Genomic DNA, 72,089 nt, shown 5'->3' on the forward strand with positions numbered 1-72,089 from the left:
TTAACCACTTAGTTCAGTCTCTCAGACACAAGATTGCAGGGAAAAAGCAAGTAATGAAGTGCTTTTGAATTTGCATTCCTGAGAGCTTTCACAGACGCCTTGATTTCAGTCTGCCTTTGCTGTTTGTTCTTTGTCAAGAGATGTCTGCTATTTTAACGGTAACGCGTAACAAGTGTCCATCCAGCCTCCTCCATATTGCTCCCTCATCAACCTAACTGCCATGAATAAACACAATCAACATGCATCTGAAGGGGAATTTGAAGGCTTTTTCTCTTAAATCGTCCCTGATGGGTTGTTCATCATTGTTATCATGCAGATTACAGTGTGACCGTGAATGCAGTGTTGAAGCCCTTTCCATCTGGAACCAAATGCCACAATTTCATAAAGCTGACCGAAAACACTTGTGTGTTTTGTTCTTATATTTCAAGTAGTCCTGATCAGTTATGAACAAACTGTCTCAAGAATATGAAATTAACAGTATTCTGTCTACACTTGAAAGTCAAGCCTTTATTTTTAGTGTCGACCTTGACAACAATATCAAAGTGAGGCAGCATGCTGCATTATCAGCTGGAGTGTAATTTACCTGGTAAGTACTGTGGTTTTGTTGAGAATTTCCAGTAAAAAACCCCTCAAAGTCAGGTATAAAGTAAGTTCTGTTCACCACTTTACACTTTTCACATAAAACTTTAAGACGCTAAGATTAAAGTAACCATCATTATGTCACACAATGACTTGCAAGAATCTGTGATTTTTTTTTTCCTGTTAGAGTGGCAGAGGGGCAGTTGACGTAAAAGCTTCCCTTTGCACCCCGCTTGAAAAGAGGAAATAGAATTTGGTTTAAATCTGGGGCCCTTTCACTGGCTCGGGCTTCCATGTGTCACACGTCAACAAGCACTTTGACTTGGATAAACTGAAGCTGCACTTGGATATAGAAAAGCTACATAAAATATACCAACGAGACTTTCAACAAAGAGTCCAAACAAACAGGTAAATGAGAATGTTTTCTTTGACAGACACACTAGAATGCAATTAATATTGTGCAGGCTATAATTTTACTTCTATATGTATAATGCGTATCACCTGTTCTTGCTGTCATGTGTGATGAAGAGGAAGAATTGTCCTTCACTTCTCCACAAGTAACATCCTGTTTAACAGGAAGTTTGATACTTCCCGGTAGGCAGGTATGTTTTATTGGGTTCTTAAATAAATAGATTTTGTGCTCACGTGTGAGCATAGTGCTGAGAAATGTAAGCAATTTGGATAGACATTATTGAGATATAAACATGTTGCTCATATTTTAAGATTATTGAGTGGTGTCAGCATAATCATTTTACGATAACTCGAATGCTCAACTTTTTCTTACGCAAGGCTCACATTTCTCATATTTCTGAGACGGGACATCTCAGAGATGGTTATGTAACACAATGAGGATATTTTAGTTTGCTGCTATACACTAAAATAATTTGATTCTTCATTATATTCATTTTTATATTCATATTTTAAAAGTAAAGTTAATATTTGGACAAGATAACCATGCTGCATCAAGCCCCACTGCATCCTTTGTTTCCAGTTGCAACCTAACAACAAGTTATTATCGCGTGGGCATGTGGTCTGTTTGTGTATGTTTGTCTGGGTGCCGCTTTTAGAAATCAGAATGACACAGCGGGAAAAGTTCCTCATGGGGGACTTCCTCGTTTTCAGTCATCTGATATTATTTGCAATATTTTAAGAAAAACTTCTCTAATCTTGCATCACGGGAATGTTGTTTTTGGAGTGCGTGTGCAGCGTGGGGGCTTGGGGAAGAGAAAAAAAAAGCGTGGAGAGACTGAGCGGTGTGGCAAAGAGTGGGGATGTGTGTAAAAGACTAATGGGACAGTGAGTCACAATGAAGATCAGTGGTAGAGCAGTAGGATGAACAGAAATGATCATAAAAGGTATAATTACGAGATTGCATCCAGTTATGTTTGGGGGCTTTTAGCTGTTATTAAAAGGTCAATGACAGAATTCAGTATGGCTTTTAATCAAAAATATGAGAAGGTGAAAGAAATTGTGTCAGTGGTGTGTGCAGGGGTGCAGTGTGCAGCACCACAGATGTGTGCAGCGCTGCAATTCCAGTCTATCTTCAAAGGGTGGAGTGCAAATATGGAGTAGCGTGCAGCTTTGTGGAAGTGGTACTTTGACATGACTGACTGCACTCATTGCCCTCCATATGTTTTGCAATTTTGAGAAATCATTCTTCTCTGAGTCATGACTTGTCAGTAATGACATTTGAAAACTGACACTCATTCTGCCTTTCAAATATTCTAGGATTTGTTTCTTCTGTTTGTGGGGGCAAAACAGTTTCAAGAAGGAAATAAAAGTTGGGGTTTTTTGTTCTTTCTTTTTAAAGCTTCTGAAGTGAGTAAGTGAGAGCACCACAGCACCACCTTGTGGATAATATGAAAATGACAATTTGGTCTGTTTCACCTCCTCAGAAGCACATATTTGTTTACACATGGTTGTTAAGACTTTGTGAAAAAATATAATCTCGGCTTTGAGAAACAACAAAAATAAGAATAAGAAACCTGGAAGACCAAGCCCAGTATCATGTGGCTTCAAGTAGTAGGTTCTAGGTGCCATTTCTGCAGGCGGTAGACAGATGTATGTAAGAAATGATGGGCTAATGGGGTAATGTGCTGGAAGAATGTAAACATTGTCTGCTCTGAGGACTGACTTCAAAGTGAGCCTGTGGCAACCTCCTCTCAGCTGTGGCCCTTGACCGATGAAAAGGGAAGGTGAATGCTCATCCACTCTCAACAGCTTCTTCCTGAATCCGCTCTTTGATGTCACTAAATGGATCTGATTGACACATACAGAACCTCTCTGTTTCCCATCTCTGGAGAGGGGTTGTTTTCGGCAATGCACGAGCATGCTTTAGCATGTGTTTCATCCCCTTTTCTGTTGTTGTTCCTTCATCAGAATTATCATTTTCATCTTTTAGCATTCAGTTTAGCAAGCGTTAGAGAAGAGAAAGTGCTTTAGTTTTAAAAATGTATACTTTTAACTGGAGATCTCATAATTAACGCACATCCTGGCAGTTATTTTGCAGACACATAACAACCACAGGGATGAGTTTGCACAAGTATCAACTTCATGATTCTGTGGTTAAGGGTTAGCCCCAGGTGAGTGTTGTTTTGGTTTATTTATGTGACAAAAATTCCCAGCAGTTTCATATTTGTTAGACAATAAAAGCCGATTCCCCTTTTTCTTTTTCACAAAACCTAATCTGTTTCATAACTATTATTAAATGTACCCACAGAACAACCGTCAAGTCTCTCCGTTGACCTTGCATTGACCCCTCTGGTTTTAAGTTTATTTTAGTTAAATTGATTTCGCTATCATCATTTTTGAGCTTCTATATGTCACGTTGTCAGCTAGTGGGACTAATACAGACAAGCATATCTGGGGCTTCTTAACATGTGGCAAACAGTTTTCAGTCACAATTTTGTTTAGGCCTCAAAGATCATATTATATGAGATTAGCTAAATGTAATGTTATTATCATCATCTGAGAGACATGCTGTGAGGTTTAATGAATTCTCGGAGCTTAATGTTTTATAGGTGGACCTCATCACCCAGTGCAGCTTATTAATTTTTTTTCTTTAATGGAATGAAAACAGAATCATAATAAAGTGACATTGGAATAAATATTGTTGCATGGATCTCAAAACCCTATTTAAGTGACTGCAATCTAACCCAAAATTTGATGACCAGTTAAAACGCACAGGTTTGTAATACCTCGGCTCTTCAGACAAACTGAAAGCCCTCTGTAATAATGACCTCCTACGAGCGGTGTGTGTTTGCTGGCACGATCGGTGATAGAGGCTTGATCTGCAGTGTGTCTGAGCTCTTCATCATTATCTTGGTTCAGTGATTCATGTCTTGGGCACAGAGAACAAAACTCTTGTGGAGGCCTTGTTCCTGACGCAGTGGGATGCTGGGAGTGACAATAAGAGAGAATTAGGGGTGGAAAAAGCAAGTAAATAGGTTCCTAAATACATGGCAGCCCAGTGACAAAGCCCACTGTGGATAAGACGGCGAGCGAGAGAGAGGCAGAAGGTGGGGAGAGAAGCCTTGATGAAAATAAGTAGCGAAGCTCAAAGGGAGGCAAGGCTTGAGCGGATTGGAGGTGATGATGAGTGAAGAGCTGCACAAAGTAGTACATCTATGGGATAGGTTTTAATGAGGCAGACGTCCGTGTGTGTGTGTATGTTTTCTCATCTGTGACACAGACACTCAGAAAATCCTCAGCAATGATACTCCTAACTTCCTGCCTCAACATGGGTGGGTAAAGGTTTGTGTGTGCAACATGGACACAGAGACAGTTATGATTTAAAATAGATTATTTGATTATCGGGGTCATGATCAAAGTAGTCAATTAATAACGTAGACTGAATATAAAAGATGGACAAGGGTTTCAACTTTTAGAACAGTTCCTACCTGAGCATCTTCAAGTTGTATCATTTTTTATGGTACAAAGTTTGAACATATAATGAGTGCTGTCATATTTTAGCTTGGAAACAATCTGATATTAGCTTCAAATATCAGATTGTCTTCAGGAAAAACATCTTAAAACTATTAAAGATAAAAGCCAGAAGCTTTCACTGGTCTTTCTTACCATTAATCGGGATCTAACATTTGAGACCGAGCCATCAATGTAATGTCAGATTACTGGCTTGTTAAAATATGAAAAAAAAAAGTCCCCCATTCCTTCAAAGTCCCGTATTTGATCACACATTAATGAAAAACGTCAAATTGCAAAAGACAACTAGTGACGATATCTGAATGGGATGTAGTTGAATTACACAATGCTGAAAAATGTAGGATGTAGAATACTTTTTAACGGAAATTCTTAGTCACAAAAATGAAGAAAATGCTATTTGCATGTAATTCTCATGCTTAGATAGGATTGTGCAAATATCAGAAGCCGTACCAGAAAAACGAAAATATCAGAACATAGTCTATCCCAAATAGAAGAACATTATGGAATCTTTATTTTTTAAGACCTACTCTACCTACCTATAATCTTGAGACCAACTGCCCCGAGAAAGTCTGATAAATCAGAGTAAAATATACTGAGAGGACAAAAAAAATTATATATTTAACAAAATTATCTTCTCAGTTATAACTAGAATAGTTAACACAGTGTGTGGAAAAAGGCCTTAAAGTGGGCAGACTGACCCTTTCCCCCAAAATGTATGTGATATATGAAGGAAAAATTTCACAACAACCATTATGAAAGTTTTCTAACATAAAATTTTTTATGTAAATTGGAGATGGTTGAGCTTGGTTTGGTTGATAGATGGAATGACTGTAGAAAAAGGTCATGCATTAAATATGCATTCTTTATAATTTCCCCTGCGTAAAAAACAAGTCCACTTTCAGTATATCAAATTCTCTGTGGAAACTACCTCGCTCATAGACTAGAAGCTTTCTCCAATACAGTGTGATGTATGTTTTGTAAATTTAGGAAAAAAAAGATTGTAAAGGAGTGCTTAACTGGACACACTGCGAATGGTAAGACAGTGCCGTTAATGGGAAGGAGGATCTGTATGTAGGAAATGAAACACTGTTGAACCATGTGTGAAATAAATAAAGAAATGAAATGAAATGAAAGAATGTCGAGTGTACTTGGTTTCTCTCCTCACTCTGAGGGTGAGTCCACAAACTAATGATAGCATCACAATGGCTATGGCCATCTTTTATATACAGACTGTGTTTGATTACTAAAACTCTGATGCAGTTCAATTCAGTTCAAGTTAGTTTTTCAAACGGTGCAGTTCACATCAACAGTCAAGGTGCTTTATACTACAAATCCCTTCAATATTGGAGGGAAAACCCCAACAATTCAGCAATTCCCTATGAGCAAGGCCTTGGCTAAAGTGGTAAGGATAAAACTCCCTTTTGACAGGAAGCAACCACAGACACAGCCCAGGTTCAGGAAGTGGCAGCCATCTGTGGATGGACTGGAAGGGCATAGCAGGAGAGCACAAAAACATAACTAAATTTGTCAAGATCAAGATAAAAACTAGTCACTCATGACAGATAAAAAGGTCATCTATCATCTACAGAGAATGGCACCAGGCCTGTAACCTAATGAAAAGAGATGTAACCCCTGTAGTGCTGCTGCTTGTTGTTTTTCAGTGACCCCCGTGGCTTAGTTTAACTGTAGTCGGTATCTTCAGAGCAGCAGGAGACCTTTAATACTGGTGTTAGTTCTCAGTTGCAACAAAAGCAAATCAAAAGGCTCAATTAGGGGTAACACTTGTTAAACAAGCAAGGGGTCATAAGATGGTGGTCTCATGAGATCAGGACATCACAGTCACACTGTTTAGAGTGTTGCATGGTCATTCAACGTGTAACTTTTAATGAGCCATGTTAACTAGGGTAACGTAATTAAAGAGACTGAGCGAACACAGGATGCTATGTGGTTGCGTTTTGTCTTAGAAATCTCAGATTAAGGTAAATGAATAAAAAGGAAAATGAATGAATAAGGTAAATTCATTCAAATAATCCATGTTGGTCTATAATAGTGCAAGAATGAGACGCAACCTGGATTCAAAGGAAGGAAGACAAAAAACACATTCAGGCTGTGCTTTTAAAATATACATTTTTAAAAGAAATCAATTAAATAATTATCGTCCCTTTCTCCAACTGATTCATTCTATTGTAATGTAAGGGGAATATTAGAGTAAATGATAAAATGGTTATTACAGGCACAAACTGTACCCCTGTTGATATGACATGCATCTAGCCACATATGACTGTAGTAACTGTATGGCAATTTAAAGGCAGCTGCAGTTTCTCACACACAGTGCTTTCACACATTTGGGAAAAAGTTGGGCTGTTGTGTAAAATATAAATAAAAACAAGATTGCAAATCTCATATACCCAGATTTTATTCACAATATAACATAGAAAAACTGTTTAAACTGAGAAAATGTATCACTTAAAGAAAAACATGTTGAATTTGATTGCAGAATCACATTTTTAAAAATTTGACACAGCTTTTTGGAGATTGTTTTTTCAAGAAATAGTAATATTTCACAGTATAAACATTTGATACATGTTCTGTTGCAAATTATGGATTTATGAGATTTGCAGATGTTGCATTTTTTGAATCTACATTTTACACAGCATTCCAATATTTTGGGATTTGGTTTTATAATGTCTTGAAACTGTGAAAACTGGCATTAAACATTCACTTAAGAAGACAGGCAGTGATACTGTGTTTCACTTCCAGCCATCCATTTGATCTAAATGTGCACTTTATGAATTAGTAATGGAGTAGGGATAACTGGGTGACAAAAGGTTTGTTGAGTGGCATTGCCATCCCCACAAAACACTTAGTTAATTGTTAATTAAGAAAGATGCCTTGCTCATGGCCTAACAGAGAGGCCCACAAACCACAGACAAAGACTCACACTAAACCCACACAAACAAACCACTTGTTCCAGATGACCATTTTTGCAGGAATGCAGCTAGGTGGACAAAACCCTTTCTCTACATTTACAAAAACCTGTTTTCTCATGGCAGGCCTACGTCATCTACACGGTTTTACACGGTGCATAGAAGTGCCTAGCAGATTCTGCGATGTTGGCTTCAGAATAAAAGGCAATTAAGCACTGTTTGCACTGTGCTTAGACAGCCATATGCCTAGCTAATTAACCTCCCACATAATAAGGAGGGAAGGAAGAAGACACTGCAAGATTATAATCGCGCACATCCTTCGAGTCTCTCACCCTTCCCCCTCTTTGTGTTCAATCAGTTCTGCTTGCTGTTCTGCTGTGATAAATGCTCTCTTATTTTGCATGTATTCTGTGTTACTACTCCTCTATGACAGCTAATTTGCACTCAGATATTGTAATTTTGATATGAAGTGCTTACTTACCTCCACATTTGCACCCTTGCTTGGCTCCCCCTCAGGATCATCGGCTATTGTCGACTTCTCCCCATCTAACCTACTTCTGGGCTCGTCTCCCCAGTCTGTTTCCGCGAGGACCAATCACCTTTATTTTAGAGTGGAACATTTTAATTCCTTTCATGTCACCAGTGATTCTCCATGTTAGACATCTTCTTGAATCTTTTGAAGGCAAAAAATAAAAATAACTCCAAGAAAGTGAGATTTCTTTTCCCAACCAGTTAAAACATAGTTTCAGACTTTTTAAGCACAGCACTCTGTAAAAGTCTTGAATAACCCCTCTTTTATCTATATTTTACTTTCTAGGAGTCAGACTTTCTTATAATAATTTTAAAGTGGTTTTGAGAAATAGTTCATTTCCAGTCCGACCATTTTTAGGGGAATGGTCAAGCCACTTAGCACTGTCCCGTGAATCATTCAAGCATAAAAAGGCCGCTCACTCAAGTGATGAGCCAGTGTTGTGTCAACACAAAACAGACAACTTAGCAAAGAACTGTATCACACTGTATCTTTATTCATTTTGTTACCAGCAGCCTGTCTCAAAAACACATAATTTCTTCCAATTTCTTTAGTTGAAATGCCAAGGATTACACAGTTGACAGGCATAAAACAGCATTTTTGCACCAACAAGGTAATTCACAAACAGCTATTAGCTGAGAACTTGGCATATCTCAGCATGGTGGGAAATGTGTCTTTAAAAAATCTGAGGAAATTGAACAAGTGGAGGACAAAAGATGAAGTGTCAGTCCCATAAAACAACTGACAGCTGATGAACTAAATCTGAAAGTCATGTCTTTAAGAAATTGGGGGGAAAAAAATCCAATAAAGACCTGACACAGGTCCCAAGAGATGCATCTGGCTTTCTGTTTGTCCAACTATTGTTAACTGAAGCTTCATTAGAAGTGGTCCCTGTGGAAAGGTGGCTGTGAAGAAGACATTCTTAAGGAGAAAATTCTTAGGTTTTCCAAATTAAACAAGAACTGCACTGGACACTTGTGGCAAGAGGGCTATCTGTAAAACACACTGGAGACTCTCTCATGGTTTGGGACTGCATTTCAGCCTGCAGCATTGGAGATCTTGTCAAAACTGATGGAATCACGAACTCATCAGCATTAGATTTTGATCCACAGTGCAATACAGTCTGGAAAGGATTTGATTGGCAAAAACTTCATTTTTCAGCATTTTTTTTTTACTGCCAATCCAGTAAAAGCATACCTGGATAGAAATTGACTATCAGTCGTGGATTGGCCTCCCTAAAACCCAGACCTCAGCATTATTGAAGCTGTGTGTGGAACTTCTTAGCAGCGAAGAGACCAAAAGGTAAGAAGGTCTTTAAATGTCCTTCAAGAAGCCTGGAGAAGCATTCCTGAACACTCCGTAAAGAAATGAGAAGAAAGTTAAAGTGCCTAAGAGAGTTCAGGCTGTGTTGAAGAATAAATGTGGTCACAGCAAATATTGACGTGTAAAACTGTTTTTGTCTTGTATACTGTATTTGCATATACGTTTGCGTGTTTTGATAAACTGCTACATGTGTTTCCATCTTCCTAGCAAAATATAAAGAAATGAAGAGGTGCACAGTAATGTATTAAGTGATAAATAGAGTTAAGTTAGAAAAATCAAATGTGTTTGCCCCTGTCTGGCACTGCTAATAGATCTTTAATGTCTTGGTTTCCAGCAAGTAAAATAATAAATATAATAATAAAAGAAAATACAATAGGCCTGCTATTTGCCTAATAGGCCCCTTGCCATTTCAATGGCTGATAATATTAACAATTAAATATAAAAGGCTGGTTGACATAAATGTTTTATTCCAATCAAACTTGCTTTTGATTTTATACATCAACTGATTCTGCTTAGGCCACAGCCTCAGAGATGCTTTCATCTGGGGCATGCTGCTTGTTGTTATTTCAGTCGTACAAGTAATCACGTTTGCTCGTCTATTCACTCGTTAATGGAAATACTAAACGTTTTATGGAATTAAACCTTTAGTAAATCAAATGTGGAGCCATTTAGTCATTTCACAAATAAACTCAAGTAAGTTACTATTGTTCCTGAACTCAATACATTTGAGGGAATCCTGTAAGTGGATGCAATCAAGTTCTCAAATCTGATGGGAGACAGCAAGGCTCCCAGACAGAAACAAACAAAAAAAGACACTAAGGAAGTAGTAGTATTAGCAGTTGTAGTAGTAAAGTTAGTGACCTTTTTGCATAACCACTTATGTGAATGAGGCAAGTGAATTGTGAAGGACAGCTGTTCTGCTAAATGCCTAAAGTCTCCTACAAGTTGTTTCCACGTGATAGATACATCCCACTGTGACTGATGTGTGCTAATGTAGTTGGAAATTATTCCTCTAATGTCTTTAGGGAAAACGCCCTACTTTCAAGATTAACAGCATGTTAGACTTTGGTAACTAATCAGCTGGAGTCTATAGCTGTCTAAAAAAACCCTGCTGATTTAGTAACGAATATAAACTCATGCAAACACAGGCCCCAAATCCAACAGTGCAGCCACTTTCTGCCCTCTTGCTTCCCTTTCTTTAACAAGATATTTGCTGAGAAATTCAAGTGTAAATCATGATTTAATAAGGATAATGTAACAATTTCATTACAAGAATTGGTTAATTTGCTGACTAATTGTTATTTCCTTTTTTTCCTTAGATCCAGTTTTGGGTTGTTCGAAAATGTTCCAGTCGCGCTCCAGTCCAGACAACCAGTGCATGATTAGTGGACAGGGTTTATATGATTCTGAGCCACATCCACATTGGCCTCAGTTCTGCCCCCCTCATCCCAGTGGCGCCATCCGTAATGCTCGCTCCCAGTGTCCCTATGGTGAAGTCTACACCAGGCCACCAGCTCCATTTTGGAGGCAGTCCAAAAACATGTGGAAGGTAGGTTATGAGTTATGAGGTTATGAGATCATCAAATACCACTGAAACATTATTAAATATGATAAATACAACTGACTGAAAGAAGAGATTTGTGGCGCTTTGCTGAACAGATATCAAGGACTGTCAATAAAATACAGAGAATTATTTGAAAAAGGTGATGTGGCAGAGTTTAATTAATTTCAACTCAGTGCTGTGCCACTGAAACGACTTGCTAATGAGAGTGAATGTTATTGATTGTAATATGGCGGAGGTTTACCTTCATGACCAGAACCTACAATGTACACTAGCAACCAATGATAGGCATGATCGGTATCTGTTAGCAATCAGAATCCCGTTATATGGGGTTTAGGTACAGATATCAGAAGGAAATACAAAAATACAAATGAGTACAATCAATGAAAAAAAATCACAATTATATTCACAATAGAACATTAATCTCAAATGTTTAAACTTAGGAATGTCCCATAAAAATTTATTTTGAATTTGATGTCAAAAATCATCTCTAAAAAAAGTCGGGATGGAGTAAATAAACAGTTAGAAAAGCCAAAAGAACATTTTGGAACTCATTAGGTTGATGCGAGCGTCTTAGTAGGTTCACTAATTTGTAAAAAACTGTGTCTACAATTTGTCGAATAATTTAAGATGAATTTTCTTAACTTAGAATTTAAAGACTTTGATGATCTCATCATATAACATACCTAATATTGTCAAAAGATTCTGAGAATCTGGAGAAATCTCTGTGTGCAGACAATTGGTAAATAAAATCAAAATAAGATGCTTCATGATCTTTGGGCCCTCAAGCAGCACTTCATTAAAAACAGGCATGATTCTATTACGGAAATCACTGCGTGAACTCAGTTCCCCGTGACATCCAGAAATAAAGGTTAAAGCTTTACCATGCAGAGAAGACGTATGACAGAGTTTTAGTGGCATTTCTGTGCCCACTGAAATGCATTAGCGGCATTCCTTATCTTCTCTGGGCCAAAGCTCATTTCAAATGGATGGAGGTAAATGGCTTAAATGCTTTGTGTTCAGACAAATCAGTTTTTGGAATTTGTTTTTGGAAATCATGGCTACCATGTCCTCTGGACTCAAGAGGCCCTGTCCCAACTTTTAAAGATGTGATGCTGCCATCAAATTCAAAATTAATTAAATTAATTAAATTTATCTATCTATCTATGGTATCTGCCATATCCTTGTTTGTTTTGGGGTTTTTTGCTGCATTCCTCTCCCTTTGTTTTTCTCTGTCACTTTACATTACATTACACTAATGGTGAGGAAATAAAACTGTGACCTGAGCATAAACAATTAACACCTGTAGCTAAAAAGACTAACAATGTGTGTTTTTTCTTATTCACACACTGTGCTAATAGCCCATATATCACCACAGGTATTTAATTACTGAACTGTCAGGTTAAAAAAAATGTTGTCACATGTATAATTACGAAGCTCTATGTAATGCATCAACTGACATAAATATAGAATGCAATCAGGTCGTAAACACAGAGGGGACTCTCCTGGTGAACCTCCTCTTGCCTGCCACATGTAAATACCAATGAAACGTTACTCTCTTTTCATCAAAGCTATTTAGAGGCCTTTGAAAAGGTCAACAAAACTGTGTCTCACAGTAAAGGTGACTGTGGAAGAAATGCTCATTTGTTGGATATTTTTTTTTACTGTTAATAATCTTTTCTTAGTATTTGCTAATAAGATCTAATATATATATATATATATATATATATATATATATATATATAATATATAATATATGCTAGCCTATTTGTGGCTGTTGTTCACACATGGCAAGAACCATTTGAATGATCCAAGTTTTAGGGGTCACTTCCTTGATATTTTGTCTCTGGATATTGTTGCCAGATTGTCCAAGGAACTCCAAAAACCACACACACAATGTGCTGACAGCTCACTGAGCCATAACTGGCTTCTGCAATTACTGTATGCCACTGAAAGTATGCATAATTTGGGTATTCATATCATGTACTGTTGCATATGTGTGTATTTTCTTAGATTGCACAAAGATTGCATGCGTCGTCTAGGACCATTTATTTTCCTGCTTTGCTTTGATGCAAAAAGTAAGGCTGAATTTTGGATGTTTGGGATGTGTTAGGGGGGTATTGTGAAAAGAGTCAAATGACTCCCAGATCGGCTGGAGTCGTCTCTTGGCTTTGGGGAGGTAAGTTCTGCAAGGGATGCATGAATCAGACTTTTAGAGGAGGAGGAACGGAAAACATCAGATGGATGACTAGTAGACTTCAAAGCATTGTTGGAGCATGTTTTTCACTTCAGTGGGAGGCCTTTCATGTGCTAAAGTTTCTCTGATGTGTGATGTGTGTGTTTGTGTACATGCACAAATACTTGCGGGTGTTTGTGAGTTGATGTCTGCCTCAAGGTAAAAGCTAGCCCTTTCACTAGTGGCTAGGTAGAGTCAGGTAACTTCCTTCTCCTAATTAAAAGAACTACTTAGATAGATAGATAGATAGATAGATAGATAGATAGATAGACTCAACTATCTATCTATCTATCTATCTATCTATCTATCTATCTATCTATCTATCTATCTATCTATCTATCTATCTATCTATCTATCTATCTATCTATATAAATGTATATTGTTAATTAGGCAAATACCAAACTGAATTAATGTTTTTTACTTACACACTGAATTTCTCTCTACACTAATTATATTGGCATTAAAACTCTATATAATTTCAGTCAAATAGCTAGCCCATATTGTCTACTGCAAGTGAATCTCACTATACAACCAACAACACAAACATTGTTTGTCTAATATTCACAGCAGGGCATTTGAGTCAGTGAGGAAACACAAAAAAACCTTCAGTGTGTTGCTGGGTGTGTAATGATTTAATGCAGCAGTCCCCAACCCCGGGGCCTCGGACCAGTATCGGTCCGTGAGTCGTTTGGTACCGGGCTGCGAGAGTTGAGGCTCGGGTGTGAAATGTATGGTTTTCAGGGTTTTCAGCGTTATTTTGTTATCGTTTTTATCGTTAACTCGGTTTTCCTTGGTCTTTTCACGTGTGTTATGAATAAATCTTCTTTTTTTCGGTACCCGTACTGGTTTTATTTTGTTGTATTTATCCGCGACACCTTAAAGGCCGGTCCGTGAAAATATTGTTGGGCATAAACCGGTCTGTGGCGCAAAAAAGGTTGGGGACCACTGAATTAATGGATAAAATTAAATGAAGACTCCTCAATTTGCAAACGTTGCAGATTTCTAAATCAGATCGATTCCACACTGGAAAAGTATTTCTTGTTCCACCTAGAAGGTCAGCTACAACTCCACTACACCTAGCAGACCATCAGTGATTATGGGCTCTAAATCCCAGTCACACAGGCTGAGAGATTATTTGGTAACCAGAAAATATAATGAAAATATAGGTGAAGTGTAGGTATGGAAAAAGTGTTATTCTTTGACCAGTGGTAAGTGGTTACTGAAGGTTACTGCCAGCTGCCTCAGCCATGTCTAGAAACCGGTCAGTAAACCATTGCTAAAAAAGAGTTAATATGGAAAAATGTGTATCCTCCAACTGGTTGGTGAGTGGTTGCTGGAGGTTGACATACAGCGCTGCAACAAAACCTCCTTGTGATTGCTTTGGTCCCTAGCAGTTGCTCCTAGTTTGTATAAAGGACAAAGACTTATTTGCAAACATTGGCCTAAAACTGGCTTAGCAGTAGTGAAACTGAAATGTGTGACACAAACTGGAAGTAGAGACCCTTTGCCTTCAATGCATAAGTTGCACCTTTTGAAATGTGTTGGTTTTAAGGTAACGTTTCCTTTGAAGGTGAATGTTCTTCATTTCTGGTTTGTGCTGCACTTTTATAAGTTTCACTACCGCTCCATGATTCCTTCGTGAGTATATACAGACAATTCACTTTCTTCCATGCAAAACAAAGGCAGAATGTGGCAATCTGCTTGTGACCGAAGCAATCACAAGGAGGTTTTTAGTGCAACGCTGTCTTTGTGACTGAATGAAATGAAACGAACTAACAAAGCATTTAAGGTAGAAAAGAAATAAGGACTTAGTTAAGATTGAAGTGAGGGCTGAAAGGAGAGGAATCAGAAGAAGAAAGATAGAAAAAATGTATCAGGGCAACAAGGACATTAACAGGCCAAAGCATGAGAGAGCAGCAGTGATGGGTGTAGACCACCCATCTGGACTGGCTCAGCGCCTGGGCTGGCCCGGGTTAGCCCACAGGACTGGATGTATGCATGAGTGAAGAAACAGAGGTCCTATGCAATAATTCAAAGAGATGAATCAAGGCATCGGAAATATTAAACATATAAATGAAAACAGACATATTTCCTGCATTGACTCTGTGAACCTGGAATAACCGAGAGTCCCTTAAACTAGAATTAAACTTCACAACTATGAAATAAAATAATAGTAAGCATGTAGTTGAATCATCTTTCAGTTAGCAGGCATAAAAGAAAGAAAAAATTGTGTATTTTTTGCACTGGGGGAAAGAAAAGTAACAGTTTATTTTACCATTTCTGTCATTTTTGTACACCATAAAATGGTTAATTAAAGAGTCATGTACATAATTAGAACACATTTTCTGTTTATGATGTGAGTATAGACTTCGAATTCATCATTTAAAAGTTGTTACGTTGAGTCAAACACAGGCTGAGGGTAAAGACTAAAGTTTTATATGTGCATTTCCTGATTAGATCTGTGCATAAAAATTCTAATTATCAAATATCAACTAATTCAGGCTTTTTTATGGCCAGACCAATTGTGCAGCTTTTTGGCTTCTTCATTATGCTCAACAGAGTCAGATTTACACAGTATACTGTAAATAAAATTAGCTAATCAAATAAAGCCTCGGTTTTAAATCCTGTTTTCTCTAAGACAGTTATCCTCACAGAGACAACAGTTTCCTTGTCTCTCATATTTAAATCAGTCCATCCAAAGCAGGACTACACACAGGTAAAGTACTGTAATTTTATCTTTTTTTTGTACATTTCATGACCGCAAATACTAAACTGAAATTGGATTTTCTACTCACTAACAAAGCTATGAGTGAAAGGGAGAAGTTCTCCTTACACCCAAACTGAGACACACAGTTTAATGACAATGAAAAAAAACTGTCAAAATTTTAAATATGTAACAGTGATGCTATTACAACGCTAGCACAGAGTCAATATTAAAAGTTTCCTTGTAATTACAAACCTGGTTTAATGCATACTCACAGATACAGATGAGCTCAAATTGACATATAATTATTTTTATAAACCAAAATAGAATATAGTTGTTGTTTCTTTCAAATTGCTTATGAGTAAAAGTATTTTTTCTTCTTCTTTTTTCTGCATTATTTAGTGATGAAATTGCTATCTTTGTGATATTTTTCCCACAGAGGTATTTTCCCTGACCCTTTCTGATATAAAAGAGCTCTAAGACACTAATAGGATTAGACAAGAATGACCCTCTAAATGCTTCACATTCATTTCTTCAGTGTTTCACACTGAAAATAACTAACTAACTCCAGCTTGTGCAACACACACACACACACACACACACACACACACACACACACACACACACACACACACACACACACCACCACCACCACCACCACCGCCACCACCACCACCACCTGTCCAGCTTGCCCCTGATCTCCTCCTGCACCAACTGTTCTTACAACACCACAGATCAAGCCATTCATTAGACTGTCCCAATAATTGACACAAAGAAGAAAGCACAGACCACTTCTGGTTAAAACATATCATAATCCCTCTAGGTGGGGTGGGAGGGGAGTTTTAAGGCCACCAAGAAAGCTATTCATAGCATCCAGAAACATGTAGAGACCTCCGGGAAAGACATTATGAGGTGTTGGTTGAGACTTGGTATGACACCCCTGGGAAGAATGGTGATTAAAAATGAAGAGGATCAACTGCACTCTAAGACTTTTACAACCTGTTATTAGGTGTTAAAATACTGACTAATGTGTTAATGATGCTGCAAGAATACTAGCAAGTACGTGAAGATGTTGCACTTGAGGAGAAATGTCTTGTGCTCCCTGTAAATCTGTGCCAGCAAACCTGTAAGCATTCCAGTGTCGACAACCCAAAGTTCAAAGGGCAGAATGACAAGAGCTTCAAGAAAAATTCAACATTTTTGAAAATTATTTGTTTTGTTCACAACTTTTTTCAATTTTAAAGTTTTAAATTGTGAATTTACTTTAGCAATCTTGATCTTTATCTAGTGGTTTTAGTTTGATTGTAGGTTTTGAAGTGCTGTGAGTTACTCACTAATTTATTTCATTAATCAAACCCATTGAGTCTGCATGCATAATCATATTGATTTACATATCTGTTTCACACAAAGATTAAAAAATATAATTTAATTCAAAATTTTTTCTTTAAGCCTCACATATTTGAACGGTTTGTGTTGAAGTGATTAGGTATTGTGTGAATCAAGCAGTAAAGTGATCAGTGACATGGTAAAAAGCCACTGTTTTCAGTGTATTAAGAGACAGTAACTGCTAGTAATTATCTTAAGAGCATGAACCACATCAAGCCATTTTCTCCCCTGTGCCACTCTTATCTATCTCCATTTCTTTACTTTTATGGTGTTGTTTCCCGTGACAATGAGTGGGTTCATGTCCTCTGGCAGTCTCTGTGACTGCAGTCCTTCAGGCATTTCTGACCTAATGAAGTGAATTTGTGAATTGAAGCCTAAGCTAGATTTTTTTTTGATTAGTATATGTTCATATAACTTTCTAACAACTAATTGTAATTGTTGTTCAATTAGAATAATATGATACCAATATTGTCATAAAGTGAAAAAGTCCCTTTTGATAGGGCTGAGTACTTTGGCTAACACTCTGTAATTATTTGGGATATGAAGAGACTTATTTATGTAATTTTGAACACCCAAGATGTTTAGCATTATTTGTTGATATGAGTTTGAGCTCTTTAAAAGCATTTTAAAATGTTGTAAATGAGTGGCAGGTCTGGACATTCCTGGTGTGATACTGGAAAGTCCAGGGAAGGAAGGAAGGAAGGATAGATAGATGGATAGATGGATGGATGGATGGATGGATGGATGGATGTTCAACATAACTGAAAACATTAACATGTAATCTTTAATCAGATCTAAAAATAAAATAGGGAATGTCTGGGTTTATAATAGAATAAGACTTCTCAGCATATTTTTAAAATGATCAAAGTTCTAAATCAACGTAATTACATTCAGTAATGTAATGTTCAGTGTAAAAGATTTAAACAGAGTAATGCTTAATGCTTAATCTATTATTGGCTACTTCTGATGTAGAATTGGAACTCTCAAGAAACTATTTTTGTAATCATATCTATAACATTACTTCATATTTCAAGCTTTCAAAACATAAAGGTTATCATAGCAGCATCCAACAGGATTGAACTGCAACATACTAAAATAACCTCAAAAAATGTATCTGCGGTGAGAAAATTCAGTAGGAAACCATTGGACATGTGAAATTTAAAATTTACTTGTGACGTTTCTTCTGAGCTTTAGTCAGTTTTACATTATTGATCAATGTTTACATCTTACAATAAAGAATGTTCCTAAGCTTCAGTCATCATTTCCTTGGATCCATGTGCTTTCTTCTTGTTTCTAGGAATTCAGATGACTCTATAGGCTTTCATAAAAACTGGAAAACAATTTCAAATAACTTTTTTTAAGTATAAACAGAAAGACTTAATGGTATATTTGGTATATAAAAGTACAGTTTTTAATTCTTATGATCTCATTTAAATTAATGGAATCATAATTGTTACATGAATAATGTTCTCTATACCTGCAACCACTGGGTCCACGTATGCCCTCTTTTATCACTGGGCTGCACTTCCTCTAATACTGATGCCATCCTAGTTGAAACCTAAGTACCTAATACAGCCATTCATCCAACCATTCAACTCTGGGCATCAGTGGGGCCCCCACATAGTCTATAACCTTTATAAGATTAATGCAATGGATTGAGCAGGTGTCTGCCAAAATTCCATTCCCATTTAAACCTTCCAGCCCATACCCACAGCCTAATCCTATTAGGCCCAATTGAGTGAAGTCCACAGTCTTTTTCAGTTAAACTAAGTTCATGCACTAATAGGATTCAAAAGGGGGCAAAAAAGGTACAACGAAGAGAGCAGCAGTGTTAGTGTGTGGCTGGGGAAGTGGACAGTATTGGGACCAGTAGGGGCTTCCTGCTGAGTTTGGGGATATGTGGGAGCGAGGAAACAAGCCAGAGGTCTCCCTCAAGGTGGACAAGCAAGAACAGCTGGCGTCTCTCTCTTGCATGTTTGTGTATGTATGCGCTCCATGGATAATAAATGGTGTGATTTATAAGTGAACAGTTTAATTGATGAAAGATGATTGGAGGAAGATTATCACATTTATCTGCATGTATGTGATCTGTATATATACATACATGATTTAACTACTTGCTGCTCATTGCTGCAAGCTGTAATAGATCAATGTTCTGCCAAGTGAAAAGGGAAATGAAGACAAAATATGTGGTTTAGAGAATGTGATAAATTTATCTTAATCTTTCAAACATTCATCTGAATGTCAGCACATGAAGTGGATTTTGTAGTGAGACATATTACATTATGTTTCATAATGCATGTCACAAGGGCCATGTTATTTTCTTTTCAACAAATAAATCACTGTAATATAAGGGACACAGATGCAGACAACAAACAAGACAAAAGGGTACATAACATTCATATAAAATAAAATAAAATAAACCAAAAAATTGCGTTTAGCATCACAATTAGAATTTCACTTGTACCAAAAACTTCCTGGTAAGAATGAAATCCCAAGATGCAATCTAAATTGAGGGGTCCTCGAGTCAAAAGACAGTAGGAAACACCACTCTTGGCCTTAAACAATCAAAAACTTTGTCACCTCATTGATTCCTTTCTATTTTGGGTTTGTAGCTACAACATATTATCAAGACCCTTTGTTAACCGCCCCCTCTGTCCTTTTGTGCCTGCCAAAAGACAAGATGAGCACTTGTGATAGGCAAAGCAGCACATACTCACGCACACCAAATTAAGGAGGTCAGAAGAGGACACAGTGTTTAGCCAATGGTATCAGTGACACAGATATACCCTGAGGATTTATCCTTTCAGGACGGACCATAGCCAGAGGTGCTAAATGGGATTCCCTTTGAAGAAAACAAATCCAAAAGGACTTGAGAGACAAAAGGTTAGCACAGGATTTCATTCATCTTACATAGTCTCATGTCTTGAAAAACAAACAAGGAACAAAGACTCTGAAGAGATACTTGACATTAACTGCAAGTACTAAAGCTTATTTAACGTAGGCTTTTAAAGTAATAGCACTGAGTTAATAGAATAATAACTGTTTTATTATTACAACCCTGTTTCCCCCAAAACGTTGAATGCTGTTTAAAATGTCAGTCAAAAATGGAATACAATGATTTGTGAATCTGGGACATATATATAAATTTGTGATACAAAAACACTGCATCCTCAGTTCAGATGAATAGAAGTAGAACTTGCCAGACAGATAATTAAACCATTATATGCTGTCTATTCTTATAATGGTGTTAAAGAGGGGCCATGTTACCTAACCTGATTACATCTTTCCTTTGCTTCTTCATTTGCTTTACCTTTGTTACCGTTTTTTATCCTTAGTTGTCAAAAAGTCTTTATTTTCGGGATGCTTCCATCCATATAATGAAAATACAGAAACAAGGGTAACACAAGAGAATAGAGTGATATTTCTACAGGACTGTATGCAATCCTGTGAAGGGCACATTTCAGTAGTTTGTAGAACCACTTTTAGCAGCAACACTTTGAAGTGCTTCACATTATTTTGGTTCACTATTCTTTACAAGTTGTTTCAGTTCATTAGGTTTTGCAGATTTTCATTTATAACAGTTGTCTTCAGGTCCTGGCACAGCATTTTAATCAGAATGAAGTCTGGGATTGGGTGTAGCAATGACTGCAAATAAGTTTAAACACCTTGAGTCTTTGTTCATTTCAGCCATTCTGTTGCATGATGCAATTTCAGCCAAACTTTAGTTGTCAGATAAATGGCCCAATATAGGACTCTAGAATACTTTGAATACAGAGGAGTGCATTTTCAACTCATTGAATACTAGGTGCCCAGGTCCCGTGGCTGCTTTTGGTTGATATGCTGTGTCTGGATTTCTCTGAATGTGGCCCTGTGCATTATGACCAAACATCTCCACCTGTGTTCTAGACACTGTTTCTGATTGCACTGTTATGAGCTTTCATGCTAACTGGGGTCTGTAGAGTCTCTACATACTGTTATAAATTAAGTCTATGTAGGTTCTCAGTCTTCCAGGTGAAGGTAGTCTAAGATTTTATAAATTGTGTATAAACCAACAAGACCTATTCCTGTGATTTGCTCAATATTATAGTTCCATATTAGTTCAGTGGTCAGCTAGTAAGCTTAGCTTAGCCTAAAAAATAGAAACATGGGGGAAAATGAGCCTTGTTTTCTTTAGAATACAGCTATTTTTTTTTAAGCTTACTAATTCTATTGTTGTTATGGAAGATTGCGTGTTTATCTACTATTAATCTGGTGATTCAGTTATGAAAGTGGCATTATTAATCATGTCATCTCATTCTTGGCAAGAACACTAGATCTACACTTAACAAATGTGCACTTAAAAGAGCACAAAACTTTTCCTTTTATGTGTTATAATGGGTTAATACATCAGAATGGTGCTCTTCTTGTGAGTAGATTGTGTGACACATTTTGTAGTGTAGATATGCTGAGTGTATAATTCAATTATGAGTCAGATTTTATCCTTAGAAGACCCTAATTGTCCAGCTCAAATGCCATCATTGCCAAAATATTATGTACTGGTTTGAGTGTGTGTGTACGTGTATGTGTGTGTGAGAGAGAGATAAGAGTCCAGTGATGTAGACTAAACTACGAAAAGGCAGGAGGGAGGGAGAAAGAGTAATATAGCTGAGTACAATGATGGAACAGAGAGTAGGAGGGAAAAAAAAATCAAAGAATTGGAATAATTGGCATAATTCAAGGTGGCTGGGCACAGTCAGGGGGAGTGTCAGTGTTGGGCGAATCTTTTGCCATCCTCAAAGAGAGACAGTCTGCACAATTAGCCAGTCGAACTCTGACCCCGCTCAGAATAATTAATGAATAACAGAGAGGATAAAGACAAAAGGCGCAGAGCGGTCTGGTTGAGTGGTGAGCGAGGGTAATACATCAAAGAATGCCGTTAATTGGCCCTGTGGCTTTCATTCTTTGCCCTATTTCTTTCAATTCATTGACTCAAAATAATGGGTTCAGGTTCATTATCAACAGGTTGTAAGCCCTGGGAGTACCAAAATTCAACTGGAGAGTCAGGGGTGTGTGAGTGAGCGTGCATATGCTTGCCAGTCCATGTGTACAAAAACGTGTGTAATGGCTTAGATTTTTGCCTGCCCCCCCTCCAAGTCTTGACAACATCAATTCCACACAGGAAAACTAAGAGTTGTACAGGCAGGTTGAGAGCAAAGAGCAATAGACTGCACTTTTTAACTTAATTTTTTTATTTTTAAATAGTTGTGCAAGAACGTAGACATACAACTTTTACTGTTTATGTTTGTGAGTCCTACAAGTCCTGTAGCGATGCTGGAATATAACTGGTACGGACAGGTAAGTGAAGCTGACGCACCAATCCCTGCATTGATGCTTTCAAAAGTATACTGATGTAAACCTCTGCTGATGTATCTGCGTGAGTCTGCAAAGCTTTCAGAATTGCTAATGTTGAATTACTATACTGCTGTGCATTGACTGCTTACATTGTTTAACAATGTTAAACGCCATTTATTGTTTAACATTCAGACTGTAGACAATCAGACCAAGTCTACCCTCGTTCTATACTACATGCTCAATAAAATCAAAGCAATTATTTGGACTCTTACTCTATACATTTACATAACTTCATATCACTAACTTTAAAATAATATAATTGTATTGTGTGACTGCTTAAATGCTTAGCATAAAGAACAGCCTGGTTTCACATAGCACAAAAAAAGAACTTGATGACTCTATTAAATGTTAAATAAAATGAAGTTTGTACAGGGCATAGTTAGAGTAAATAATGTGCATTTAAATGGCATCAGACTCCGTCAAATTCTGTTTACATTAACAAGGCCGACAGTATTACCTCATCAGTGACATAGCAAAACACTGCAGACTCATTAAAAGATAATCTCCTTAAAGGAGCTTAACTTTACTTCTGTTTCATTCACTTGTTATGAACACTATTTGTTGTCACAGCAACTATGAGGGCTACGGTAGTGTTGCCCCTGGCTTTAGTGGTCGCTAATATTCACAAATCCCGACTAGCTTTCTTTGAAGTGATGTAAACACGTGCAAGGTAGAATTACGTTATAGTAAAAAACACAGTAAATAGGAAAAATAGATTTGTTTAAATTTTTGATTTTGGACAATAAAGCATGTTGACAATAAGTAATTCAATTTGTTTCTTTAGTAGTTACATGCTGTTCTATGTCATAATGTCACAGGAACTGTTTAGCACACTTCGTTATCTGTTAAGTCAGTGTAAGTATTTTCATCATAGTACTAAACAACGTAATTGTACTTCACAGATTTTCTGATGTGTTTAATGAATATCATTAATTGATATTGTTAATCATTAAATGAGAGAATTTCCTGGGTTTTTAAAAAATGTATCTTTGTCATTTTTTTTCTGACAAACTTCATTTTATTTACACATGTCAAAACCAGCTAGTGTGGCTTTGGGCTGAAAACCCTTCTTGAAATGCTTGTGCTTGCATACATAACCAAAGGAGATGTGAAGGAGCAAAGGATAACAGGAGAGTTACTTCAATTGCCAGAACTTTGTCTGTTCACAACACGTGATTTTGTTGGAAAACATAGCTGCGTGTTACACACCGTGAAATACTTCTGCCATCCTCTTAGCTATTGCAGAACGGTCTTTTCCCCTCTTTTAGTCTTTTAACTGTGAAACCAAAGATTTCCCATACCTGGGTAAGCCATGTCAAGCAATTAATACCCTGAAAAACGCCTTTTAAGTGAGTCTTTTGGTCTGTGGACCTCCCAATTGTGAAAAGACTGGTGTCGTGTCTTGTTATCCTCGCACAAGCGCATTCTCCGCCAGCACATCTGATAATTACCATAAGTTGAGATGGAAAGAGAAACATACTTTCAGGGTCCTATAAAATATAAAATAGCCAAAGATTTGTGGAAGAAAGTTATATTTTCTAAAACATTCTGGGATAATATGAGGCATATGGCTGTTTAAACAGACAAAGATGAAGCTAAAATGCTCCAGAAAATGTTTAGCTATAATTATACGTATACAAAGTTTTTATTTCACACGTTAAAACATGCATAACCACCAGCAAGATCCTTTAATCCATCATTTCTTTGTACTGTGCACCTTTCTACATGACCAGTTTGAATTATGTTGCTCATACTGTATATAAAGATATGAAAAGGATTATATATGATTATAAATTATGTAAAACAGCAACGGTTCATGGTCATTTCTGGTTCACTGACATCGCAAACGTTTCACACACAGAAGCAGAAAATTGTAAAGCACCAATCATTTTGGTTCACACACAGAGTAATACCATGGAGTAGAGTAAATGCAACAACACATGCTTGAACACAGACAATGGAAGCATGCAGAAATGAGCAAGTAGTATTCAGGGAGTGTCAGCAGGGTTTTGAGGAAGAAATAAATAAACCGCCCATCCCTTACAACATTATAATTACAAAAATGAGTGAAAATGTGTTTATGCTTAGTTACTGAATGTAAGTATAAGAACTGGTGTTGGACATCCAACAGTTAAAATAAAATACAGCAAGTTAATATTCATTTCAATGACAAGAAAGTTTGGTTTTAAGCATTTTTAACTTTGTATTTGGATTTTTTTAAATATAAAAATTCTGTAAAAATGTCTGAGAAGGATCTTTAAGAGTAAAACAACACGCTCTAACTGCATTCTACAATTAATAATAAATGAAGGCTTCCTGATATTGAGGTGGGAGCTTTGGGAAGATATTTGGGAATATAAAGCACAGGATTGGTCAATAGGGAATTGTTGCATTTCCCTTTGAAAGACATCTTTGGCAGCTATAACACTTGGTTAAGGCTTGGACCAAAATCTGGTCTTCTACATGTAACTCATATCCCTGACACTACTGCACTAACACCCCAAACTTCACCCCCAAACCTTAATGTGTGGTGCAGATTCCCTCTACTCCTGGCACTAAATGTTGAAAATGGATGTCAATTGCAAGCAGACAATCTTTGGTATTCTGGTAACCCTTTGGTATTCTAGTCTGTTATAGAAAAACAAATAAAAGCACCAGTTTACTTTTAAAATATGGCGAAGACGCAAGAAAGATTAACAAATGCCATTATGAACATCGATGTGATGTGCAGCAGCTCATTTTGTTGGTAACAGAAATCAAAACATTCATGTTAAATTTAGGGTTTAAAACTGGTGAACCTGTAGTTGATTTGAACTTTATTTTGAGCGGCAGGGGAGTGCATCGTAGCCTACAATGAAAAAGTTGGCACTGGCAGAAATTCTGTAACACACTTGGAACTGGCAGTACCCAAATGATGAAATAAATAATAATAAATTGAACTCAGGCAAAGCTAATTACACAATTTACCCCAGACTAGGAGTTGGAGTGGTGGGAGAGTGTGGCTCGCAGTGTAGCATGATCCAGTAGTATCTACGCAAGAAGGGTATTTAAAAAGAAAAGAAAAGAGAAAGCCTGCTTTTGAAGTCTTGAGAAAAAAATACTTTCATTTTGGTCAGTGCGCATATATGGAAACACATTATGTTATGTAGGAAGGTGATGTGATACGATCTAAATGCAGATCAGCGTCTGATCAGAGCTGCATCCTGCTTGTGATTGCTTTTCACTTCACAGCAGCTCGCTCGTTCAAACAGCAAAAGCACAAAGATAGCCAGACAGAGCAAACAAACAGCTCTTTGTCCACAGCTCCACTATATATTATTAGTTCGGGTAAGGTCAAAGCTGATTTAATTTTCTGCTTAGTTCTCATTAAATAGCTATTGCATTATTTAATTTCCCACAATCAAGTTAAGGAAGAAGAGTAGGGGTTGACTAATCAATATATGTCCACCAAAAGCTTTTGAACAGTAGATTACAAATTTAGCCCACAAAGCTTTATACTAGTTAGGAACAGTACAATCCTCTTTTTGATGCCATATTAAGCTTTAAAGGTCAGCACTATATTAAAATATTGAAATATTTCCGATTCTGATTTTCTGGCCAAAGACTTTAGTTCATCAAAAGTTTTTGAATGTTTATGAGGACTTAGAATAAACACTCATCAAACCCTGATGGCCTGTCCTGTTTACCCTGTGGGATACAGTGGAAGTTACTAAGTGATATATGTAAAGATTTTTGAGTATCCCAACTAATTAAAAAAATGTGGCAAATATAAACATGAACTATAAATTGCTCCTGAGAATGAATGAACAGAGAAGCACTGGAGAAATGGTTTAAATACTTAAATAAACAGTAAGTTAAAAGGGATCTTTCCAAGGTGGAAAGACTTGGAAAGACTCCATACTCCTGCGACAGCTAGTTAGATAACTGGTTAAAAAAACTGATTGATGATAAGTTAAAAACACAGATGAAATAACTTAAAATAACAGATAAATGGGATAAACAGCTTGCTAAATTAACGAACAATTCTGTAATGCATGCTGAAGTCTGCAACCAATGCACTACAGTCCACCTGAAGGGCACTACTATATAAAAACTAATAGATAGATGTCTGAAATAGTAAGCTGAAATGAAAAGTAGCTCACAGAATAAATTAAACGCTTGAAAGAGTGTTTAAACAAATTGCTAAATGTGGGGTGCAGGTAACTGGTCCAATTGAATCCATGATTTTGCCCCAAAAAAACCAATATATCAGAGGGGACAGTGGTCAGCGCTGTTACCTCACAGTAAGAAGGTCCTGGATTTGAATCCACCACCTGGTTAGGGCCTTTCTGTGTGGCATGTTCTCCCCAAGCCTGTATGGGTTCTATCCAGGTACTCCAGCTTACTCCCACAAAGATGCTTCTTCCAGCTGCTCCCTTATTTACAAGGAGTCACCACATTTGGTAGGCCCACATATTTGATTTTAAAGTGTCTTTTAAAACCGGGTGGACTTTGTGACGCAACACCAAAGGGATTTGTGTCTCCTCCCAGGATCAAACAGCGGATCTTGGCCACTAGACTGGTTTACATAGATCCAATAGTGTCCAAAGACATGCACGTCAGATTAATCGATCCTCTCCATTACCCCTACAACAGACTGGCAGCTTGTCCAAGGTATAACCTGCCTCTTGCCTCATGACCGACTAGATAGGCTCCAGCCCCCTCACGACCCCGAATTGAATAAGTGGAAGAACGTAGGTGGATTGATAAGTGGAAAATCATCATGTTCTGTTCACAGTAGCATCTCAGCTAATACGTTTTTTTTTATTACCAGATGAAATGACAAAGGGCCGACAAGGTGCAACTCCCCGAACAGCTAAATCCAGACAGGAAATACAAACCGCCAAACACTATGCATGTGACTTCAGAGATTTGGCTTGCATCATTCAAAGTAATGTTGTGCACCCTTGTTGGAAAAAAGTTACAATCTAGTTTTTGTATTTTCCATTATCTTCAGACACAAAAAGCACATCTAATGTTCCACTTATATGTTACATCATGTTGCCTAATGTTTTTATATTGATTCAGAATACTACAGACTAAGTTGATCATTCTGTAATAGGTTACCCAAGACTTAATTACAAGTCTTGATGCTGTTCGATTATTAAATCTTTTTTGGCCAGCTCTACCGATTCTTTCCTGACTATTAAATTCAATAGTCTGTGCTTCATCCATGACTATACCTTCATGTCATATGAATAGTTTCATTCAGGGTGTTTATCTAAGAGTGTAATTTTACAAGAATTGCCAGTAGACAGTTTCATTGAATTCTTAAAAATTGTTATGTTTTCTTAGTAACTGATAGATGCAGACTTATTGTGAGTGGACTGCGGATATATAGATATGAGCTGGGCTGTGTTTAAGTAATTAAATAATGGATTTAAACATATTCCAGTAGATGATCTTTGAGTGTTATTTTTGCTGTTCTAAATATTAATACTAATTGCAACTATCTAGCTAGAAATGTCAAAGAATCCAGATTAAAACTTAAACTCCCATCAGTGCAGATGTAAAAGGTTCTAGTTTTATGTCTGTAAGTGTTATTTCAGTATAAGTTTTGTTGGAGGTGGGTAAAAGACCAACCTCCATGCTATGAAATGACAAGTCTTCAAAGCAGGATTACCAATCACCGATTATTGACAACCATTGTAGTTTCTGATTTTATTTTCAGCTTGTCTGCTAAACAAATCAGATAGAAATGACTGAAATTGGTGAATTGATACATAAAAATCTATGCCTATAATAAAACCAGTAGCAAATTTAAGCTGTCAGTCAGCCTGGTGTAGACACGCAGACAGCTGGTACTGAGGACTGAGAGGTCAGAGTCTCTGTGAACTGAACAGATCAAACGCTTCAATAAAATCCTACTTACACTCATGTCTCTTACTGTGGTTTCCCACCAGGATGTATAACTTCAGAACAGATTGAATTAGTGAGAGAGAATAGATTCCTAATCGATTAGACTAAGTGTATTTAGACTCAGTTTGACATGCAGCATTTGTACAAAAGGCACAGTGAGTCAAATCTTTTGAGATAAATAGATAAATATATCTGTCCTTTACAAAAAAGTAGGGTAGCACAGTCGTACTTAACCGCATCTTTCTTTTAAGGAAATCTAATTCATTGTCTGTATTGTAACTATTTTGTCTATAATCCTTTATCCAGTCTTGAAAAGTCTTTAGTTTGGTAAGCTGGGATTGTCTTGCAATCAATCATGTGCATAATTTTAATAAGACTTCATCTTAATAGTTATAGCTGGGGCTCACTGGGGCTTCTTTTCACCGTCTGCCAAAGCGAGAGATTAAAGTTTGTCTATGGTGCAGCTTTCTGACATCATCCAAAGAAGCAATACTAAACATCGCTCTATCCTGTTCTAGCTCACTGGACAGTGAGGGTCAAGGCTGAGATTCCCCTTTCAGAACTACTACACAGTAGTTTACCCATAATCCTGTTCTGTTCTGTACTGCTCAACAGCTTCTGTTTAAACTTCTTTTGAGGAAAACTTGTCCTGTGTTTCTTGCTCAAATCCACCAGGTGGCCTGGTGCGGTAAATTAGTGCGGTCAGTGTTAATCTCGTTAAATTGACGTTAACACCATAACCGCATTGGATGGCGCTAACATGTTAACGAGCTAACCTCGCTAACACGTTGATGCCATGCAGCCCCACGCACGCATCGGGCGATCCGTGCTAACTCACTAACAGAGATTTGCCAGATTAATGCAGTTGTGGTGTTAATGTCATTTTAAGGAGATTAATGCTGACTGCACTAATTTAATTATATGCAAACATGCCTAAAAATGTAGTATATAATAACAAAATCAAAGTTTGGATCATTGTAACAAGCTTTAGAGTCAATATTTGGTATGACTACTGTTATCCTTTAATACAGTCCGAACTCTCTTAGAAAAACTTTCTCATGTTTTCTTAAGGAAAGATTCTCCAACCTTCTTGAAGAACATTCAAAGCTCCTCTTATGCTGCATTTTTTTCTGTTCTTTGTCGAGATGATCCCACACTGCTTCAATAATTTTGAGAGGTTCTGGGGAGGCCAATCCATGACTGACAGTGTGTCATAGAAATGTGTTTTTCTGCCCGGGTATGCTTTTACTGCATTGGAAGTTGAATTTTTCATCACTGTCATGATGAGAAATGAAGCAGTTGACAATTCGATACGTTTGAGATGGTATTAAAACCTGATCATACTTTTCCATACAATATTTCCATCAGGTTTGACAAGATTGCACAACGCTACTGGCTGAAATGCATGCAGTCGCAGACAGAGCCTATGTTGTACAAATGACTGATTGTCAGGTTCTTGTGTAATGTGGCATATTTCAGTCATTTCTTCCTGGTTCCTTTTATTAGACCATTTCTGATGAGGTTTCAGTGAACAGTATAGGGCTCACCTGTAGGGCCATATGCAACAGTCAGGTCCTGTGTCAGGTCTTTGCTGGATTTTTTCCCCTATTTCTTAAGGACTTTTAGAAACGGTTCATCTGCTGTTATATATTTTAGGCCTACAACTTCTTCTTTTATCCTCCATGGGTTCCATTCCCACAATTTTTTACGGACAGACTGCACATTATATCGCAATATGCCAATATTTCAGTTACTAGCTCTTTGGGAATCACCCTGTTGGTGCAATAGCACCAACTTATGTCAAATTTTATGTTATTCTGTTACCATTTTACTTATATTTGACTAAAGAAATTAGAACAAATGAAATGTATTTGCAGCAGGCTGCTAGTAACAAAGTGGCTAAAAATACAATTTAAAATGAGTTCTGTGTAAACGCATCATTGGTTAATCCCCTGAGTTAAATGGCCATTTTATGTGTGAAAAATATACAGGTCAGTGTTAGGTGGCTTAACAACAACAGGACAGTGCACTTTAACATTTTTTTAAATAATGTTTAGTTATTATATGTCTTATAGTCTTATCATTAAAAAACTAAAACCAACCAATGTAAACAATACAGTGTCATTAACAGCAAAAGGTTTTATTCACAAATATACAGTTTGTGTAGACCACTTGTGAAGTAAAAAAATATATATAAACCAAAAAACATAGTCTACAAACCTGGATTTATTCTGTGCTTTTTCTTCATGTTCTTAACTAGCGCGTGTCTGTGAAGTAGTGTGCATGCATGTGTGCATGAGGGTCTGCGACCTCTCAGGTGTTCCTGTGAACAGGCTCCTTTTTCAGTGCTCACAGAAAGAATAATGCGCTCTAACTGATTTAGCAGCAAAAATTGTATTATTGCATTTTGACTAATTACATCTACCCTGTACTGACAGAGAGGACAGGCTGCACTGCGTTGCTCTTTCTCCTACTCCTCTCTCAGCTTTCTGAAGACCTTCAGCTGACTGTAGCTATTTATGTAATACTCATTTGTAAAATTAAAGGTAAATGAGTCAGCCACAAATGTATACTTTGTTAGTCTATTAGTGTGTTATGTCAGGTATTTGCACTTTGCTACAGTAGCTCACATTTTTAGTTCACTACATTTTTAAACCAAAATTCAGTGGAACGTGAACTGTTAAGTAAAATGATTATGAAAATATTTTTCTATATATGACTTGGTGTTAAAACCAGAGAAAATAGTTTCACAACTAAGTCCTCTGCTTGCTATATCAGTCAAATATAGTTAAATAGGTTTTGTTTGTGTACTTACAGGAATCAGTTTTTCTTTTTTAACCACAGCTGTAGTTATGTACCGCTAATGGCGCTGTACGAATTTACATTTCATTTTCTCTCAGGCTTCAAAATATTACCCGTGTTTTTGTAATTAATGATGGCATTTAAAAAAAAAAAAAGAAGTTTGTTTACAATCAAACCTCCACAGGGCACCTTTAAATCATTTTACAGTGAGATGTCTTTACTTTAAGTATGAATTTTAATTATTTTCGCAGCACTGCTGAGGTGAACCATTTTCTTAAATTCAATATTTCATCAAGGTAACAAGCGCATGCTCTCGCACACAGTTTCATGTGTAATCCAGTTAAAATAGCTGTAATATTTAATTCATATGAGAATCATTAAAAGTGCAGTGGTGCTGTGTCCATTATGCATTCCTTTTCTAGCAGGATAAAACAGTCCTCAGATGTGGGCGCTGCACTTTGAAGTGTTGTCTCAGAAGCAGGCCAACTCTTACAGGAAGTCCCTGATGTTTAAAACATGCTATGACGGGGGACTAACAAAGGTGAGCACTTGTGGCTTGCCCCAAGATGAGCCAAAAATGGCCAGCCAGGAATTTTTGCCTAGATCTGATGGAGCGTACATACAGCAGACATCAAATAAACAAAATAGTGGACAAATATACACATGGGTAATGGTTAGAACAGTACAAAAACGAGTGCAGGAAAACACAGCAACAGATAAGCTGGAGAGATGGGCATGCCTCGTGTTGATGGTCAAACAGCAGCAACAGAATCCAGATAGTGCAGCATAAATATTACCTAATGATCTAGATCCGCTATATACACAGAAGATTACTGTGCATAGTAGCATCAAGAAGGGCATTCTTTGCGTAATGAAATCATTGACCATAGACACGTGTGGGGCAGGCTGCATTTAAACTGCTGAAAGAAGACTTTTAAAACCCAAAGTCTGCACAGGATTGATTTAATTGATTCAGTTTAAGCCATTATGTTCAATGTCCTCAAATTAATCCTGATGTGTTTATTACAGTGAATCAAAAATAATTACTATATGAAATTTGAGTTCTTAAATTGTCAGGACCAGTGTGGAGTTCACCCCAGAACATGTATCGGAGCAACTCTGATTCAGATTTATTCACCTGCTAATATAAAAACTTGTAAATCTTGGGATTAAAGGGAGGACTTTTCAGGGATTTTTGGCCTAATAATAACTAGAACATAATAAAAATGTGTGTTTTAGCATGTTTGCACACATTCTCAAGATTCCTGTTTCCCTGTGTTGGAAAAGTGACTACAGTTTTGTGGATAAAATGACTTCCACTGGGAAGTTGGTGTCATGAAGACAGGAAACTGCGCTGAGCTAGGCTGGATGTTATGTGGGAAAAGCAGGAAAGTGTAGTGATCCACAAGCAAGCAGGAATTCACATTCTGTCAACTTATTATGGCTTCGCACACACACATTCACACACTTACTTCAACCCCCTACTGTAAATGCCATCTGTATTTCTGCCTCTGTCAGGCCTTTTCCTTGACCAAACACACACACAGACACACAGCTACAGAGGGGAAACGGCTCGTGCTGCTCCCAAATAAGCTGATGTGTCATGGCTTCCTTTCTGATATTTCTGAAAAAAAAAAAAAAATTCAGGAAGGAGGCTGCAGCACCTCTCTTTTTCTTCCTCTTCTTCTCCTCCTGTCACGGTGTGAGACGAAGCTGTGGCTGTGACAGTTGTTCTTCTTCTGTAAGGATTTGCAGCTCCTGTGGTGGGAGACGCTGCCACTCTGGAGAGCCATGAGCCGCTGTTGTGTGGTCAAAGTAATCACCTTGACAGAGATCCAACTTTTACAGGTAGGGGAAATGACTTATTTACAGCCCAGGAATTTTGAGGCAATGACACACACTGAAGAAAACATTGTGTTAAATTCTATGTGTGCATTTGTTTGCACGCAAGACACATTTGCAGTTACAGCCAGACTAACCATGGAGGCACCGTGGAATGGGACTTTTGCTATCAGTTCGCTATCCCAGTCTTATCTTTCCTCACATTGCACAATCTAGTGGGTGGTTACAGCTATTTACTGGTTAGCAGGCTCAGCAAAATACAGTAAGCATGACCGAGGAAGAGTTTTGTTCCACTTTCAACTCATCTCCATCCATTTGAGATGGGAAAACAAGATGTTAGATGTTAATAATCTGCATCAATATGTCGCAAAGTGCGGCATTTTGCAGAAATGAATCCAAAACTCCTAGTAGGTTTTGCCCATAATTTGTACAGCTAGCTAATGTCACCATCACCCAGTGTTTCATAAGTTGTTGGATTTTTCTGAAGTGAAAGGAGAACTTGGGCAAGACTGAAACTGGATTAGGCAAGAGCTTTGTGCATTTCAATGTAAAACCTGCAAGGTTGTCTAGTACAATGGCTTTGTGAGTGCAGCATTTCGGGGGGAGAGGGCCACTAAAGAAATACGCCTCTTAACTGCGAGGTAAATGACACCACTGTTAAATGGATCTCACAAATAGAGGCTAAAGAACTGGGCTTACGTTTAGCTGTGAAGGTGTTACTGTAATTTCGGGCCTGCTGCTATCTGTAAGTAGAAGCTGAGGTTTGGGATGTTGCTTTATTTTAAGCCTGACAGAGCTTTGAATTGATATGTTGAAGAGCTGCAGTTGTATTCACTTGTGATGGGATTTCTTGGGCGTGTACTGTAGAGTGCTTTAGATTTGATTAGGACATATGTAGGGACAAAGGCATGTTCTGGGTTTTGGCATTTTTATTTTAGTGGTCTAATATCTCTAATGACGAAAAGTGAGGAAGATACAGATATATATTATTTTATTCAAACACTCTGAAATATGCTGACAAGAAGGTGTGTTCTAAAGTTAAACTATGTGCATTAAGTCAAAAGGCAAAAAGCTTTCATAGTTTAATGTAGGTTTGCATGTCAGGAATAACTGTACAAATGTGTGTAAATAGAAAACTGAACCCATGACCTCCTCTGTGCCAATAATCTCAAACACTGCCTTGATTGTTGTAGCAGGTGCTGGTAGCCGTGCCGAAAAAGAGGAAAACAACCAAAACAAAACAAAACTGAAGCATCTGAATAGCTACAACATGCCCAAACTCCTGATTGATTACATTCTTATATTCTCTCCTGACCCATGTGTATGGCGGGCACTGATAATTTTCCTGCATGCCCGCTTCACACATGCACAGGCCTGCCATTGTCGAGGCTGGCCTTGGTGACTGAAGCACCATTACTCCTCAAATCTAATCAGATTTCCTTAAGTGGATAACAAGCGTGTCTCCGGCATTTACAGTAGTGAGAAAGCTGAAGTGAAACCAGGACAATCCGCTGTCACACAAAGCAGATGTGGTGTGCAGCGGTCCTGGCATCCCTCCTGCTATCCAAAGTGGAAAAAAATGTTGATTGGCTAACAACTGGCATCTTGTTTAGCCTGGAGAACTCAGATAACAACTCTTAGTCACTACTGACAAGATGAGTATTGTGATGAGCCTGGTCTTAGTTAGGTGGCTGAGTTGTGAATAAGGTCAGCTAGTCTAGCTGACAAGGGGGAATTTAATGCTGACTTTTAGCATAAAGACCAATTCTAAAGCTGTCAAAGCTAAAAACTCCCTACAGTTCAGCAGCTTTGTGCCAGACAGCATTTGAAGAATAAGAAGTTTGGTCTGAAAGCATGACGATATAAAGGATAGCTGCATAACAAATCAGTTCTGACTTTTTTTTTTCTGAGGCAGCGTAAAATTAGAAGTAACACTTGCACTGTTCTAACCAACAGCTGATGATACTTTTTTTTTGGCATTTTAAATAAGCTAGCTGCTTTCCTCATCTCACATAAACGACACCTGTCGCCTGTTTTTAAGGCTGAGTACTGTGATCTAAATGTGTTACCATGAAATTAGGAACACATTAAATATCGGCATTTTCAAATCATGTTCGAGTAATACTGGTCTGGCCAATCGAAGCTTCTTGAGCTTGTTGTTGCTTAGTTTTTGGTGGGTCCTGATTCCGTCAGTCCCTGAAAGAGCATCTATTCCATGGTTTAAAATAACTGAGAGCTTGCTGTTTTGACCAGTAAATAAAACAGATTTGGGAGGAAGTACGCGAGACACAGGCAAACTGACCAACCTATTACAGTCAACAAGACTACCATTCTTAAATCATAGCACTTCATGTACTCCCCTAAATACTCTGCAGCCCCTAAACGAATAAAGCAAGTCACGACAGCAACCGTCTTTGTGAGCACCAACAAGCATGAAAATTTGATATTTTAGGAGGGATGTTCTTTCCTAAATTTGCCCTCAACTTACACCAAAGGAGACTTCAAAACAGATTTACTGCAGTTATTGTATGGGGAACGCATAATACTAAACTATTTACTTTAAAAGCCTTGAATGAATTGAAAGGCTTGGTTAAAAATGGCATTGGAGGAGTTATTTAAAAACTTCACTGGGGAACAAGGGTCAATTGTGCTGCCACAACCCCTACAGAGGGTTGCAGAGGACTTTGGGAGATCACCACTGATTGGTCAACCAGAAAGAAAAGGGCGGTCTGAGGGAGTTAGTGATAGATGCCAAAGGCAGATACCCTGCAGTGATCAAACCTTGGATGATCTAACAGTCCAGTGTTTGAAGTGATTATCATTGCTACGCAACATAAAGGCTTACACCCAGCTTTGGGCCTAATTAGTTCACTTAGGGCCCTTTATAAAGAGCTGGTAGGGAGACTGGAAGGGACAGACACTCACTGAGAAGTCACCAGATCAACAGGATAGCAGCAGCAGCAGCAGCAGCAGCCGTGGATCCCTAAAGTTGACCTGCTGCCACACCAGAACAAATCAATTTGAAGATTATCTGCTTTTCTGAGAATGCCACACTTAAGTGACTGCAGTTACTACACAATGCGGGATGCAACCAGAGCTTCAAATGTAAGAATACCAACTTTTAGAAACATTGTGAGCGGCTTGGTAAAGTTTATTTAACACTGCTTTCATAATGTTTTTTAAGGTTATCTTGACTATTGCTGTACTGACATGTAATTCAAGATCAACTGAAGATTAAATATTAAGATTGATTGTAAAAATAGTCAGCTTAGTTGGTTAAATTCAGCTGAAGTCTCAGGGGGGAAGAAAAGCTTTTTGCTTTTAGGTTTGTTTTTTTAACTTTTAGACTGTGAAAATGAGTTCAGAGAATGAGATCAAATTCCCATAAAGACACTTTCAACATTTTTATTTCTGTACATGATTCACTTTATTATGAGTTCTAACTTACAGTTTGCAAGTCTGTAAATTTACTGCGCATAAGTGACTAATCACGGCAAACTAGTTATGTGTGTTACTTTAGATATTCTTTTCATAAAGTCAACAGCTGTTTTGGACAACCCCTGTGCAAATACTCTGAGTCAGCGCTGTTTCAGCGGTATGGGAAACAGTGCCCAACCTTGCGCTTCCTGGACTAACTTAGTCAGCTTGCTGAACTGTTGAATGATCTGTTCTGCTACAGGTACAGAGCCACCTGGAGAACTCCAAGTTCCATCTCCACCAGAGCCAGAATCAGCCCGTGAAGCAGTACCTGACGCTGGGCTCCAAGCTGGCCTCCTCGGCCGCATCAGGCCACGCCGTGACACATCCGCACACCCCTGGCCAGGCACTCGCCACCGTGCCAATCATGAGGAACGGACACATGCCCCCTGTCAGTGACAGCAGTAACCCCAACAGCCCTGTTACCCTGCTTACGATGGCCAATCATGACAGTGAGGTGAGTGGACGCATGGAAAAGGAAAGAATCTCAGTCATGACTTTGTGGAACTGAAATTCAGAGAACTCCGACCGTGAAATTGAAACAGAAGTTTTGAACCACAGACTGGGTCACTTACGGATGAACTGTGGTTCATGGTTTTTGTAGATTACACAACATCCTTACAAGGTTTTCCTTTCAGCACAGCCTATTACTTTAAAGCAAAGCTTTTCTTCTCTGTTGATTTTTAATAAGCACTTGTGAAAGATTTGTTGCTGCCCCTCTAATTTCTTTCTAAGGGTGATAAATAATGGCTGACACTTTGTTGAGATGGATAGCTGACACGGTGCATACTTCAGAAGCATCAATTATGACTAAATGTACTATCTGGATTGGGTCTGAATCTTAATGCAGGGAGCAGGTCCAACTAATCATCTAAACAAAGTGATGCCATTATTGATCGCCCTCTCTCTCTGATGTGCTCATCAATAACTTCAGACATGCAGTCTCTGATGAGAGAACCCCTTTCAAAGGAGGAAACTAGGTTGGTAACAGATGCCTGTTTTTTCCCGCCAGCACCACTAACAAATCTGAGAACATGGCGGCGAAGAGCTCGTCTGTTATTGAATTAATCTCTCCACAGTTCCTCCCTCTTTTTCCCTTGTCTATTCTGGTTTGAATGTTGAGATTTCAAACGAATTGGACAGCATTGAAATTCTGGTACAAACATCATCAGTCTGTCCTTGAGTACACTGAAATCACTGTTTTCTTTTAGTTTCCAATGGATGAAGTTATTGATGACCTAATTAGTCTTGAATCCGGTTTCAATGATGGAGGCTTGGATTGCATGGAGCCTAACATCATAATGCAAAACAATGTAAGTATGAATCACATCAACTTTGCTCTAATAGCTACTCATTAACCCCCCCCCCCCCCCCCTTTTTTTTTTTTTTAAATAATGCTTTGTGCTGATTTCTGCATTTCTGCATGGCTGCCTCTGTGGGTTAGACTAGGTGAGCCTAGATTTGTGACAGTCCCCTTAACTAATCACTTCTCTGTTTTTAAAGTTGAATGGGGACTTGAAAGTGAGGTTTCTTTACCCAAACCCTTAGGTGCTGGTTTGACTCGCTTGGGAAAAAGGGGACCCGACTCAGTTTGAGGTCAGCTTAAGTCTAGAAATGAGTCAAAGTTCACTTGAGATTAGCAACATTACTAAAGAAGTTTAACAAAGCAGATTAAGAACTTTTTTTTTAAAGGAAAAGTGATGACATGCGTTTAACAACTAAAGCTAAATGTATAGTAAATTCATAAATTCATAGGAAAATCACATGTGAGAAAGGTCTTTTTATACTAGTCTGTAATGATGTGCGCATAACAAAAAAAAATCAAATAAATGCTCTCAAAGTAATCAAATCTAAACCTGACATTTAGATTAGTGCATTAAAACATTTAGTAACATAAAGGAAAACTTTAAATCAGTCTAAAAAAAACACATAAAATGCACACTTTTTAACTCTTTAGCAAAAATGAAGTGGATGCACTGATGCACCAGTAGGATTCACAGACAGGGAAGAATTCAAAAACTCTGGGACAAGAGGTCAGTTTGGCCAGAGAACATAGCTACACAATGGGAATCAGGCCTAACTCCATAAATAAAAAGAGGCACACACACAGATAAAGCAAAACAGAGTAAAACACAACAGACATTGTAATGGAGGAGGAAGAATGAGGGCGAGTCAGTGGGTTTCAAATGTAGACAGGAATGCAACAGCCAGGAGCGAAGAGTGAGAGATTTTGCCAGAGAGAGTTACTGAGCCAGTGGATTGGCCTAATGCACATCGTCCCCATGGGCTTGTTCAGAAATGATACCGTGCTTAAATGGATCAATTCATCCTAATTAGTCATACAGTACGATGCATCACATCGTTTCGCTGTGTCAACACACTCAGGAACGCAGACGGGAGAGGAATTGAAGTGATTACAATTTTAGTAGTAGGGGAATTGTTCCTATCTTTTATTTTGATATGCAATTTTGTCCCCTCCTCCTATATATATATATATATATATATATATATATATATATATATATATATATATATATATATATATATACGTACATATTTTTAAAACCAGCTAACACTCATTTTCTCTTGACTTCCTTTTTCCACATATAAGAGCGTGGTTGTTAAATCTAACACACGTTGGAGATAAAATTAGTTGGAATCCGTGGTGGCTTCTGGCATGCTTTTTTTTCGACATAAATACACAAATGCGAATTAGACACACACGTGTGCCATCATGCTAAAGATCCAGACATCTCTGTCCCTCCACTCCATGAAAAGGCCGTATTATTGCAGAGGGGGATACATGTGTTCTCAGACAAGAAGACACCCGTAGGAAAACAGTTTTGCCTCTGTTCATGCAGTTGACCTAGCTAGCCTTTTCATCTAATGGGATGCTATTTTCAACACAGAGCGAATCAGTGTTAGGAGCACTTTCATCTGGAGGGGTTCTGAAAATGGTACCATTAGCAAATCAAGGCGCTATGTTTGGTCAAATCGCCCCCTTGGCGAGCAGCAAGCCTGGGTTCGAGGTCAGGGGTAAAACGTCTTACAATTAGGTTGCGTTTCTGTTAAGTTGTTTTTACTCCATTGCCACATTCCCGGGTAGAGTGGAGGAGATGCTAACAATCTTTTCTTCAACGCTCTGATCACTCCACATGTCTCTTGTCAGTTTTGCCAAACAAAGCCACACAGCAGTTAAAAACAACTGTTTGTTTGGCGGCTTTTGTGTCAAAGTGTGAAAGCCCTGTTTGTTTATGTGCGTGTGAATGTGTGAAATGTAAATGCACTTCCCATTCACTTAACTCACTCCCCTTTCTTCCTCTGCATCTCCCCTCTCTCCTGCCTAGGTGTCTCTCAGCAGCAGCATGTTGGACGTCTATGGGGGTGAACAAGGTATGAACGCCCCTAATGGTGGACTGAGTCCTACATCTAACCCTACAAAGCTCACTGTAAAAAGGGAATACACAGGTATGAACTCATACCATAATCTGACCAAACAGCTAAACCATTAAAGAGTTGCTCACATTGTGAAACCTAAAAAAATAGAAGCTAAAACAAAGTTCCCTTTGTTAGACACTAGTGGAGACTTTTCATCTCAAGGCAACAACAACAACAACAACAACAACAACAACAACAAAAAAGAGATCCTTTTAGGTTTTTTTGTTCATATTAAACACCCAGACGAAAGCTGATTAGGAAACAGAAAGGATGCCTGACCAAAAATAAATAAATAAATGAAATCCTTCAGTCTCAATGGGCAAATAAGAACATTGCCATCTGTTTCATTTGAGAGTAGGCAGAGGGGACAATGGGCTGTTGCACAGAGTTCAAATTGTCCTGATTAAATCAACAAGAGACAAATTGGGAAATCCAATCTCAGGTCCCCAATTATGTAATTTAGGAGAACGTGACTACAAATATGGATACACTGGAATTTTTGTCCTTCTCGGACGGATGAGTCAATTCGCTAAATCTTCTTAATTATAGAATGTTTTGCGGTAAAAAAAAATGGGGTTACCATTTTTCTTTTTCTTTACAATGAGCTTCATACATGCTGAAGGGGGATGAACCGGGGTCAGCGTGTGTGTAAGGAGGTCAAATTTATGTCCGTAGTGTAGACTCGCTGCACAGACACTCCTCATTCTGACCCCGGCGCTGAACTCCCCTCAAAACGGCTGATTGTGCGTCTCCTGACTGGACCTTCTGTGGCTTTTTGTATTTGTTGTCTTTCAGTTTCTAAATCTGTGTGCATTGCTAATCCATTCATTCTCCTGCGTGATTTATTTATTCGTGTATTTTTATGGTTTTTTTGCTTTTTTTTGGACAGAACACGACACAAGGGTGATGGCCAAAGAGAGGCAGAAAAAAGACAACCATAATTTGAGTAAGTGTCACCCCCTCCAACCCATGCCGTTCAGCTCCATAATACCTTAACATCTGGGATAACCTTTGGTGCAGCATCTGACACTGCTCTCATCAACTTTTGCTCCCTTTTTTTTCTTTCTGCTTGCACAGTTGAAAGAAGGCGACGATACAACATTAACTACAGGATTAAGGAGCTTGGAACACTCATACCAAAGTCGAATGATCCGTAAGTTGCAAAATCCTAAATATATTTACTGAAAAATTCTCCCCCGCCACCCCACCTCCTGCTTCGCTTCACTTCACGCCACTGAAACAACTGCAAGAACCTGTGTGTTGGGTATTAAATTCACAGCACAAAGACACTCGAAAAGTCGTTCATTGAATTCAAATGAGTGCTCGAGCACATTTCAGTCATATTTCAAGGGTGCACTTGAACTCTCATTGTAGTCGACGCTCTCCGAGCTGTACGTCTCCTCGCCGGGTCCCGGCAGTTCAGCTCAAAGCATGAATGATGAGGAAAGGGTCAAATGCAAAGAAGCGGGCCACGGCATTTGAATCAAAGTTTGAAGCACAATTGGAACACCGAGACGGAGCGTGGAACTGAATTGAAATCCCGCGGCCATCTTTCGCAGTTGAACTTTGCTTCAAATTTAAATGGAAGGTTAGCGTTGTCGTCGTGCCATTAACGCGGGATAAAAGAGATTATTAGCGCTGATCAGGCCAACGTCTCACTCGTGTGGAAAAGGACAATTTTACTACAGCTTCCCTGTCCTCTTTTAAAAAAGTAATAATATCTCCAAAAGAATGACTTGCACTCTAGCACCTTAAGTCCATTTCTCCATTTTTCTCCTTGCCTTCCTGCTTAGCTCATTTTCCCTTCACCTATTTTTATTCGAGGATTAATTTTACCGTACAAGGAGGTACAAGAATGGACTTTCCACATACCTACTTAACTATTCTATTAAAATTCCCATTCAGTGTCCCCATGTAATGTCCAAGGATGAATAATTGCCCCGTGTAAATCACCATTTCTTATTCATATCATAAAAAAGGGGGAGAAAAAAAACCTCTGTTAAAACTTTTCCCTGCATTTTTTTTTTATTGCAAAGGATATTCTGCCGACATAAGGGGGTTCTGTGTAAAAGGTTATCTTTTACGTTTCTCCTTTCTGCAGCGACATGCGGTGGAACAAAGGCACCATCCTCAAGGCCTCGGTGGAGTACATAAGATGGCTGCAGAAGGAGCAGCAGCACGCCCGGGAGCTGGAAAGCCGTCAGAAGAAGCTGGAGCAAGCCAATAGGAGGCTGCTCCTGAGGATCCAGGTAATAAGATGTGAATGTCTCAGTGGGTTTACTTTATATCTGTGGTATAAATGCAGATAAAGTGCTTGACACATTTGATAAACACAGAGAGAAAAAGAAGGAACTTATATTTCATATACATTTTTACAAGCCAATCAGCACACAGCATAATATTTTAATTCTATTTTACAATACTGAGTTCTTCCTGCCAAAGATCAGCTGGTAACTGCCAGTCCCACATCCATCATCCCCAGGTACTTCACGCTAATTTCCACCTGAATGCTTTACGACACCACAACGCAAACTTAGGGACTCCCACAGTCCCCGCCACCTTCACCACCACTCTCTTTTACAAAAGATCCCTCACATCCCATAATCTTTTCTTATAGAGGTCAGTGCTAATTACCTGATAAATAAACACAATGACCTCAGCTCTGCGACCTCAGGGAATGCAGCAGGGGCATAAATAGATGAAGAGCACTAATAGAAGAGATGCTTACTGATAAATGTGTGCTGATAGGATTGCACTATGCACATGCAGACTTTCACACTCATTCACTGTGGTTAACCAGAGTAGATATCAATGATGGGAATGCTAAAAAAAAGAAAAGAAAAGTATGTGTAATCAGAAATGATGATAAAAGTATGTGTGAAACAATAACCAACCCCGACAAAAGGGCAGCAAACAAAGGGCTTAATGCAACAGCAGGGCTTTGTGGTGTCACTGATGGGTGATAAGCGCAGATAATGTACTCTGTAAAAGTGTGAGAAGATTACGCAGTGAACCTCCCAATCCAACCTCAGAATGTGGAGGAGCCAGGGTGTGACTGTGATTGTGTCAGAGCTACTCCCATATTAGTTAAAGACGTCAGCTCATAACTGATGAATTTCACACAGTTTTAGATAGTTATTCAGATACTACACATAGCTTTTTGTTTTTCAAAAAAAAGTTGACGTCTCAGCTTACATCCATCTGTGCATCCAGTTGGCAGCTTCACCTACAGCTGCAAACTGCTTTGCAACCCAGCCCCAGCACCTTTGAACCTATGCCTGCTCTCGCCATGCACACATTTTCTAAACCTATTATTTTTTAAAAGGTTTCTTTTCTTTGCTTTCCAGGAGCTTGAGATTCAAGCACGAGCTCACGGGCTACCAAACATGGCCACAGCCTTGGGGACGGTCGAACTTTCCTCCCACCTACTCAAACAACAACAACAACAACAGCAGCAGCAGCAGCAGCAATCATCTCCCCAGGCCCAGCAACCTCAGCAGCCAACTCTCTACCAAGAGGACATCAACAACGACTACCTCCAGAGGATAGCTGCGGCATCTGGCGTGCCATCCACTGCCACCGTCAGCGGGCCGCAGGATCACATTAGTGGCACTGACGCCTGCACCACCTTCTCCGACCCGCTGTCCCATTTCACAGACTTCTTCACCACCACGCTTAAGGAGGAACACCAGCTGGATGAGATCCTGATGGATGACCCACTGTCGCCGTTTGGCACCGATCCGCTCCTCTCGGCCGGCTCCCCCGGAGCTGCATCCAAGGACAGCAGCCGCAGGAGCAGCTTCAGCTCTGCCGAGGGTGATGACCTATAAGGGTGCCCTCAGTCTCGTTATCACCTATAATCCCTGTCGGTAAAGGGCATCCACGTGGCCTTTAAATGACTGAGTGATGGCTCCGAGCATACATTTAAGACTCCTACTAGGGTTGCAAGTAATTTAAACGACAGCTGACAGCACTCCTTTAAAGTGCCACCTGTGCATTAAGCGTGTAGTTCTTGTCGATCAGTTGAGTGTTGAAGCTACAGAACACTGACGTTCGCCAAAGCTGAGCGGGAACAGAAACATCCTGTGAGCACACCACGGACCGGCTGCTCTTTTTAACTTTACTACAGACAGTTTCAACTATTCTCTGCCTCCCAGACACAGCTGAAAAAGACTTATAAGAAAAAGGGAGACAATTATAAGTACATAATGTTAATGACTACTGTTTTTTAAACACACTGTGGTGGCCACACACTGTAACATATGCAAAATAACCACTAAAAACATACCAAAGGTGTTTCCTTTCATGAAAGCATTAATTCTTTACAAAAGATCATGTTAATACGTTGCAGATGGTTGCATTATTTGATGTGCCTTATTTGACCAGTACTGATGTACTCACCCCAATGCCTAACACGTCCTCATCAGTGTCTTTGAAATGTTTTTGTTTGAAATGTTGGTGTATTTATATGTTTTATTCCATTTATTCATAAAAAGTATATATATTATTATCTAACACCTTTTTTAAAAACTTCTTTGTAGGGGTGGGAACGACGTAATAAACCCCTTTTTTTGTATTTCTTATTTCTTGTCATGCTGGATTCATTGGTGCACCCTTCCTCAAACAGTTGTTCCTGAGTGTCACACCTGTTGTAGCCACCGTCAGGAATTTCAGTTAGCAATCTGTCACATCCAAGCAACACATTTCTCACTTTGCTACAAAAACTTTTACTTCTAACTCAACACCCACAAACCTGCAGGTAAAAACTTGATACAAAGTGACTAGTTGTAAACTGGGGGCAATAAAAAAGAAGAAAAAGAAAAGAAAAGCACATTCTGGATGACAACAGGAGTGAATAAAAAAGCCTGGAAAGATTCATAGTGAAAGGCGAGGAGCCTTACAAGGTGGCTGATTGGCAACGAGAGGCCGAAAGGAAGAGAGAGGAGGGAAATTAGATAATAAAGACAAGTGGAGGAGGAGTAATAATTCTGATGAGCCCACTGTGAGCTGATGAGCCCTTGAGGATGAATAATGGCGACGGATAAAGAGTTGCTCTGAGAGCTGTTAGCCGAGAGCCGAGAAAGTTTCCTTTGAGGTAAGAGGTTGTGGAGATGGTGTCCTTTTCGGAATACGATTATAAACAATCTGTATCCAAGTTAGCCGCAGAAACTTTCTGTGTGACACAGAAATAAAAACTCTTTGATCTCATATTGACAAAAAAAAAGTAGCTGTGTCATTGACAAAAATCATACATCAACAAGCGGTTTTCTAATCATGAGGTCATGCATTAATAATACAACAAACACGCCAATACTTCCCAAATGGATTTCTCATCAAAGCCTCTTCAAATTAATGTTTCAGAGTCTTATTAGTGTGTACTGAAATCGAAACGTATCCCACTCGCATCTCCTCTTCAGCTGCAAATAAAGAGAAGATCCAATCAATTGGTTTGGAGCAGAGCCACTTCAAACTACAAAGTGATTAGTGATGTTTACGAGTAACTTTCCAAATCAGTTATAGAAGGCAAATACAGATTTCTGTTATGCTAAACAAAACAAAACAGCACTCTCTGTTGTAGTTAAAGTATTGGAAGGATATGAAGCAAGAACATTTTAAAAAGGTGTTAATTAAAAAGAAAACCAAAACATTCACACTCTATAGACAAAACACACTTCCTAACTAATTCATTTCCTCCATATCAAAAAGCTATCACAGGCAAAGTTCAAGGTCCGTTGTGCACATGCTTCAAAAGGAAATGTGGTCGGATGAGGCAACAGTGACATCAGAACAAGTGACTTTTTATTAGGAATATCACAGCTCATGAAGCCCAGGTTTGAAAAACTCGGAGGGTTTGTGTCTGCGCTGGATGGAGAAAACATGTCTGCCTGCATGTTAGAGGCATTAGCTGCATGTGTAAGGAGTTAAACTTGAACATGTAAAACAAATTTGGGTATATTTCCAATTGCGCAACTCTCTCAATCTTTGTCTCACTCGCTATAGTCCTTGCCTAATTTCCGTCGTAGAGAAACAGATGGGATTCTAGCTTCTTACAGAATCTGCAAAGAAAAAAAAAGTGCACCTAGTAAAATAATACTTCACCTCCCTTCTGTTATACTACAAGCACCCACAGGAACATGGTCCCCTTCGGTGAATCACCTCACTTCCACGACTGCAAAAAAAAGGAGGAAAGAAAAGAAAAGGCTGCTGCTGTATCCTGATTGCAACAGCAGGTGGCAGCAGCTGGCTGTGTGTTGTTATCACACTGTGCAGTAATGAAAAGAAACTCAATGCAGGACTGTGGTGCCAATAGGGAACGTTTGTGGTGGATTATTTAAGAAAAGCCAATAAAAGAAGAATAAAAAAAACCTTTACTGTGTAACAATGGCTGGAAAACACTACTTTCCCATATGGAACTGTGCCTTGGCAGTATATGCTAAAGTCCAGGGTACTCCATATACTTCCCAGCATAAACTGACAAATCTAAAGAAGGCAAGTGATGTCGTGAACCTCACAGCGCAGTCGTTCTGTCACCAAAACAACGTTGTCAGACCTCCTGCCACCCACCAACACTGACGCCACCGCCGAGCAGGAGAAGCTGTCACCTGCACAGATGCCAGAGCTGCCAGCATGCTACAATGCGCTCACCTGTCGAGCCTGCCATTGGCAACTCTTAATCACCTCCCGCTGAGGTGACTCGCTTTGGAGGCATGGCAAGCTCGGAGACATATGCACGGGGGGCCGCGCGCTCGCTCGTGCACACAAACAAGCCTAATCAAATGTGCTCGTGTGTAAATACAAACACACACTCGCCGCACAAATGCACGCGCAGGTGTGTGTATCACTGAGCTTCGTTGCCACACATAGGTGGAAGAGAAGGTGAAAAAAGAGAGAGAGAGAGAGACAGAGAGAGAGAAATCCACGTAAAAGCCCTCATCAGGATCTGGACTGTGACAAGACTTGTGCACAAATTAGGTGAAATTTGAGTGGGAATAACAATATGACAGCCGGCAGTGAGGAACCAAACATCAAGTGTCATATCTATTTTCAGCCATGACTCAGAGCTGTGTGACAAACAACACCATGCTGCTTCTCAATCAGTCAACCCATCTACTGGAAATGTGGCAAACTACCCCGCCCCCCCCTCCCCATGAGTTTTTTTCCCCCCTTCAGGAAAATAAGAAGCGATCTGAAGCTAAGGTCAAAGTTAAAGGTGAAAAAAAATATATAAAACTTCGCCAAAGTCTGAGCATCACATTTTAATGCTCATACCATTGACTGTGTTCTTCCATTGCACCAGAGTAATACTTCCCATGATTCTCTAAGGGCTGATTTTATTAGGGACCACACCCTGACCAACGCTCGACAAACTCCCACGTCAATGGACCGCCGAGGCCCCCACGTGCATTAACAAAGGAACACGAGAGACAGAGAATTGAATTTTTTTTAAAAAGGCCCTTCTCAAGATGCTATAAAATTAATGCGATTTCCAGAGTTTTTATGAATCGCACCAGATGCCAAATACATAACTTCAAACAAATTGACTTCCAATTATTGGTGCCGCACACCACTTCCAGATGTGCAACAGATGGAGCCGGGGCAACCGAAGGTGTCTCGGCCCGCTCTTTTTTTTGTGTGTGTGTTTTTTTTTGTTATTCCGCAGTAAAAAACAGCGGCACAGTTGTATGCATTTTAAATCACAGTGGGCTGTGGGCTGGAGGTGAAGGGAAGGACACGGGGGATAAGAGGAGGAAAAATGAAAGCACATCATTAGGAAAAATGTAAATCGGCACAGCACAGACAGTGCCATATGTAGCATTAATACGCCCTGATATTATGTAAAGGCAGATGAGATGCCGGGGCTGAAAGCTGGAACTGTATCAAGGAGGTGGAGGGATTCAGAAATGTAAATGTTAATGTGATCTCTGCTGTATCTTCCAGTGCCTGGGATTAAATGGTAAAAAGGAACAATTATGGGGCTTTCTTTCTTTTTTCTTTCTTTTTTTTTGCCGCATATGTTAATAGCTTACAATATCCTTGCATACATAAAGAACATTAGATATGATTAGAAGATATCCACAGTTTATATACTAGGAGGGTTTTACGGCAGCCATAAGAAACGCTGCACTCTGCTCTGTTGTTAATAAAGTCTCTTCCTGGAAACTTGAAGTAATTCGATTAGTCGCTGTTAAAACCGACATAAAAGTAAAACAAATGTGATCCGGAGTGAGGAAAGTAGCTGAGCACGGAGTTCTTTTCACTGCAGAGAAAACTAATAGAATATCCAACAGCGGTACGGTGTCCTGGGAGGGTCATGGCTCTGATCCCATTATTACCACAGACTCGGGGCCCCGAGGGAGCCAAAATGGCTATGTATTTTTCCCAGAGCCCACAGTGGAGCTGTCTGCTGGGGCCCTATCGACTTCACTAGCAGTCTGAGTTGAGCACCACAGGTCCTCCCCCCTCTGATCCTCGGGGCCACGGAGCTTCTCCTCGCTTCCTCACTCTGTTTTCACGTATCTTAGGCTTTCTATTCAAATACAGCAGCGAGCAGGGACCATTTTGCTTGGCCATCGTACCTCTGTGCTGCCTTTAATTCCCTTGCTCTGCCAGTGCTGTATGCTAATCCAACTTGCAAGCCCCCCTCCTCTCTACACCACCACCACCCTAAGTCTTCCTGCACGTGCACACTTTAACCTTGTGTAATCTGGGTGACCTTGGACTGAATGCGAAGCGGCTGAAGAGAAGTCCCTGATTGATTTGAAATTCACAAAGAGCAGGTATGACCACTGACCACCAACAGGAAGAAAAATAAATACATTTTGGATGCCCCTCCAAAATAAAATAAATGCTGGTTAACGCGCCTCCTGACTCGTGTTGTGCAAGTTGGGTGAGGTGAGGTGAGGTGTGGGAGCAGCTGGGTAAATGTCAGATTTAGGCATGGCAGTGTTAGGGGGTGTAAAAGGGGAGAGCATCAAGATGATCATCATTAGCAGTCGAAGATAATTGGCACTGCGTTTTGGGCGCTCTGATGGGCAACTCCGCTGCATTATTCATTCACCTTCCCGCTCTCTCTCTTCCCTCTCTCCAACCCAGGCCAGGCACTGGGCCTTAGGAGCTGGACTCATCTATTATAGATGGGTAATTGTTTATTAAATGCAGGCATGACCCTATTATGCCTATTACCCAAGTGCCGCACACCAGTGTGGCTGGCAAGCGACTGTGTTTTTTCCATATTCTAGAAGATCTGACAATCCCCTTTCAAGGACGTGAGACTGCTTTGGCATGAGTAAGTGTCAGCACAGCTCAGGATGTAGAAAATACAGGAGAAAAAAAAGTAGGTAGAGATGGGAAAATAGGAGGAAGTTGGCAGGGAGGAGAGGAGCAAAGGATGATGAAAAATAAAGCTAAAGCTTGTGTGGATGCCAATGGCTAAAGAAGTAAGTCTCTCCTTCTCCTCGAAGGCTCGGTGGATGGAGGCAAAGACAAAGGGTAAGCTAAAGAGATGCTTTGCCTCTCATTACACTGGCTCCTAATCTACCTTTACCCTATCGTGGGCAATCCCCGCTGCAGGCGTTTGGAGGCTAAAGCTTCGAGGCAGTTTGGCCAAAGCGGATTCATTACCTTAGATAGGACTACCAATGTGCCTGCTAAAATGTCACATTTAAAAAAAGAAAAAGAAAACCCTCACACAGCGAGCCACAGCTGGGGCGAACCGACACTAGAGGTCAGTGTTGTAACAGAGTTCGGACACCGGTCTTCGGTAGCAAACAACAGCACGCTTAAAGCAGACATTACAAAAGACAGGAGAGACTGGGAAAAATAATTCAGGTAATGGAAATGAATTGAAATGAAATGATTAAGTCCAGTTAATTACTCGGTAGCTTAGGCAAATCAGCTTAACTTATATCAAAATTATTATTTCATCCAGAATGGCAGATTCACTGAGAAGATATTTTAGCCAGCATGCACTTAAACCAGTCTATGTGAAGTGGGATCAAGCTAATGGATCAGATCTAATGCATGTGGCACTCGGTATGGTGACATAAATGAATGTGCGGAAACAAAAAGGATTGATTGAAAGGTGGGGACGACATGTTTCTTTGTCACTGTTGAAGTGTTTATAATATATCAGTTTCACTTCCCACGTTAAATGGCAACTCACTGGTTTGGTAACACAGATGAAATATTTTTCTCTCGTCCTGTGAAAGAAGTCAAAATACCGACGGAGAGTTTCGTACAACAAAAACAGCGAGGATCGAGGGGTGGGGTTGGGGGGGATATCGCCCAGCTCGGATGTGCTGCTGTGCTGCGGTATGATAAAGTGATCTGCATGATGGCATGTCACTGGTTATTGGCTGGGTTGAGAGTGATTAACATGGGGTGTTAATTAGTGGGTCGTCAGGAGTGAGTGTGCGGCTAACGACACGGCTCCGAAACAGCTCGGTCTCACACACACACACACACACACACACACACACACACACACACACACACACACAGTGTTGAGCTTCGGCCTTCTTTTACAATTAAAATGAATTTGACAATTAGTGCTGAGCAAAATACTTTAATATGTTAGCTTTAATCAAAGGGAAATAAAATTATATTTTTTATGCCATCAAACAAAATGAAAGGATATCTTTAGGATGTGTAAGGAAAATAAATTCTAAATAAAACCCTTTTTTTATTATTAATGTATAAAAACAACTGTAAGTCATTCCAGGCTCTCTTTTAATTACATCCAATTACTTAGCATCTACAGCAGAACAGAAGGTATGACTGTGATATGACTTTTTAGCCTCTTACTTAATAAAAATGATAATTTCTAATAAAATTATCATGGTGAGAATATTTTCATTAAATTGCTGGGAAAGATGATGAAAAAAAGAGGAGAAAATATGCAGGTTTTCAAGCGAATGAACCATAAACAGAATCAAATAATAATAATAATAATAATATTGATAAGTGCAAATCAGTGACACGTTATTTGCAGCCTTTTTCTAATTTAATAGCACTCGTACAGAAATAGGAATTCTGCTGGCAGATTTGCCCTAATGCTGTTGAGTTGATTAGAAGTGTGAGAGGCGAATGACGGAGAGCGAGCAGGCAAGTAAGAAGAGAGGAGGGAGTGAGCGTGCCGAGCCGCCCCTCTTTCCCCTCTGAGGTTTATTTATTCCTCTAGCATCCGGCCCACTGATTAGCCGGCCACATACGCATTTAACACTTCCCCACAATGAACTGCCGGCTGCCGTTTCAATGGGCTTATCTGTTGTACCGCGTGCTGTAAATAATGCTGCAGCTGTCAGCTGGCCTCAAACGCATCATCCCATGTAGCTAGTGCTACGCTGGGATTAGCTGTGCTGAATGAAGTCTTGTGTCAGAGCAGGGGGAGAGCTGTGCCAAACAGTTTACAGGACCCCTCCGCCCCAAGTGGAACAAATAGAATGTAGTTAAGGAGAGATGAGAGCACGGAGGAGGTGCAGTTAGACACGGATGCTCACGCGCTAACATTTGAGCGCACAAACACACATTTACTCCTGCCACATGCAAATGGTTCTTTGTTAGTTGCTGTGCCGGTTTTTTTTAATACCCAGAGAGAGTAAAAAAAAAAGAAGCTTTTTTACCTTTCTTTTCCATATTATGGAATTTGTCATGTTCAGTTGGAGCTGTCATAGCTAGAACAGTGTGCGCTAATGTGTGTAATCTGCTTTGCAACACATCAATTATGATGGATATTGCTCCACCGCCATGCTTCCAGGGTTTTTATACAAGCCTGCAGGGGAATCCGTCTTTTCTTGTTAGGCAACCTGTTTAGTAAATAATGATCCACTTTGAGCCCGCCTGATGTCGTATAATGGGATGCGTGTGCTCGCGTCTGCACGTGTGAGTGCGTGCGTGTGTGTGGCGCTGCTTTGGTGCACAAGGATCAAGCCTGCTAGATCAAAAAACACTTACGTGCAGACTGGAATTCAATCAAGCCCGCGCTGTGTGAAAGCCACGTCGTGGAGAAACCTCAGCTGCTCCTGGATGTGTTACAAACACATATGTAAAAATTATGAACACCATCAATGACCGGTTCAAGTATACCGTCTGAGCTAACAGGGAGGCAGAGACGTAAATATTTAGATCTCACACTTTTCATTCAAAATCATATTTTCTTCAAATTAAATTTCTTATTTTTCAAGCTTACACATACCCTACTTTAACCTCCCCCCACTAGCTAAATTTCCACTCTTTTCTGAACTCTTTTTTCCCTCCTGTGGTGATTTGTTACTCCCTATCATGCTTTTTCTTTCCCAAGCAACATCAGCTCATGAACTCCTTTTGCTTGCCTTATAAATTATGTTCCTCCATCTTTAACGTTCTACCACACGGTCTCCAGGACAGGGTACCAGAAAACAAGGAGAGAGTGGTACAGATTTAACCTCACACTTTCCACAGATTCGAAGAAAAGGCCATCCACTCCAAACAGCTTGCTAACTTTTGCTCACCTTTGAACCATTAGCCTCCTGGCTCCTGGCAACATTTAGTTAACTTACCCAGAAAAACCTCCGGTGACCCCAGAAGCCCCACAAAATAATAGAGATTCTGTTTTTGGGAGTACATTTTGACAAAAGACATCAGTTCTTGGGAGTTTTTCAGCGAAAGCTTGACTAAAAAGCTGGGCCACCCTGCAAGTTGGCTCTGCTCAGATGGAGCACTGTTTTGCCAGCACGCTCAGGGAAAGCTTTAGCTCGGGGTCCTTTGGGAGCTGCATCGGATTACGTCGAGATCCCTGTCAGATCTCCGCTGCACTGCACTTCATTCAGTCAGTCAATCAGTCAGTAAGTCGGTCTGTCGGTAAAGCAGGGAAGCAGGTAACAGACAGGCAGAGAGAGGCCCTTCACTCATAGATGAACACATTCTTTAGTGTCAGCATAAACCCCTAGCTGCACTGGGACCCACTCGTAGACACTGTTTTCTGTATGGGCTGATTTTCACGTGCGTGTTGAAAGCATGTTGTAGAAACATATGTACACATCTCTGTCAGAGAGAAAAACTGCTGAGATTTGGTGGCTTAATCTGAGATTGGGACAGATACTGTTGGAGATTCTATTTACTCCTTGCAAGCAGCTCCCCGATGTCCCATAAAGCCTCTCGCCTCTGAACTAAGCTGGTCAGGGTTTCAGGGTTAAAGCTCCCCAGCGACAGCAGCCTGAGTACCTGCCCGCAGTGTGAATGTCAGCCTGTTTATGTGTGTATGTGCCCCCCCAATTCCTCCCACCCTGGATCTGAAGTGCAATGGCTTTATTTATGAAGTGGCTTCAGCTGTAACAGGCAGGTGATAAAGGAGATACCACGATCTGCAGCCATGTTATCCCCATGGCTTTTAAGGAACGACAAGGAGGCAATAATTCTCTAACTGAGGGAAGTTTACCTCGACTGCTGTGAATCATCTATATCTGGAAATCAAAGGGAAGAAGCCAGAATGGCTCATTACTTCAATTACCCTCTCTAAACCGACTCATTCTGCTCTTTTGCAACATAATGCAATGGCCCAATTTTCATATGATGGATTTTTGCAAAGGATTTTTGCCTACTGTTTTTCTATAAATACAGGCTCTAAGCCAAAGACTGCAAGTCTGTCTTATTGCTGTAATAAATGCATGCTAAGTCCATAATGTCTCAACCTTTAATCCACACTATAAAAGCACTGTTTTCACCAGAAACCAGAACACAAAATCCCTAAAATTCCTAAAAACATTTAGCTCTTATTAGCACAAAACAACTCAACAGGCTTGAAAAAGACACAAATTGTATTCCTTTTTTTAAGAGAGAGAATTATTTTCTTGACCTGCACCTGCACATGAACAGAATTGGGCCTCTAAAAACAGAAAATGAGGACATTTCCTCAGTATTCCCAGAAGGCAGCAGCCTGCTGGCCAACAAGACCAGCAAGGTTTCCCGGAGATGCAGAAACCTGTTAGAACACACAGAACTCATTCAAACACTCGTCTCCCCGTCCTCTTTCTCCTTTGCAGGCGACCTCTGCTTCGACGCACCTGTGCCGCTACTCAACCGGTCATTAAAATTTACATCTGAACACTTTTTCCTGTGTTTTCTTTTTTTTCTTCAGCGGCGCGCCTTTGCTCGTGAAATCAAATGTTCTCTGGGGTGTAGTTGCTGAGGTTGTTTACCTGAGTAACTAATGTGATTTACAGTTTCTTTCAGACCCAAAGACGCTGAATTGATGGCGTCTGGCTGTGGCCAACAGCGCATGACAGCAAAAACAGCGACGCATTGGGGCCCGGTTTAATGTAAACCAAATGCCTACATGAGTACTGATGCAGATTGAGGTGGGATTTGTGAGGCCAGAGTGCTATCATTGCGACCACCTGATCTGTGCATAAGAACAACCTATGACTTTGTAAGATCCTGTATTTCTGTCTGAGCCCAGTCTGAAGACAGAGCAGGCGTACGTGCGGGCCGTTCAGATGTGTCATCTCAGTAAGCAGCTCGCTTTGCTAGCAGAGATGTTATCCTCTCTGTCATGCCGAGGTCCCATCTTGTTTTGCCAGGTGAATCTGAGGGCCCTTTCCTTCCCGCTCCAAACTGACTGTCTAGATCCAAAGCAGCTGGTAGGACACAGAGCCCGTTTAGTCTGGGAAATCAGCTTGTACAAACAAACACCTTGCTTGCTCTGCGGGCCCGGTGCAGGCCAGCGCATCTGCCAGCCATTATAACCTCATATCTGCCTCATATCACTCGTCTCGCAAAATAATCCAGATTCTGCTTCCAGTCCGACAAATAAACCCGACAAGACCACAGGCATCATTATTCATTATTAAAGATGATACGGCAGAGTTGGGGGCAGTGTACAAAGTACACCTGCACCACCCACAGAATTCTAAAGTGACCCAAGGGAGATGCCAAATGCTCCTCACAGGTGATATGGGTTATTCATGCTAACTGACAAGGAGGTTAGGAGTCATGTCTTTAGGATATGCTATTACCTCATATAGAATTCATTCATTTTTATTCATTTATTCATCTTGTCATCAAACGCAAAAGCCTAACTGAAAGTCAGTCTAAGACGAGCAAAAAAACCTGTGAAAACTCCAACTTATGGGAAACTCTTGTAGTCTTCCAGACACATACAAGGTACAAACATGAAGCTGATGGCTGTATGTTGTCAGTCATTCCAATACAAAACTGCCAGGCTGATGAAAAAAAAAAAAGTGCTGCGTTAAGCAACTGTGGAGTGTCACAGCGGTTGAAGTTAACTCGTAGGCCTACTGAGTACTTCTCCCCGGAGTACAAAATTGTTACAAAGTAAGGAAGTGGCTTTTTTTTCTCTTTTTCGCGTCGATGGAGGAGAAACTGAACGCCGCTGCGGTTGGTTACGAAAACTCGAAGCTTGAAGAGACCTCGCTGTACTGCCAGGAGGAGACGGGAAGAAAGAGAGCAAGAAAACAAGAGTGAGGGCAGATTGTAAGGTAAAGAACGGGGGTGGGAGAAAAAGAGGGGTTGGAAGAGACGTACCGTTAGAGAAGAGATGGAACGAGGGAAGAAGTGTGTGCGCGCAAATTAATGTGGATGTGTTTGAAAGGGAGAACGGGAGGGTGGGTAATTTTGGCATGTTTTCCTTGGCGCACCTGCCCGGAGAAGCAGTCATGAACAGGAAGGTCTAAAAGTTAATTACATCAGTTGTTCGAGCCAAAATAAATGTCAGCCCCTGATGGACGCTGCAACACCTCCTCGACTCTTGTTTGCCTCTCAGCAGGCACTCCACCTGCTTTGAGTTAGATATTTGAGCACAAATGACCTCGATTCACGTCGATGTAGTATCTGTCGACTCACAGAAATACGTATAGGCACTTGTGTCTCAAACCGGGCATGTTTGCATGAAAGTTATTTTGTGCCTCTTTGTAAAGCAGAAAGCTCGAAGGACCTAGTTCAGTATATTTTTGTCCGTCTTTCTTTCAATGTGTCCGTCCGGGTACATGCATGTGACTTTTTACTGCATTATTCATTAAGTACGCCTTACTGCAAAGCGCTGCTCCTGGTCTTTCTTACTTCTTAATCATTCCTAATTTCACATGGCACCTAAGGGTGCCCTGCCTTGCCTCTGCTTTCACCAATCCAGCCCCTCTGGCCTCCCCTCCCTTGGCCCAAGTCATTATGCCTTAGCTCCACACACACATACACACTTCGAAAGGCCGCCAGTGCCAATCCAAACCCAAGCCTCAACACCATTCAACCTCCCAGCAATGTGGACTTTAAAACATGTTGTTATCTCCTTTTACACTCTGATGATCCCTGTAACATTAACATAACTTAACCCGGCACCTCTGGTCAACCTATATGGGTTAGTACAGAGAGAGAGAGAGAGAGAGAGAGAGAGAGAGAGAGAAAGCTTAGACATTTGGAAGAATCTGGCGCACTCTTCTAAATAGTCACACTTGAGAGAGATCTGCAAATAAAGGAAAACAATTTTATTTACTTTTAGCATTTTAAGCCTTTTTTGACCGCGGATGAAAGCAGGAAATTGAGGAAGACACAAGGGGAATAGAATCTGAGGCCAAGGGCGTATACAGCCTAAACACTAAGCTAAACTTCACATTTCACCACCTTCACTAGCCTTAGATCGATGAGGCACTGAGGCCAAAAACAGCCTTCCAACAGAAAGCAAGAAATAAAGACTGCAGAAAAAAGGAAGGTCTTAGCAAACATTTTTCTGTTTTTATAGGATCCAGATCCAAAAAGATCTGACAAAAACATGCGGAGCGATCAAGAAAAAGAAAAAGTTCTGGCGCAGCACAACACAACATTGCTGCCAACACACTGCACTGGCCAGTCAGATACACATACACAGAGTTCTGGTCATTTATTTTGAAAGATTACTATTGTAAGCTTCCAAAGTTTGGAAACTGTGTGTTACTGTACCACACACTACTTGTTTGGACCTCTAAAAAAGCTTCCATACTTCTGAATGTGCTAATTAAACATACAAAGACTGCTTCTACCACAGAGAATATATTATTTAAAAACAAAACAAAATAAAAGTTAATATTTAGTCTTTGGTTTTGTCTGCTAATGCTAATGCCAATCCCTAAATGCCAAGGCAATGAAAGCAACTACTTAATTTTCTAGCACATGCTAATTAAAAAAAAACTTGAACTAACCCGCCCGAAAGTTCTTTGTGTGAACTCTGTTTTGCTTGTGGATTTTTTTAAAATCCATAACATGGTGATGGAAGAGTGGGTGGGGAGATGTTGGATGGTGGCTCATCTAACATCTTCCTCTCGCTGTCACATCTGGCATCATCTCTTTCCTGCCTTTCCTGTCGCCTTTCCTCTCTTCTCCTCTCTCCTCTTTCCACTCATGGCGGGAGCAGTGCGTGGGAGTTGCTCAGGAGACATCATCATGAGCCACTTCACTCGAGTGTTGCCTTCAATCAGCCCTTGAATTAATATTAATCATTTCTCCACCCCCCCACACACAACAAGCCCTCCATCTCGTTGCTGCTGTGTTAAATACAGATGTGGGGGTGAAAAAGGCATCAAATAAAGCGTTTACAGTCATTTTATGGACATCTGCTAATGACCACACCTTGGTAAATCCTCATGTCTGTTCCCCCTCTATCTTTCTGTCTGAGTAGCTTTATGGTTCAAGCTGCTGTTGAAGACATAATTGTCCCTAATCACCGCTGAAGGTCATGGCTACTCAGCAACACATCTCCCTTCCTCTGACCTGTCCTTCTCCTCTTTTCTTTTTTTCCAGCCCCCTCCCCCCTTTTTTTCCAACAGCAGCTGCCACTTGAACCAATAGTCCATTAGAGATCTTCAAAAGAAAGAAAGAAAGAAAGAAAAATGGGAGTCAAAATGTAACAAAGACCTTCGTTCAAAAGGAAAAGTTATCAGTTATCAGCTTGGAAACATTTACAGTGTTGCTATTACCAGCAGGTCTGGGAAAGAGGGAAAAAAGAGAGCGACAGAGCCAAATGAGCGATAGGATGAAGATATGAGGCCTAAAATCAGAAGTGATCATCCAGAGGAATGTTTATATATGTGTGTGTGTGTGTGTGTGTATGTGTGCGTGGGTGGGTGTGTGTGAGAGCAAAAGAGAGAGAGCAAATGAGAGAGACCTGAAGATGGCTGAAGGTCAGGAAGACATTGAGGCAATCACACTAATGAAAACAAACGAGGGATAGAGTTGGAGGGAGCAAAGGAACGTCAGGAAGGGACGTGGAGAGCGACAGAGTAAAAAAGAAAGAAAGTGCAGTGTGTGTGTGTGTGTGTGTGAAGAAATAACCTGCCTTACCTCAGACTAATCAAACACAACGGGGTGCTTTAACAGGCAAGTGAGAATGCACAGATACATAAGCAAACTATCAGAGCCTGCCATGTACTGCTCTTTTATTTACATGCCCTCCTAACCTTTAGTCAGGCTTGGCGCACACACACACACACACACACACACACACACACACACACACACACACACACACACACACACTGTACATATACTGTACACACAAACACATACACAAGGCAGTAGCAATATGTGAAGGTTATTCCTACAGAGGGATGACAGTGTTTATTCAGGGCTACCAGGCAGACTCTGTGACATTCAGCTTGGAGAAAATGATTAATGCAACAATATACATAGGCACGAGGAGAAGGAAGAGGAAGGCACTGTTTCTTCACAAAGAGCCAAGGTCTTTGTACCCACATATACATCCAGCTGTCTTTTCCTAACTCGACTGTGCTACATTTTCACATCGAGTTTGAACACCAGTGATTATGAATGTGATATCTGATGTCAGCATTCGTATCAAGCCCCTTAATTCCTTTTAACATGTTTTAATATACAGAGACAAGACAGGATGAACCAAAGAAATTAAAAAAAGGAAACAAAAGTTTGATTCTGAAATGAGAAGAAAAGGCTGAGATGAGATGTAATTGAATAAAATATCCATTACTTGACTGAATGTAAAGGGAGGGGGGTTAATTAACATCACAGCTAATTAAAGTGGTTATAGATCAAAAAGAGCGAGATACAGAAGCACACGAAGATGTACAATACGCTCACACAAACTGCCTAACACACCGCTGCTCCTCACCTGATCACACCGTTATCTGACCAATCAGTAAGCACAGCAGCTTCCCTCCAACAGCACAAGGTGGAGATCACTGAGACATTAGCAGCGATCAATAAGTAGATGGTCTACCACAACATGTAAACCTTCCCGGAGGAGAGGCACTGCCTCGGGCAGAGACGAGAGGGAGGAGGAGGAGACCGCGGCTAAAAATTACAATTTTCTTGTAACAGGTGGGAGCTATGTGAACTTACTGTGAAATCACAGTGCAGGGAAGTTTCTTTCAAGTATTTTGTGTTTTTTTATTCTCACAACACTGGAGCAACTTAATTCATCTTATTACCAGAGCATCTTTAATAGATCGTTTTCAGATTAAATGGTTGATTCAGAATTTGAATAAACTTTAATTAACCACCCACTGATCTGCCCGCAGGAAGCTTACATTACGTAAAACATTCATGGCTTGTTAGCATTAAAAAGGGAACAAGCTTACGAAGTGTTTTAAGAACCTCGACTTCTGTCTTGTTTATTTGTTTTACTGTGGTCATTTTCAAATGACCTTGTTACTAAAAGGGTATTAAAGGAAGAAGAGAGATTTCTGCAATAAATAAACGATGTTTAACAGGATAAAACTGTCCATACTTCAACCTTCAGCCTTTTAAGATTCATTTTTTAATTCTTGGATGAAAATAACTTCAGTGACAGCCTGAATGTGACATCAATTACACATTGATTGTTTGATTTACCATCCACTGTGGTGATGTATAAGGGCAAAAATTGTGTCTTTGCCCCAAACATTATTGAGGGCACTGTATGTTTATACAACTGAAAAAGATCTGCCAATCAGGCTGTTACAATTCTTGCTAATAAGGGATACTCTGCATGTCTGTCTTCTTGTTTGTGTGTGTGTGTGTGTGTGTGTGTGTGTGTGTGTGTGTGTGTGTGTGTGTGTGTGTATTTGTTATCTACTTATCTATTTGTTATCTACTATCTCATAAAGGTTATCTTATCTTACTTACACAATTGGTGGGTGTATGCTGGGGACCCAAGGAAGTGCAATTTCTTTAAAGTGATACATCTTACTCTTGTAAGTAAGGTGCTGTGGCAATATGAGTCATTTGCAGCCCTTTCATATTTTGCATTTAAGAAAAGAAAAACACAGACATTCAGTTGCTCTACAATCCACCAGTCAACACAGCCAATCACACTGACTCAGCAGCTCTCAGGCAGCATCATGGCTTAACTGAGCTGCTCCATGTTGGCCCATTCTACTTCAGAGGAAGCCCACTACTTTATTTTTCATTGAAAGGGGATTTGGCTTCTATCAACTGGTAGCAGTCCTTATCAAACACACGTCTGGCTTGTAAACAGGCAGCTGGCAGCACTCCAAGCTCCCCACGGCGTGCAGCAATGCCGGGCTGAGCCGAGCGGGGCTGTGACACTGATCCCACCCCTATCACTCCCGCACTGTCTGTGCTAATAGCCCCTTCAATCACTCTAACCTCTATCTATATTTTATTTGAGACAAGTCCGTTATGTTTATGTGTGTATTTGAAGGCTGTGGATGAGGATGTGCATCATGTTGACTGTGTGTGTGTGTTTCTGTGCGTGCACTTGTATTCTGTCTCCCCCATATCTCTCTGGATGAGGCATCTTCTGTATTGCTTGTTGTTGACATGGATCCCTTTAGCCCTTAACAAGAGTCAGCAGGAGGGTTAAGCTGCTAACCACCCACTCTGAGGCGTACACACAAACACACACATGCAGACACTCACACATTGCACTGCTTCAACAGTCTGAAAGCATTATTCAGCAGGTCAACAGCCACTCTCGCTGCTTGGGAGTCTGTGTTTGTGTGTGTGTGTGTGCCAATGTATACAGTATGTGCATGTCTGTTAGATGTGTGTGCTTGTGTACAGCGCTTCAGGCTAAGGCACTCTGAGTGAAATTATGTTCTCAGACTAGCTCCGTGTTGCCCTCTTTATCCTGACAGCCGAGGAAACAGCCACAAATAAATAAGCAGAGAGCTCTCTCCCCAGACGTGACCGCCATGGCATACAAGCACGCCAGAAGCCAGCGTGAAGAAAACAGAATTGTGTTTTATTGTAGGGGTGGCAGGGGACTGTTGATAAGCATGGTGTATTTGTTGTATTTGTGCCACTTAAAGTAAAGCTCCTTGTGTGGGAAAAGATGTTAGGGGGCGTGTAAGGACACAACAAGCATAGAGGAATTTGTTACTGTGGCAAAGGCCATTTATAGTTCCAGGCATTTTTTAATGGAATAAAATGTCAAATATTTTTATATAATATAAAAATAGATTTAAAGGTTGAATATGAGGTGAAAATGATTTTGTTTTGAAAGGTTTAATAGCCTAATTTTACTTGCTATTTTAGTGAAGTATGGCTACAAAGATGAAATGCGATACAGTGGTCCCTTGCTATAACACGGTATTACCTTTAGCGGCCTCGCTGTTTCGTGGATTTTTTCTGTGCAATTTTGCAATGTTTTCCCCTTTTTTTTCTTTACAGCGCATTTTGTTCTGTGTCCTGATCAGCTGTAAACCATTGTCAATCAATTTCGTGCCGTGTTTCCTGTACAGTACAGAATGGCTTCAGCTTGTCAAATTTACATAAATCTTCGATCGCTAGCAGTGTGACTCTGAAGTGCTGTACTGTATGTTTGTACGTTTTCTCCCCAACAAGCACAACAATGTCGACGAAACGTTTTGCACCCTCAAAGGCACCTGCGCTAGCACCCAAAAGGCAGAGGAAGATGCTAACCATTGCATAAAAAGTTGGACTTCTGGACATGCTAAAGGCAGGTAGAAGTTACTGTATTTTTCAGATGATAAGGCGCATAAGCAAAATAAAACAGTCAAACTTTACTCAACTCATTCTTCTTGCTTCCTCTACTTCTGTACCATTGATTCATTAATGTTGAATTCTCTGGCAGCTGCTCTATTCCCTTGTCCTGGACATGAAAACAGGGTTTGATCTTTGGTTTCATTCTATAATATTGGACTTTTTTTTCTATGAAGGTTTGAACTTTGAGAGTGTATAAACAAGAGAGAAAAGTGTGAAAATGTCCATGCCTGTCTGAGAAAAAGTACATAAAGTGTGCAGTGAGGGGTTTTTACAGCTTTAAAACATCTACAATAATTGTAAAAAAATAAAGCTGACTACTTCCCAGATTTCACCTATCACGAGTTATTTTTAGAACGTAACTCTCACGATAAACGAGGGATCACTGTATTCATGATCGACAGAACTTCACTCTAGAACTCTGCACACTTTTCTACATGGCGTAAAAGGGAATATAGTCTTTAGCGCTAATTTGCATAATTGGTCATGCTAATGTAATTGTAACCGACATTGTAGGAGAGAAAAAATAATATCGTGGAAGAGACATAAAGTGAGTTAAAAAGTCCTAAATGCATTTAGAATTTATTTAGAACTACAAATTAAATTTCTTTTAGCAATTATTGTTTTTTGTTTTGTTTTGTATAGTTATTGTATCTTTGTTAGTTTTTATGATCATTAAGTCCCTCTCTTTATTGTTAAAGAGCTTAGAACTGTACTTGAAGGCTCAACAAACTGTAAATGTTTACAAGACACACTTGATAGCAGGACAATAGCAGCCAAATATTGTAATCGCCATTTCTGGTAAATACGCAACTTGCTGTGTTTGAGACAACACTGACCTATTTAAGTTCATGCTTTACAAAATTAAGTACATAGTATTCATAAAGTCCTAAATTTAAGTGGTTTACTAAGAAGAGTCCACACAGTAAGCTATTTGTTCATTGTGCAATGCTATGTTGATCGTTAGTGGATCAATACAACAACCTTTCACTAAGGATAAAATTTATATACCCAAATGGTTGGCAATGGTTTCTGGAAGTTTCAGTTTCTCTTTCTGAGAAAATCGGTTGCAAAGAAGGAGCAGTGTCAAAAACCTCCTAGTGATTGCTTTGTTTGCTAGCAGGCTGCATGTCGTTTTTCCATGTTTTTCTGAAAATGGTAGCTTACTACTAACCAAGCGGTAGTGCCGCTTAGAAAAGTGTCACCGGAAATGGCAAAGACTTGCTTTCAAAGCAAAAGTTGCACATTTTAAAACATGCTAGCTTCAGCGGTGAGGCAAAAATATTACTTTGAAGGCAAATTGGTTGGGGACCCGCCTAACTGAACACTCTAACCTTCACTTTCTCTACAAGTGCAATCAACCTCCAGGAAACACTCACAACTGGGAATGTTCCTTTTTCCCTCAGAATGGGTATTACCAGAAGGGCAGCGGACCAGTCTCTAGGTCTGTGTGACTGGGGTCTTATTGACTTCACATTCTTCACTACATCACTGTGATTATCACACATACAGAATCGTTCATGTCACATGGTTAGCAGTTAGTGTCTTCAAAACCTTAGTATTTGCCATCTTGACATACATCACTCATTGGCATTTCATCAGTAATCACTTCAATCTCCAGAGTTTTTTTTGCCTGCATTGCTTAAAGTCACTGAATCTCATTGGCTTCCTATGGTCTCTAGTCACTATGTTGCTGGTACTCACCTTCTGCATGGATCCCCCTATCCAGCTATACTATCTGACAAAGAGTGATGAAGTGTAAAAAAACAATGCTGAAGAGATTCACACTAAAGATTTCTCTCTTTTCAAGAAGCACCCATCCATATGCCTGTTTTTACTTCTCAAGTTGAAATGAAGTTATACGAGATCATCATGAATCAATCAGACTTCTTTACTCTGATAGGCTCCGCAAATAAAAAGAAGAACTAAGGATTTGTCAATCAAGCACACAGAGGGATAATTTAGAAAAAATGAAAAATGCCTGAGGGAGCAGGGCCTGTAAACTGACTGTACCTTTGTACAAGTCAGCAAAACCTGTGAGACATTCTAAGAGGTCAGCTAAAACCCTAAAAGCCTGTCATTTCACAAATTGTAAGAATTGCTCAAATTATAATTATGCCCCATGTAAAAAAAAAAAAAGGACAATAGCTTCATTAATAGTAGACTTTTGGGATAATGATGAACATTTTTACATTTAAAAAAAAATCTGATAATCTTTTGGTATACTGGTAAATCTTAAGGACAAAAAACTTTTTATTGAAATTACACAAAAGCCTGACTAGTCACAATACTTTGGAAGAAGCTACTATCGGCTACTATTACAGCAGATAACCTTCCTAACACAAAGTAATTTTTTGTGTTTCCTCCTGGGACCAAACCAAGAACCCATTGTTTCTTAGGTGAACGTGTGAATTACTACATTACATTACTACACTAACACATCTCTGTAATATATTAAAGTCAAAACTTCAATTTTAGGAAATCCTAATCTCTGCAAACATAAAAAACTGACACGATGACTGAAATTTGTGGTCATTCATTTGATATAAACAAGGTCTTGTTGGAAAGACTTACATTACCGAGCACACAAAGGCCAAGTTGTGCAATTTAATAATGAGCAGCCATTTTGTTTTTTCTTTTCTAGCTGGAGGGAAACTTAATCGATTTTTCAGTGTTGACAGTGGTTTTATTTAAATGTCCACAGCCATAGACAAAAAAAGAAAGAAAGAAAAAAACGAAAAAGAAAAAATGAGTGTTCAAATGGTGGTTGATGACAATGAAAAGAAACCCCCCTCCCCAGCTGGCCTATAAAAGACTTGCAGAGAGACATCTTTGAAGGTTCTCCTTCAAAGCCCCGGCTTGCCTCCACGGCCGCATCAGGGGATTTCTGTTATTAATTGAAGTTAATTTTCAGGGATATCAGTTTGCTGGGCACGTGGGAAAGATTGATAGCCCCCACGCGTCTCCCGAGTACTGGGATGTGGAGGGGGACAGGGCGAGAGGACAGAGAAATGACACTGTTCCCTCAGCATCCCAGAACCCGGCTTTCACTTTTATCATCACCAAATCAAATTACAAACATCGGAGGCCAACCTTGGCTGGAGGAGATTTCCATAAGATTAATTAGACTGGCTAGCCAAAGACAGAGTGGGCAGAGAAAATATAAAATAATAAATATAGGAAGGGTGGGGGGTTAGTGATGTAGATGGGGGTTGGTAGGGGATGAAATGCGTGTGTCTGTGTGTGGGTGTGTGAGAATGGGCAAGTCAATGGACAATGGGTAATTAGTGCGAGCACCAGAATCTCAAAGGCATGGGGAAGACAGCCGAGCGGGAGCTCTTCGTTGGCCCCGTGATGTGGAGGGCCGTACAGCGGGGCCCACATTTAATTAGCGCCACTTTGATACCCACAGGAGTGCCAGGGGCCCCGGGGCAACCTAAACAGTGACTGACAACCCCACACCTCTGGACGCTCCCTGCTCTCCAATTATAGATGCACCAAGCTGAGAGAGCCCAGTGTAAACCCTCGTACAGGGGAACTTGCGTGTGCATGCGCACACACGCATGCAGATACTTTCACACACCTTTGTACTGTATGTGCACAAAATGCCCAAACAAGCCAGCCAACCAGGCAGCTGGCTCCAGCCTCTTCCTATTTGTGTGCTACAAATTGGCATTTGGATTAAATGGAGCTTGAGATGCCCTGAAGGCGGGAGGAGAAGACAATCTCTCACCTGGCCTGATCTGCTACCAGAGCAGACGTTTAAAATGAGGATTAATTTTGGGGGTTGTCGGGGTAGCGGTGGTTGGAAGCAGCGATGGAGGGGAAGAAGCAGAAACAGGAAAAATCCTCAGGACAAGGCATATTAGTGAACTGGGGTAAAAAGGCACACAAACACACACCCACACACACAAAAAGCTTTGTCGTGCCAGTGTACGGTTTGCAATATTAATGTGCGGAAGCGAGTCTGAATAAGTGACTGGAAAGAAGGAGCTTTTTCTGTGTTGCACTAGTCTATATTTAATGCGCAGGGATGTGCCCGACACCACAACATTTTGCAATGCTTGAGTTACGTGAACAAACAACTCCTGGCTCCATGAATTATGCAACTGTAGTGTTCTGATCCAGCCTAAAACACATATTTAGTAAAAAAACTGCTTACTCTTTAGCTAACAAGATGTTTGTGTAAATAATAGATATTCAAATCTGCTCTCCTGACACACAGGGAAAAAGTTGCAATGTAATTTGTTGTATTATTTAGCATGTTTTCTTTTCATCTTGCTCCGTAACTCCCTCATCGCCAATTCGCGGCAGGTCATTGACAAACAGCAACAGCAACACGATTGTTGTTGGGGTTTTTTTCCTCACTATGCAGCGTGAAGACGCTTCTTCCCCCCCGTAACGAGCTCTTCCTGCCATAAATGAATTACCAGACTTTGAAATATTAATCCACATGACACATATCCCTCACAAAGGAGGGGAAATGTGAAGATTTTCGCAGTGACAAGCCAACACTGACTGCTTAGATTTTTAATCAAAAGAAATCAATAGGATAAATATTGTATGTAAAAGATGGCAGCACAATATGGCATCTAATCACATGCCTTTGCTTGTGCTGTCACAGATAATTCCTCTGCACGTCTCTTATGTTTCATTGTTATGAAATGTGGAGACTTTTCCAGAACAGATTGGTGTCGCTGCCCCCCACAAGCCGTGTCTTGTTTATCCAGGGACCTGGAGGTCGTGTTGTTACATCCATAAAGTTTGTTTGATCGGGGACTGGCTCCAATCGATAAAGCAAATCAAATAAACAGACACTGCTAATGGCAGGATAATCAGTGTCACAGATCTGAAATCTACTAAAAGCCAATGGTTTAATTTGACTCACACCCCAGGGCAAAGAGCTGGTCATGGATTCTTCAAATGGTTCTGTATCTCATTAAAAGCAGTCTAAATTCACAAGATTTTCAATAATACCAACATAAACATATGCATTCTTTTAACATAAACACAAGTCTGTCTTATCAAAAGGAACCTGGGTTTATGCACGTTGGCTCACTAATCACTGATTTAGACTTCTGTGGGAAATCGACATCATAACTTTTGAAGCAACTGGAAACCTCTTTTAAATGTACAGCGTAACCTTCTACAGAACCTGATGTGCACCTCCTGAGAAACTGAACTACACACACTGTCAGTGCAGCCAGCATTAGTCTAAATCAGACATCGGTCAGTGCTACAAGCTAAATGTTTCCTATACGAGGTCTATGAGATATGTTTTATACCTGGGAGCACTCTGTCTGTGAATATTTGTAGTGTTAACTAGTTTGTGGTTTGTCATTATTTGACAGAAATCACTGTATTAATTTTTTTTAATCCCACCCCATTTAAATCCACAAAAATTGAATTTCTAAATCAGATACTTTTTGGATATGCAGTATAGCTATACTGCATATACACTATAGCCATTACTACATTAGCACAACCTATATGGCTGAAAAATGAAGCCAATGCAAAGTGCTAAAAGTCCCTTAAATGGCCAATAGCAGCAAAAGTGACTCTCATGTTAAAATGCCAAATATTACAGCAGGGTATAAAATGTTTACAGTTTGATACAAAAAAAAAACCAAACACTTTTTCTCTATAGCAATTTTCTTAGAAATAGCAGGGGCTCTAGGTTTTGCGCTATTAGCAGCTGGCTGCTAGGTGTACTAACTGAACCTCTGAACTGGGCCTCAGCATTCGCTGTGAGGTCAATTGTCCAAGAATTCTGTGCTGGTGCTAATCTACTGAGTACTCAGCATTCATATGTTGAACCTTACCAATCTGCAAATTCTGCCTCCAAAATTATGTGACTTTTGCATAGTTGTGGGCTATCATGCAGACAAAATCTGTTGAAAGAAAGACTTCAGCGGCTGATGGTGTGTGTGTATATATATATATATATATTAGGGGTGCAACGATATTCGTATCGATATTGAACCGTTCGATACAGTGCTTTCGGTTCGGTACGCATATGTATCGAACAATACAACATTTGTAATTTATTTTATCAATTTTCCTTCTGACGATGCTGTCTGTGTTGAGCGCTCAGTGAATCTGTGTTCGACTACTCCGCCTAGGCTGCACTGTCGAGCGCAGATCCACTGAGCGCTCAACACAGACAGCATAGTCAGAAGGAAGAGCGCAGGGCAAGCTAGCGAGACAGAAGTTAAGCTCTACTTGCAACAGGCAAATTGAACCTCATTCAGATCTGGCGTTTGGAATTATTTTGGTTTTCATGTGACGTATGACCCTGAAGGTAAGCGAGTCATGGACTAAAGTAAAACAGTATGTTGGATGTGCCATGCAATGCTCAATTACATTGGTGTGAACTAGTGTGTTAGCGCAGTTAGCTCGTTAACGTGTTGGCCGTCTAGCCCCATGCACGGAGCGATCGGCGGTAGCTCGTTAACGGAGATTTGCCGTGTTGTGGCGTTAAGGTCATTTCAACGAGATTAACCTGAAAGCACTAGTGGGAACACAACGAATATGACTGCACATTTACGCCGACATCATCCTAGTGCAAAGACAAGTGGAAGCAGACAAAAAAAAGCAAGCATGCTACTAACTTTAGCCGAGTCATTTAGACAGCTGTTAGCACATGATTCTCCTTATGCTGCTGAGAATATAGCCCAGAAGAAGCGGATAGTATAGCTTTTATTTTGGAAAGAGCCGTTTCTCTGTAATAAACTCTCTTTTCCAAAGATGAGTGATTCCTCAATCAGATACAGGGCTCGCAATATCGCTAGCCCGACGTCCCGGAGCTAGTGATTTTTTCAGTCGGGCTACCAAAATCTATCTCTTCCCTGCCCATCGGGCTATTGTAGGAAAAATATATGTCAATGCTTTTGCATTCTTTCAGAAATGTAGCTGGGTAATTATGTCATTGGCATCGGTGAGCCACTGTCAATATGTGACATATTGAAGTCGCGTTTGAATTTGCGCTTGTTTTTTTGCTTTCACTTTGCAATCGTGCGAACTGTGTATAGAGAGCGACAGCACTGATCTGTGAGTGATGATAATTTGTGCACCAATTTCTCTGACATCGTCTTATTAATATGTTAGCTTACTATGCAAACATGACAAGTGAAATCTCCCACAGCAAGCTTAAACATGTGAGAGGTTGATCGCGCAGAGAATCGCTGAGCTTATGTGAGTGCATGTGTAAAAGCATTTCAGTTCTGCTGAGCCAAATAAGACAGGTCAGGGTGAAGAAGTGACAGCCAAAGAAAAGCTTACCACAAAACGGAGAAGTTATGACAAATCAGACTATAAGGCAAAAAGAAAGTGCAGCTTTATGGTTTCATGGACAAAAGAATTTCTGTGGCTGCAATATGATGAGCTAAATAACCAGGGCTGCACATAAGTGGTCCGCAGGTGCGCATTCGCTGTCAAAATAAAAAACACGCACAAGGGTTAGGGTTAAATTTAAAAACTGTACTTTTGAGTTAAAATATATATTTATAATTTTAATAAATGACAAATTAAAAATGGTCCTTCTGAAGCGTGATCATCGAACAATCAAGCGTTTCATTCAAAATAGTCAACAGGGTTGCAAGAAGCGTGTGGAAAAACCAAGGCGCAAAATAACTGCCCATGAACTGAGAAAAGTCAAGCGTGCAGCTGCCAAGATGCCACTTGCCACCAGTTTGGCCATATTTCAGAGCTGCAACATCACTGGAGTGCCCAAAATAACAAGGTGTGCAATACTCAGAGACATGGCCAAGGTAAGAAAGGCTGAAAGACGACCACCACTGAACAAGACACACAAGCTGAAACGTCAAGACTGGGCCAAGAAATATCTCAAGACTGGTTTTTCTAAGGTTTTATGGACTGATGAAATGAGAGTGAGTCTTGATGGGCCAGATGGATGGGCCCGTGGCTGGATTGGTAAAGGGCAGAGAGCTCCAGTCTGACTCAGACGCCAGCAAGGTGGAGGTGGAGTACTGGTTTGGGCTGGTATCATCAAAGATGAGCTTGTGGGTGTCATGATCCTGGGTCTGCTGACCCAGCGTTTTGTGTTTAGTTTATGTAGCCTTCAGGTTTCCTAAGTTCATCGTTTTCATGCCTAGGTGTTTCTAGTTATTTTCCCCTCGTGTTTCCACCATGTTAAGTCTCCCCTGCTTTTCATGTATTTCATGTCTGTGGCTTATGTTGTCAAGTTCAGGTTGTCATGTCTATGTCTCACTCTGTTTCCTGTTTTATTGTGAAGAGGTCTGGCGTTTCTGTGTTCATCGTGTTCAGTTTTACTCTCCCACTGTGACGTCATTATGTTCATGTGTGCCAGCTGTTTCCCCAGGTGTTGCCACTTCCCTCATTATCTTCCTGTGTCCATTTAGTCTGTGTGTTCTCAGTCATTCTTTGTCAGGTCGTCCGTTGTATTCACCTGTTGTATTCGTCCGTTGTTTCCTATGTCTCCTATGTCTCCGCTCCAGGTATCCCTGTCAGTTTGTTATGTTTAGAGTTTTCTATGTTTTGTTTTAGTTCACCCAGTTTAGGTCATTGTTTAGTTTTCATCGATTCTCTATTATTTTGTACCCTCGTTTCTTGCCTTAATAAACGGCTTGTTTTGTTATTCACATCTCATTTCGGTCTGCGCTTGAGTCCTTCCCTGCAACATACGGTCTGCCCTAGCCAGACCGTGACAGTACGACCTGACCACTATGGACTCAGCAGACCGCGAGCTTTACGAGCGTCGGGAGGCAGCCTTCGCCCAGCTGGAGGAGGAGCTCCGCTGGAAGCCGTGGTGCGCCCCCGACTATGAGCGGATTTTCCACGGGACTCGGCTAGCTCTCGGAGGTCCCAAGAGCTGCCGTAAGTCCCCGCCTGTTTCCAAGCCTCGTCCGCTTCAAGTGGGAGTTTTTCGCGTGGCTACAGGCGCTCACGCTCCAGCCTCGTTGTCGCCGTGTTGTGCACCGGGGGCTCAGTCGCTCGCTCCGCCGGCTTCCTCCGCTCGAAGGAAGCGGCGCGCCCGTCGCCATAAACTGGACAATGCCGAGCTCACGGTGGTGAGTGACATTGACTTTTATTCTCACGTCCCGTCTGACATTAAAAGTAATCAGCTCACTTCTGATCCGTGGGGAACTTCCCTTATGGATGACGACGTGGACTGGGAAGAATCGTTTTGCTTTGCTCCCTCTACACAGGGAGAGATGAAAAACAATACCCGCTCGCCTAAGTCTGCACATGCGGTTAAAGGGAAAACTGTGAACCACTCTACCAGGTCAAACACCTTCAGTTCCGGTTCCGTCTGTTCGGGTTTTGTCAGGTCCGGTTCAGTCATCCCCGAGTCAACCCGCTCTGCAACTGTTAACCCAAGGATTTTGAAAACTGTTAAAACTAAGACTGCTATTGCTAAGACTGCTAAACATGAAGTGGACGGCGGGCTCATTTTTGATAGATCCGTTTTTGTCGACCCTATATATGTTGACCCTGAGCCTGCCGTTTCTGCGACTGTTTTATCTGAGCCTACTCCCGTTCCTGCTCGTGTTTCTCCTCCCGGGGCAACTCGGGCCCAGCGTACCTCTGCACCCGTGTCTGTTCCTCGGGTGGGGGAGACTGAGGCCCGGTTGGCTCCCGCTCTGGTTTCCAGGCCGGCTGAGGCTCTGACCCTTTCTGCACCCGTACCTGCTCCTCGGATGGGAAGAGCAGTTGCCCAGCCGTTGCCGGTACCTGTTCCGGTCCCCAGGGTGAGGGCAGCCAGGATACAGCCCGTCTCCGCACCTGTACCTACTCCTCGGGTGGGAGTGGCTAGTGTCCGGCGTGCTCCTGCACCCGTCCCTGTCTCTACTGAGGGCTCAGGAGAATTCGGTCTGCAATCCACACCGCCATCGCTACTGCATGCCTTTCAGTCATTAGCTCAGTCGTTAGCTCTGTTAGCAGCCCAGTCCGTAGCTTACATTCCTGTGCTTCCGTTAGCCCAGCCCTTAACCCACTGTGCAGCTCAGTCATTTGCTCCATCACCTGCTCAGCCTTCTGTTCAGCCGGTGGTCTCTGCACCTACTGGTCATGCCACGTCAACTGGAGGGCCCGAGGAGCCCGTCCAGCAGCCTTCCTCGTCAGCTGGTGGT

At 40.2% G+C, this 72,089-nt stretch overlaps 1 protein-coding gene across 7 annotated transcripts; it reads left to right on the forward strand.

Moving 5' to 3' along the window:
- Nucleotides 1–872: 872 nt before the first annotated feature.
- On the forward strand, nt 873–44,621 carry tfec (transcription factor EC). Of its 7 annotated transcripts, none has more exons than XM_085252062.1 (9): nt 873–987; nt 10,620–10,849; nt 36,803–37,057; nt 37,812–37,913; nt 39,948–40,068; nt 40,928–40,984; nt 41,116–41,191; nt 42,140–42,287; nt 43,386–44,621. In XM_085252062.1, the coding sequence occupies exons 2-9, from the start codon at nt 10,643–10,645 to the stop codon at nt 43,866–43,868; spliced, it is 1,449 nt and encodes a 482-aa protein (XP_085108188.1). In that variant the 5' UTR covers nt 873–987; nt 10,620–10,642; the 3' UTR covers nt 43,869–44,621. The 7 variants fall into 7 exon arrangements, with proteins under 7 accessions (XP_085108188.1, XP_085108189.1, XP_085108190.1 ...); XM_085252063.1 differs by having other exon boundaries at nt 39,948–39,993; XM_085252064.1 differs by lacking the exon at nt 37,812–37,913.
- Nucleotides 44,622–72,089: the final 27,468 nt, after the last annotated feature.

The sequence above is a fragment of the Mchenga conophoros genome, linkage group LG17, assembly GCF_057382185.1.
Source record: "Mchenga conophoros isolate Kocher_MC1m ecotype Shallow Benthic linkage group LG17, M_conophoros_male_GT1.1, whole genome shotgun sequence".
NCBI classification, from domain to species: Eukaryota; Metazoa; Chordata; class Actinopteri; order Cichliformes; family Cichlidae; genus Mchenga; species Mchenga conophoros.

Bases quoted from the DNA above. Each gene is read 5' to 3' on its own strand.
- tfec (XM_085252062.1), top strand. From the start codon at position 10,643: ATGTTCCAGTCGCGCTCCAGTCCAGACAACCAGTGCATGATTAGTGGA. The intron at 37,914-39,947 runs GTAAGTATGAAT...TCTCCTGCCTAG, and splicing joins ACATCATAATGCAAAACAAT to GTGTCTCTCAGCAGCAGCAT. The intron at 40,985-41,115 runs GTAAGTGTCACC...CTGCTTGCACAG, and splicing joins AAAAGACAACCATAATTTGA to TTGAAAGAAGGCGACGATAC.